The sequence below is a fragment of the Marmota monax genome, unplaced genomic scaffold (assembly GCF_021218885.2).
Source record: "Marmota monax isolate L192 unplaced genomic scaffold, Marmota_monax_Labrador192_F-V1.1 WCK01_AAM20220418_F8-fsc00008, whole genome shotgun sequence".
Lineage (NCBI taxonomy): Eukaryota > Metazoa > Chordata > Mammalia > Rodentia > Sciuridae > Marmota > Marmota monax.
In genome coordinates, this window is record NW_026694432.1 from 25,523,877 (window position 1) to 25,593,748 (window position 69,872).

General features: G+C 50.9%; 3 protein-coding genes and 1 long non-coding RNA gene across 5 annotated transcripts in view; 2 read left to right on the top strand and 2 right to left on the bottom strand.

The window, feature by feature from the left end:
- Positions 1 to 5,016: 5,016 nt before the first annotated feature.
- LOC124110164 (uncharacterized) lies at positions 5,017 to 18,274 on the top strand. Its single transcript, XR_006857192.2, has 4 exons — positions 5,017 to 5,100; positions 7,344 to 7,450; positions 14,517 to 14,687; positions 16,944 to 18,274. It is a non-coding gene; the product is annotated as an uncharacterized LOC124110164 (long non-coding RNA).
- A 15,193-nt stretch (positions 18,275 to 33,467) lies between these two features.
- Positions 33,468 to 40,849, bottom strand: Ubxn10 (UBX domain protein 10). 2 transcript variants are annotated; one of them, XM_046469310.2, is made up of 2 exons: positions 40,755 to 40,849; positions 33,468 to 35,712 (listed from the first exon to the last, which is right to left on the bottom strand). In XM_046469310.2, exons 1-2 carry the CDS (start codon positions 40,770 to 40,772, stop codon positions 34,852 to 34,854), a joined length of 879 nt encoding a protein of 292 aa, XP_046325266.1. In that variant the 5' UTR covers positions 40,773 to 40,849; the 3' UTR covers positions 33,468 to 34,851. The 2 variants fall into 2 exon arrangements, with proteins under 2 accessions (XP_046325266.1, XP_046325267.1); XM_046469311.2 differs by lacking the exon at positions 40,755 to 40,849 and adding an exon at positions 39,704 to 40,718.
- A 6,763-nt stretch (positions 40,850 to 47,612) lies between these two features.
- Positions 47,613 to 61,017, top strand: Pla2g2c (phospholipase A2 group IIC). Its single transcript, XM_046468407.2, is given in 4 exon segments — positions 47,613 to 47,652; positions 50,445 to 50,583; positions 53,124 to 53,227; positions 60,177 to 61,017. Coding segments are annotated over 4 exon segments (585 nt in total). The 3' UTR covers positions 60,479 to 61,017.
- A 6,675-nt stretch (positions 61,018 to 67,692) lies between these two features.
- Pla2g2f (phospholipase A2 group IIF) overlaps positions 67,693 to 69,872 on the bottom strand; it is a 7,206-nt gene continuing 5,026 nt past the window's right edge. Inside the window, exons 4-5 of the mRNA XM_046469312.2 lie at positions 69,485 to 69,594; positions 67,693 to 68,877 (exon numbers count right to left, since the gene is read on the bottom strand). Coding sequence (XP_046325268.1) covers positions 68,669 to 68,877; positions 69,485 to 69,594 — 319 coding nt within the window. The 3' untranslated portion in view covers positions 67,693 to 68,668. The remainder of the gene's footprint in view (positions 68,878 to 69,484; positions 69,595 to 69,872) is intronic.

Below are 69,872 nucleotides of genomic sequence, written 5' to 3' on the forward strand. Positions count from 1 at the left end.
GTGAAGGTGATGAATTGTTTTGTTTTGGCCTTGGCTGAGAGGGGAGATTGGCGGGTGAGGCATGTCATGGGGTAAGATTGTCATCTGATGAACTGACCTACTTTGATAGTTTCTTTTTCTCTCTCTCCCTTCTCCCCCTACTTCTTTCTTTTATACCTCCAGCACTTTTAAGTGTTATAGACAAATCATGACCTGTCTATTAATTTCATGTGATTGAGACAAACATCAAATGCTACCATCTTAAGGTCATAATTGAAAGAACGCAGCTTTTTCGAGTCTGTGGGAAGGCTAGTATTTGCAGAGCTCTGGACATCAGTAACATCTGACAGATCTGTAGGTGGTAAATTGAATGAATGGGATCTATCATGTGCTGGAGAGTGGCTTCTGTAAATAGGAAATTAATGTGGCCTACAGTGAGTCAGATCTGAAATAATGGTGTTGAACACTATTGACTCCCACTCAGGTATTTTAAGGACTAAGTCAGCCATGCTTAACCCCTTTCAAAATGCAAGGTACTAGAATATAACAGGTGGTGACCCTGAAGCATTATCTGTCCCCTTTGGGTTCATTTGCATAATACACACACAAGCCAGTACAATCAACATTTATCAGCTCATGCCCTTGAAAATTAAGGGAGCCATTTCATGAATGCTTATGTGGGATTGCCTTTTCCCTGTTTCTCCAATACAGAGCCTTGGGTCCTGTCATTCTCCCTCCTGTCCTGTTCCCATGAAGATACTCCTACCTTCCTAGCAAAGCAGAGGGAAGCACTTTGCTCCCTGTCCATGACAGCCAGGTGCTTCCCCAAGCCAAACAAGTTCTTCCTTCCTCTCTGAGTTTAGTTTCTCAGAAAATTGGAAAATCATTACTAGCATATGAGGTTTTTAAGGCATTTTTTTAATGATTAAAAAAAATCTCAAGTAGTTAACCCTATAATGATGCTGTAATTGATCGCACAATACAAGTGCCTGAAACGGGGGATCATCAGTCTGAACCTTCTTTTTCACTTGGGTCAGGGAACTGCTGTGCTTCTGGGGGGCTCTTATGGCGAGGATAATAATACCCCCTCCTCAGCAGAGTGAGCTGCCCCACTCTCAGCTCTCCTTCACAGTTGTGTTTGTCGCGCTCTTGGGACGTGGGGCTCTGAGGCAGCCTTTTCTGCTCCTCAACACTACTATGCAGCTGTGCTTTGCAAGGGGGCCCCTGTTCTGGATTGGAGGTGGGTAATCTTCCCCACAGCGCTCTCTTGTCAGCCTTGAGCATTTAAAGTGCAAACGTGGTTGGCAGCAGTTGATGTGCCCTTGTTCACCCGCCTGTGCTCATCCATTAGCTGTCTTCGATTGCAGGCAGTTCACCAGGCAAGTACAAGTTCTGGTCCTGTAAGTGCTGGGAGCTGGGTGTTCCTTGTCTTCACTCCCCCAAAGCAGCAGGGGTTCCTTTTTCTCTCCTGTGTAGCTCTTGAGTCCAGTTTAAAAAAATAATATCCCCTTGATGCCTCTGCCAGGAGTGTACTAAACTTACCGAGGAACAGCCATTTATCACATACCTGTCATGAGGAAGGAAGGCTCTGCCTCTCTATTTTCAATTCTCATATCAACTCTGGGAAGTAGGCATGGAGTCAGAAAGATCTGGATTTGAATGTTAATGCTGCCATTCCCCACTCTGTGACCTGAGATACCTTAAGTGACCTGAGTTTTATTTCCCAACTGTATAATGAGGATAATAATACCCTCTCCACAGGGTTGTGAGATGTAAGCAGACCTTTTACATGGCTCCTTGGCATATAATAAATGCCTAATAAAGGTAACTACTACCACAGTGACTTTGAACTTGGCCAGACTGCTTGATTTATCCAAGGTCACACAACTAGTAAGTGGTGGAATGGGGCTGACAATTCAAATCTTTTGAAATCTATTTCCTTTTCATTCTCTCCTCCTTTAGCAGTAAAGACTCTGTTAGTGCCAGAGCCCCACGAGACAGAAATTGGAGCCCTTGGGTACTGCGGCGAGGAGCTGTGCAATTAAACTCTGAGGCTAATAATAATAAAAAAAAATCATGTCTCTTGAGTACTACTATACAGTTGGTATGTGCAAGGCACTTGGCATGAGTTCTCGAATCTTCTGAATGGTGCTTCATCCAAATTTAGACATTGGTGTTCTGAGCCAATATCATTGACCACATGAAGAAAATGCCCAGGAAAATGGATGCAAGTAAAGCCACGTTGCCATGTTTCAGCTGGTAGTATGCTGACCCGAGTGGCATGAGCAGTTAATGAGGGACATTGGCCAGGTGTCGGGCCCTGGGCATTAAAACCAACAGATGCTTCCTCTTGCCTTACTGGAATAGCTGGAGAAACTGGGAAAGGAACAACATCCTTACTTGCTGCACTGAGTGCCCTGTCTGTCTGCCACCTGATTCCACAGATCTTTATTTCCTGTTGAGGGAAATGCCACCATGCAACAGCTGGCCTGGAATTGTTAGCCCATTTCATAGGTGGGCTCGGAGAGAGATGTAACTCACCCAAGGTCACAGTCAAATAAGTGGAAAAGATAGAGTTAGAATTGAGATCTTTTTGAAGGAAACATGAGAAATGTGTCAAACCTTAAAAGGTCTGATGATGGGGGGGCTATCTAGGAGCACAGGTGTGTTGGCTTGAGTGCTCTGTTACAAGTCCATTGGCCATTGACCTCACTGAGTGACTGAGAAGCTCGGAGCCTGAAAAAATGACGTCCTGCTGGGTGCAATGACACATGCCTGTAATCCCAGCAGCTCAGGAGGCTGAGACAGGAGGATTGTGAGTTCAAAGCCAGCCTCAGCAACGACAAGGCCCTAAGCGACTCAGTGAGACCCTGTCTCTAAATAAAATACAGAATAGGGTTGGGATGGGGCTCAATGGCTGACTGACCCTGAGTTAAATCCCTGGTACACCCCCCACAAAAAAACCAGACATCCTCGGGGAGGGGATGGTAACCTAAGTGCCTAAAAGGGGCAGGAGGGACTCCTAACAGGTGGCTGTCAAGTGCTCCCTGCAGCTCTGGCAGCTGGGCTCTGGCAGTGGGTGCAGTTGCCTCCCTGCTTGAAGTGCTATTGGCTGGCTTGCCATGGAGAGTGAGGGTCTAAGAGGATGGACCTGAGGCTGTCCCAAGCATGCTGAAGTCATTGCTGGAGAACATTGCCCCCAGGGAGACACAGAATGTCTCAGACACTGGAGTTCTAGAAAAAGAGCCCAAATTCAAATCCTAGTTACTCCATGAGGTTCCTTAGCATGGCAAACAAAGGGCGATACTTCCCTCTGCACACCCTGGTTTTGTAATGTGACAAGTGGGAAGGTGCCAGCCATCACTTTCAGGATTGACTGAAGACCTGAGCAGTGAGTGAAGACCTGAGTCCCTGGCAACATTGCTGGTTTTTTCTTCCCCTCCCCGTCTTCAGTCAGGTACATACATGCTGCCTTATATCTTCCATCTCCTTGCAGCCCCCTCCCCCCAAAATGATATTTCCTTGAAGATATGGGTGGAGGCCAGTAAGTATCTGGGCAAGATGGGGAAAGAGAACTGAAGCCCACATTCTTCCCTCGGGAGTGCTGGTAGCTGACCGCGTTCAGCCGAGTCTCCTTCGCTAACCCTCTTGACTCAGTGGGCCGTGACCACAGGGCTAAGCAGCTCCAGGCTCCAGCCTCAGCTCAGGCTCCCATCATGACTCCATCTCAGCTCATTTTCTCCTTCCCCTCCCTCTGCAGGCGTGGCTGGCGCACACAGATAAACTCTGGCAAATCTGTCTCAGGATCCGTGTTGCAGAGAGTCCGGCCTTGGTGCCATCTCCACACATATCCTGGTGTCCCTGAATTTGGTGCACAAGCCTGCCTCCTGCTACTAGGAGCTGGGAGAGAATGGTCCAGAAGCCACGTGGCCTAGATTAGAGTCCCACACTCCATTGCTTGTAGCTCCGTGGACTTGCAGATTAACCTGTGGAGCTCAGCTCCCTTATCTGTAACATGAGCATAATAATATTATCATAAACTGTGGCCTATGGAGATAACTCAGGTCGTGCCCTTAGGCTAGAGCCTGGTACACAGTGACAGGCAGCAGCATCGGGCATCAGTAGGAGCCCGGACTGCTGAACACCCGCTTCTCCATTCCCAGTTTTTTGGGTTTCCTTGGAATCCCACAGTCCTGGCTCACCTACTTTTCTCAACATCCTTCCTCAGCTTGGCTGACTCCTTCCTGTAACTGTAAACACACTTCCCCTTCTGTCCCTCTCCTCTCCCACCTCCTTTTCTTCCTCCACGCTCTCCCCCTTCAGTGAGCTGCCCTTGGTGGATGCGTGTACTTGTTAAGTGACGCAGTGCAGTCTGTGAGGGGGACCAGCAGACTTGTCATTTGCATGAATACCCTCAGGGATTCCCATTTGGGCTGCTCCAAAAGTCAGCCTGTCAGAGCTTTTGAATCATGTTAGTCATTTTGTTTGTAACTTATGCCCTTGAGGAAGGGCACCCGCCTGTCTGGTAATTGTGCTATTGTCAAGGCTGATGATGCAGAGGGGGTGGGGGGAGATGGGAATCTACTGTATGAGGTTCTAAGACAAGAGGCTGCATCAAGTTCCAGAATAATGAGGACACATGATTGTTCTCTTCAGTTTTTTAGACTGTTTCAATAAGGTCTCTAAATCTCAGTTGTTTATACAAGCATCATAAGATTTCTAGGAAACCTTAAAATCCATGGACATTATGTGCGACTGTGTTAGTCAGCTTACATTACTGTAACAAAATACTGAGGTGATCAGCAAGGGAAAAGGCTCACTTTAGCTCCCTGTGTCAGAGGTTTCAGTTCATGGTCACTTGGTCCTGTTTGTCTGTAGCACAGTGTACCACATTGGAACACTTGGGAGAAGAAGCCTGAACACCTCAAGCAGGCCAGGAAGGAAAGGAGAGGCGGGACCAGTCCCAATAGCTCCATCTAGGGCACACCCCAGTGTCCTCACTTCCTCCCACTAGGCCCCACCTCCTAAAGGTGCCACCTCCCAACAGCACCACAGGAGGAGAACCAACCCTTTACCACATGTGCCTTTGGGGGACAATCAAGATCCAAGAAGTTCCAGCAGGTACAAAATTACAGTTAAATAGGAGTAAATTCTATCGTTCCAAAGCACAGCAGGGTGGTGACAGTTAATCATTTACCATGTATTTCAAAATAGCTAGAAGAGGATTTTGTTCCAAAGAAATAAGTGTTTTCAGTGGTGGATATGCTTATTACCCTAATTTGGTCATCATACATTGTAGACATGTATCCAAATGTCACACTGTACCGCATAAATAAGTACAATTATTATGTATTTTTTTTTTTTATTAAAAAAGCATTCTAGCTACGTGGGAGGCTTAGGCAGAATTGCAAGTTCAAGGCCAACCTGGGCAATTTATCAAGGTCCTGACTCAAAACAAAATTGTTAAAAAGAACGAGGGACATAGCTCAGTGGTAGGGCAATCCTGGGTTCAATCCCTAGTACCGGAAAAGGAGGAAGGAAGAACGGAAGGGAGGGAGGGAGAGAGGGAGGGAAAAGAAAGGGAAGGAAGAAAAGGAGGGGGAAGGAGGGAGGGAGGAAGAAATTCTACTAATGTCTGTTTTGGATTCAGTTGTTTGGCATCCAAATCAAGGAAAATAGTTTCTGGCTCCACAGTTCTAAAAATGTGCTTTAGGAGAAGAAGAGGGAATGGGACTGTGAGAGGAAAAGATTAAACAGAAAACCATGAAGAGAGAAGGAAGAGGAGGGAGCAAACATTAGTTATTGCCAAGTGCTCAGGACCTGACACATGTTTCTCTTTAATGGTCACCAAGGCTCTGTAAGGATAGAGTGCTGTCCCCATTTTGCAGATGGAACGGTAGACCCTTCCTAAGACTGTTCAGGTTGCTGCCGCCCAAGGCCCTTGGTGCGAATCCCACCCTGTTGGAAGAGCTAGCCTGTCGAGGAGTAACTTTTCGTAGCTCTATAATCAACTTCAATTTCTGTTCTTACCCTCGTGGTGTGTATGGTCAATGCTACGCGGTTGTGAGTAAGATATACCAAAGTAATGATCTTGATCTGTTCATGTCAAAGCAGTGAAAGTTTTATGATACATTCCTACCCCCATCCTTTTAATTCAGAAAACTTTTGCAGCGCTTCAGTTCTAGCTGTTCCTTTCCATACCATCTATGGTTCAATCCTTTGTGGCTACATGAAGTGAACCTACTTACAATCAACCTTGTGAGCTTAGAAAACTCTGGAGGCGGGGCGAGGTTATAAGATTTGGGTGCTAAGATAAGGCCTGCGTTGCCAGCCAGGGCGATCCTTTCATCTCTGGGCATGGACAGTTCTTGCTTTCATAAGAGCCTACACTGCACGACTTCTTATTTGATGCCTTCTTATAATGGCTACAAAGATAGGAAAAGGAGAAATTGTTTTGAAGAAGAGAATTTAGGAAAGAAATGAAGATGTTTCCTTTGCTCTATGCTTGATTAAAAAAAAAAAAATCTGAACAGCTGAATTGTGGTCTTTTTGGCTTTAAAGAATAAAATTCCCAAGGCTTTGTGTTGGACTTTTGTGGGTCTCTGACTGGCTGTAATCCCAGTCATCTAAGCTGTGTGGTTGCAACTGTTCATATTGGCAGTTGAAAGTAACATGTCGCTGATAAACAACAACCACCACCTCAATAAACATATCAAAAATGAGGCACTTTTAAAGTGGAGTGTGGGGTAGGACCTATGTTGGTCTCATCGTGGTTTGCAAGGGATGATGCTGGGTTTCCATGAACCTCAGATTTGAGGAACTTTTCCAAGATTCTTCTTGGTTCCCTGGAGTCCCGGGGTTTCATAAGGTCAAAGAAAGTCATTCTAGAGTACATCTGAGGACAGATACAGCCCAAAGCATCAATTTTGCTTTCTCCCTTTATTCCTACCTGTCAAATATTCTCCAGTGTTGTTCTTAAGCAAGCAATTCTTTGTACTTTTCTGCTCAGACTTTCTAAATAAGGGGCTGAACCATTTGCTTCAGAAATAAAATGTTCATAGGATTTCTTTCCTATGGAAACCCACCTGCAGGAATAAAGTCTGGATCCTGCCTGCAGTGAAGAAACCCATGGAAATATCTTGCAAGTGGACCTGGCCATCTTGCCCCTACCCATCCTTCCCAGTTCACACCCTTCTCGGGTTCTGATTTAGAAGCACTTAATTAGGGTGCTAATTAGAACCTAATCAGCTTGCTAATGAAGTAGCTGACAGCCTGGATCAATTTTAAAAGGAGAAAGCATCCGGGGCCTTTTATTTGTGCCTTGGACAGGAGATGACACGCTCTTTTTAATTGCTTTGAAATAGGCTTTGCTGAACAAATCAAACTCTGTCGTTCACGTTGGTCACATTGCCTGTGCCAGCAAGAGGCTGAACTGCAGCAAGAGGGACGCCTTCGTACTTTGGAAAGCAAGGTTTGTCTTTCTTTGTGCCTGATGCATATGCAGCTTACCCTTGTAAGGGGATTCTGCTGCCCAGTGATCCCCCTTCCTGAGCTCTGAGCTTCTGAGATAATCGCTATAAATCCCGACTAAGCTGAATTATTTGACCAGCACATCTCCCATAGTGTGTATATATTTATCTATCTGAAAATGTAACAGTGACCATTGAAACCAAACAGATATTTGAAATAATATCCCCTCCCAGCTTTTTTTTCTAACCTGAATGCTGGTCTCTAGACATAGAACTCTAGGTTTTGATTATTATTTTTGCAGAAATTACAATAGTAGTGTATTCTGACATAGTAGACATCGCTCAGCAGGACATGAGGTTGCGCTCTAGGCTTTGGTCACCTTGCCCACCTGCAGATAGAAGAGTAGGGCCTGGTGATGGGAAGAAAACTGAGACAAGGGAAAGGGAGAACAGGCAGACAAGGTAGCTGGGACCTGAAGGCAGGAGAGGCGTGCAGGTGCCAGGAAGTGGCACAAGTGTATAGAGGCAGCTTCAACACTTAAAAAATGCATTCTGCACACCTCTGTGTGTGCTGGGCTCTGTGCTGAGCACGGGTGGTAGGGCAGGGGAGAAAGCTTGACTCTTTGGAAGACAGACACTGAACAAAGAATTGTAAATAATCCAGTGTGCCAGGGCTACGGAGGATCAGTTCTGGGCCCTGCAGGCATGTCCCACATGGACACTGCAGATTTCCTGAGGAGTAAGTCCACACTGAGAATAAAGGTCAAAGAAGAGGTGCCTGGGCAAGGGAGGCACAGCAGGCCTGGTGCACGGGACGTGAGCAGGAGGAAGACAGCATGTATTGTTCTAGAAACTAAGAAAAGTCCTGCGTGTTGGAGCAGCAAGGAGGGAAGGGTTTCATGATTGAGGCTGGAGAGGTGCCCAGTCACTCACAGCTTTCAAGCCACTTGAAGGATTTTGGATCCTAAGGGAATGGGAAGCCATTAAAAGATTTAAGCAGAGGATTTTTTATGATCAGATTTGTATTCTTGAAATATCCCAGCAGCTGTGTGGAGAGAAGGTTTTTAGGAGGCTGGGTGGGAGGTGGGGATCATCCAAGAGGGTCTCACTGCCGATGGTGGGAATGGAGAGGTGGGTGGCTCAAGAGAGCGGCAGAAGATAAAAACAAGCCAGGAGAGAGGAAACTGGTGGCTGATGGAGTGTTGGAGCCAGGAAGGAGGAGGAGTCAGGAGTAGCTTCTAAAGGTGTGACTTGAGCAACCAAGTTTATGGTGGGACCATTTCCTGTGCGTAGCAGAGGTGGAGAGAGGAGAATTGAGCTGGGATGGGCAATGAGGAGTTGAAGTCTTGGCCATATTGAACTTGAGGAATCAATTAGTGATGTCACAGAGGACTGTGGGATGGCTGGTTATAGAGCCCCACAGAGCTGCAGAGGTGGGGTTCCTGGCCAAACAGGTGGGCTGTAAACCTAAGCTCCAGGAACTCCCCTTAGACAGAGGGGAGACTGAGCAGCAGCTCAAACCCAAGCAGACCCCCGAAGCATCCAGCATTTAATGGTCTTTTAGAAGATGATGAATCAGGAGTAGACTAGGAGACCAAGAAGCGGCTGCCAGAGACAAGAGCAGACACATAGATGCTTCTCATAATCAAGGTTTTGTGAGCTAAGAGATGGCTGTGAGTGGATAAGCACTTAGCACCAACCATGTGGCTTTCAAAAATGTGTAGCGACAACCCCTCTGAAAATAAAGCCTTCTACAGGTGACACCTGGAAGGGTGGAGGCTGAGATGGAGCCCTCTTGCTTGACCTTCCGTTCTGCCTCCGCCCCACTCTCACCTCTGAACCCAGGGCTCTGGGAAGGACACGGGAACAGCCCTGCCCTAGAGGAAGCCCACTTGGCCTGCTGGGTCTGGGCTCCTCCCAGCAGGATGGTCACAGGCTCTGTTCTAAGGCTGCTTCACATGTTGCCCCACAAACCAACCAAAGCGCCTTGGTGTTGGAAGTTGGAAAGCATCTGGGAGCCACTTAAGATACCTGTGCCCCATCCCCCACCAGTTAGTGCTTCAGGATCCTTCCATCTCCAGCTTGGACGTTTATTTCATGAACCGTTCTATGCCCACAGTTCTACACTGAGCACGCCTCCCCGGGGCTGCGTGTCCCCTTAAACATGCACTGGTCACACTAACTACTGGGACCATCTGTTTACACACCCTTCCCCCTGCTGAACTTTGAGTTTCTGAGGGCAGGATCCAGACTTTTAAATCTCAGCCAGGATAGCGCCTGGCACTGTGTATGTGTCCACAATGGTGGCTAAGTTGAATTAAATCACATCGAGTTAAACTGGAAAAGACCTCCAGTGGCCTCTTGTCCTTCCTTCCTGTGCCCGGGGGTGAGGGTGCCCTCCTGCTCCTTGCTGGCAGAACTGGTTCTAGAATCTGGACTTCCGGTCCAGTTTTCTCAGATGGGTCTTCAGTGCTCAGGAGCCCAAAAGAAGCATTCTCAGCCCTGAGTAAATATGCAAATGTGCGAGAAACCTCCCTCCCTGTAAGCTGTAGGTGGCTCTCGCTGGCTTAAATGGTGCCATCTCAGCATCACCCACCAGACCCACTGCGCAAAGCTACTTTCTTTGGAGTTGCTTTTATAAGTAGAAGTGTGACTCTCTCTCCTCCTTGTCCTCACCACCTGTCACGGTGCTGGCTCCTTAACTTCTGATTCTCACCTTTGAAAGGCCATTGCTCACATTTCCTAGTAGAAGTGCTTGTTTTTCACCTCTTACAGGCTCTGGCCCAAGTGCAGTTCCAGCATAGAGGCTTCTGGGGCTTTCTCTGTGCAGAGAAGGGTTAGGAAATTCCTTGGGGGAGTAAAACTGGCCTCTTCCCTGGCAACAGAACAGTGGTTCTTTTTCTGAGGAGTGGTTGGAGAGGGTTTCTGAAGAGCCGTCCTCCCGAGTACAGGCCCACACACTCCTCTTTCGCAATCTTGATGGCAGTGCAGTGACCCTTGATATAAAAGGAACGGGCTGAAGGGCCTCGCGTCTCTCCGCTCACTTCTGCCTTCCACTTACCATCTCCCAGCATCAGCCTCGGTTTCCTCTTGGAGTTTTTCTTCTGCTATCTTGGCCCCCGGCTTTGGACCAAGAACTGTCATCTCCTACCAACTTTGTTGAGGAGGTGGAAAAGGCAATGGGAAAGGCAAGCTAGGCACCTGAGCCTGCATTCAAGCCCCACGCTCGGTCTGTCTCCTAACCTCTGCGAGCCTCAGTTTCCTCCTGTGTGAAATGGGGCTACCATGATGCTTCTTTCTTAGGGCAGTTGTGAGGACTAGTGAAAGTGTCTGTTAAGCCCCCCTGCAGAACGCTCAGCCTAGGCAGTTTCCTAATAAACATCTGTTGTTAATAAACCAATGGCTTTTAGGTGAGACCGTTACCGTTTTGCTGATTCTAAACCTGATAGCACATCCAGAGTGTTATGATTGGTCCATCTCTCCACCATCTTCACAGCACCGGGTGTCTGGTGCAAATAAATGGTGTGTTGCTCTAATTATGATTTTGTCAGTATTGCTATTGTGATGCTTATTGATGGGAAGGTCTCTTTGAAAGATAGATTCTTGGGGGAAAGTACTTACTTGTAGATGAACACACCCAAAGAATGAAGCCTCGATTGCTTTATGTATTTTGTGTTTGAAAAATATGTATTAACTTGTCAAAATAAAAAGAAAAAAATGCTTAACTAATGGTGACTCTTGGACAAATCTAGTCTTGATTCCGTAGCTACTCAGGGTATCCTTGGCAACTGTTTGGGGGAGAGCTGAGTGTCCCCAGAGCACTGCTTTCAGAGGGAGGACACAGAAAGGTTAAACTTCAAAGCTCTTTGTGTCTGTCAGCCTGTGTCTGTAGGCAATGTGTGCTTTTTAGAGAGCCTTTTGAATTACAGGAGGGTGTGGGTGGCCAGATTTCTTTTCTTGAATAGCAATATTACACTTTTTAAACTAATGTCTGGTCTTGATTAAATGGCCTTCTGGTTAAGTGGTGGCACATAACAGTGTTTTAACCCTGGTTTAAGAGCAACCTTAGAGTTTCTCTTTCTTTATATCTTTATACTGGAAGCTGTTACTTTTCTATTTCCAGGCCTTCCCTGCAGGCGCTGTGCTTCTTGAGTTAGGCCATTGGCAATACCAACTACCATGACTGATTCTTTTTATCTTTTGTGCAGAACTGAGAATTTGCAGAATTTAAGTTTTTGTTTGGGTACAAAACAAAATTCTCATGTCATTGCACATGAGAGTATACTCTAAGGAAATAATCAGGAACACCAAAAAGCTGAGGAAATTAAGCTCAGGCTTCCCCATAAGAAGAAAACTCGGGAAATGCTTACAGTGTCCAGCAATGAGGATGTGGTTCAGATCAGAGTACCCCATAAGACAGGCGTTTTATAGAGCCACTAAAACTGTATTTTGGAGTAGAAGATGTGGGAAAATGTTCTTAATGTGATGTTAAAGTAGGGCACCAAACCATGTGTTGAGCTTGTTCTTGACTCAGAGCAAAAAAGATATACAGAGGAAAAGATGAAAGGAAAATTACTAAGCTGATTATTGTACCCAAGTTGTCGCTTGGGCGTGGGACTGTGATTTTTATTTTATGCTTTATATTTCCCCATGTTTTCTAATTTTTCACAGAACACATAAGTTACTTAAATTTAGGTAAAAGTTATTTAACAAACGCACAGACAGAATCTTGTAGGTTCTGGGATGTTGATAGTGATAGAACCTTCAAATTAGAAATTGGCCTTGAGTGGCGGCTGTTGGATATTAATGTTTAGCTCTTATATAACATGTTGTGGGAGGTTTCTGGAGCATTTTATAGCACCTGAGCTCATTTGCATACTGTCCCTGTGTGATAGGCAGCAGGCACTGTAACGATTTTATGGATTAAAAAGGAGGGGGCACAGAATGAGCACTGCATTTTGTCTCTGTGATGTGTTTAGGCTGTGACATCGGGGTCCAGGTAAGGACATGGTGCTCCCATTCCTCATTCACTGACAGCCATCAGGAACCTTGGAAATGGTGTGGAGTCCACTGCCTCTCCAAGAGGAAACTCAGGTGAACAGGGAGCTGGCCTGCTGTTGAAACGCACACTCCTTGCCTTGTTAGGGTGGAGGATGTTCTAGAGATTTTTGGTTTAACATAGAACATTATTCCTTCAGAGGATATTAGAGAAGGGGAAGGAGACCCTGAACTATCACACATTGGACTGGAGGAGACAGGGTAGGTGAAAGGCTGTTCGCAGCCAAGGGACTCCCTGCTTGCTGAATTCCCTAACTGATCCATGGACCTTCTCACTCCCTGTGACAGTCACATTGTAGCCCCTCTTATGTGAATCCTCAACCCCATTTCCTGGTTTTTCTATGCGCCTTGGTGTCTTTCGCATCCCAGCCTACCTGTGATAACTCAATTTTCAGGGTCTACACCCCTTAAGAAGATAGAAGAATTCTAATCTTCTCTCCCTCCAAGTTTTCTCATGTACTTCTACCAGATGGCAACAGTCTCATTTCTATGTAAATACACAGAGTCCCCAACAGTCAGTAACTCTGATATTTTTATCAGTGATTAATGAAGGCTGAACTTTTTCTTTCTTTTTCATAGCACTGAAAGAGTGTGCAGGGATTTTAAAAAAAAAGGGACAAGCAATGATTAATGTGGTGATGCTCTGTTTAGAGTAAACAGATAACTGGGCAGGTTGAATGGAAGGTCTCCCTTTAGCTGCTTGCTCCTCCAACTGTAAAAATAAGGTAATAACAATGATATAATAGCAGCTGCACTAGTCAGGGGAGGGTATGCTGTGCTGCAGTAACAAGTAAAGCTAAAAATATTATGAGCTTAGTACAGCACAAATTGTTTTTTTTCCCCTTAAAAAACATCTGATGTGCATCATTTGGGCCTTCCTGCATCTGGGGACTTTGGAGTGCAGGTGTCTTCTCTCTACTGTTGCCACTCTCTTAACATGTGGCATCTAGGGTTATAATGAGGCAAGGAAGGGAGTGTTAAAAGGGTCATACACTGGCTCTTAAATTTTGTGTCCAGAAATGACATGTCACCTCTACTAATATTTCATTGACTCCAACCAGTCATATGGCTCTGCCTAGCTTCAAGGGGATTGGAAGTTTAGGAGCGTACATGGGCCACTAGGTGACCCCCAAGTGTCTCTGCCACCCTATGACCTTATCCGAGCCATTCCTATGTGCTAGGCACCATTCTCAACATTTTACATGGATGGTCCCATTTATTCCCCAACTTTTTGAAGTCATTACAAATGTGTCCATTATACAGATGGTAAACTGAACCACAGAGAGGCCGGGTTTTTGCCCACATCTTATGGCTAGTCAGTAACAAAGCCAGGAGTGAAGCCAGACAGTCTGGCTCTAGGGCCTAAGTTTTCAGCCTCTGTACCTGTTGCCTCCCTAATAATCTCTCTCGGAGGGACTTCTGTAAAATTATAGACAATGTAAATAAAACACCTGCTGTGCAGTGTCTGGGCATGTAATAGTCATACACAAATGGAAGCTATTTCCACTCTTCTTGTCGTCGTTGTCTACCTCTAATCCTTTCTGAGTCAAGGCGGGGTATAAATAGATGTTGATGTCACCAAGCTTTATTAAAAGGTATTTCTTTTGTCCTGGAATCTAGAGTTGCATGGAATGCTTTAATATAACCTTGTAGAGAAATATCGAGTAATTACCATCACACAGAAGTATTTTAGCAAGTCTTGCCCATTCTTACCCTGTGCTGGCATGAAAGGAAAGCCTACATTTTAATTACTGGCCTGCCATGTCTCATTACTGGTATCTGCAAGGCTTTTCTGAGCAGAATACAAGGATGCAACAGTAGTTTATTTTGTATTTGTTTTAATTAAACATCAGCCCTGATCTTGACTTGTTCAGTAGGTAGTTAAAGCAAAACTACTGTGCTGTAAAGTGATTTCTGAACCTCTTTGTCTAGCCCCAAATACATTTGGTCTGAAAGTGACTCCCCTGTCTCTCTCCTGCCATGAGTTAATTGATATCACTCCTGCTCAAGGCTTGACAGCTGGAGGCTGCCTGTCGCGTGGGTGAGCGAACACGCAGCACCACCCTGGGAAGAGGAGCTGTTGGGGATTCTCTAAATGTGCGTGGACCGGTGAAGGATATCATTGAGTTGGTGGAAGGACAGGGCAATTAATGGTGTGCACAAACCTGTGTGATTTTGGTGGTAAGTGCCATTTCTTCTTGCCCAGTAGGAGATGGAGGGCCAAATCTTGGTTCTGGTCAAACTGCCTTCTTCCTTAACACTGGGAATTGGGGGATGGTGCCTTTTTATTTCTTACCTTCTTTCAATAAGTATGGTTTCTTCTTTTTTTCTTTTTCTTTCTTTTTAAACATTTTTTTCTCTTTCTTTTTGTGTGGTGCTGGGAATCAAATCCAGGGCCTTGTATGTAGTAGGCAAGCCTGTAGCACCGAGCCACAACCCCAACCCAAGGAACCCAGTTCCTGCCATCTCTGACAGAAGATGCCCTCCTGGGAATCTCTCATCCATTAACTCACTCAGTGTGAGCAGGGTGCTGTGCTCAGCAATGGGCCAGGGTAGAAAGTTAAGGAGATGCTGCCCAGCCCCACCACACGCAGGTAAATGAGAAGCTCTGTGAGGCAGAACTTCAAAAGGGCTAGACAGAGCTGCCCAGAGGAGCACAGAGGAGTCCAGAGAAGCTGAGGATTGCTGAATCATACGTGTGGGTGCCTCAGAGTTCATTAGTACCAGTCAAAATCCACAGGTACTTACTTGGTTCCTGAAAACTAAGTAGCTCATGTTAAGTAATGTAATTCCCCAGGACCATTTTAACTTTTAATTAAATGTCATTCTGCAGGTTCTTTGGATGAGGTATTGACACTTTTGGCATTTGAAGTATGTCAACTAGATATTGGATAAAATGTTGGAGGGTCTTTAACAAAAAGAAGTCTTCTATAAGATAACATGCACTCTATGATTACAACTCTATAAAAATACCTACAGAGCCAGCATCCAGGTAGGCACATGCAGGGCGAATGTGACTATTTTATAGTGGTGAGGTTATAGATTAATTCTTTTTTTCTTGGTACTGATGATTGAACCTAGGGGTGCTTAACCACTGAGCCACATCCTATCCTTCCCCTTTTTAATATAAATTTTATTAGAAATAGGGTCTCTCTGAGTTTTGCTAAGTGCCTCACTAAGTTGCTGAGGCTGGCTTTGAACTCATGATCCTCCTGCCTCAGCCTCCTGGGATTACAGGTGTGGGCCACCATGCCTGGCTATAGATTAATTCTTTATGAAACGTTTTTAAATATTGTTTTGCCTCCAACTTAAAGAGAGAAGAAAAAATATTCTGATATAGCTAAAACATTGTACTTAAAAATCAATTGGAAGAACATCAGTGGTGAGGTTCAGAAAGGGAAACTTTAAAATAACTCAAGAACTCATGGAACTTTCAGCATTTAGGAGAGGCTTTTAAAACAGAAACACATTTTTAGGAAAATACAGGAAGGCTTTGAGAAGTTAGTATGTCCTGGCCATTATAGACTTGCTATTGATATTTTGCAAACATCCGCGAAAAACTGAAAACACTCTAAGAAGGAACAAATCATCCATAGTTACACAAATGCCACAAACCAAACAATTTCTCCTTGTTATTCACCCTCTAATATTTATCCACCTGTATACAACATTTAACAGCTTTGGGTAGATACATTTTATTCTGTATCTTTTCCCCCACAAAAGACTATAAGCATTTTAAGGCAATACTATATTATCTCAAATACTTGAAAAAGGGCTTACTGACTACATTTTAGAACCTGTTTTTTTCTGGAACATTTGTTGAACTACTTGGCCTTTTCTTTAAAACAACAACAACAACAAAAACAACCTTTGAGACTGTAGAAGCTATATCCGTCTTGTTGAATTAAACAACTTTGACATTGAGATGAGGAAAGGTGACCGTCACAGACGGGCCTGCCTTGCTACCCCTCGGGGGGATGTGTGGCAGAGATCCTGCAGCCGAGGGCTCTGGTGTTCCTTCTGTTGCTTCAGAGCCTTTGATTCTGTGAGGCTGACCTTGTGGAATGTAGAACTGGACGTGGAGACCCAGCCCACTCAGGGCCAGAACCCTCTGGGCTCTTGTCCTGGTGACAGAGTAGCCATGTGGAAACACAGGTGATACTGTTGTTTAGGATCAAGGGTCTGCCTGCCCAATCTTGCTCTTTTAAAATAAAATTGAGCTCCTGATCATTTCCCGTTCTGCCATGATTTGATCTCCAGAGCCCAGTTGCACCGTCCCAGCCTGGCCCTGGGTGAGCAGAAGCCTTCCTGCTTACACTGCAGCCATGGAAGCAGCCCTGCCACTGCTCCAGGCACTGCCTGCTGCAGTTGGGGACACAGCACCATCTAGTGGGAAGAAGAAAAAGCCCATTGTTGCTCTTTTTTTTTTTAAATTAGTGGAGAACCATTGAAATGGACTGCATCAACTGTCCTCATTCAACACCCAAGCAAACCCAGAAAAGAAAATGGATTTCCTGAATGTCACACAGCCAGCCAGTGGCAGTTCTGATGCTACAGAGTCCCATGAACTGAACCTTGGTTCAGCATTTGAGGTAGGTAAGGAAAGCAGAAGGTGAAAAAGTTTCTGATTTCAGTTGCATGGCATTTCGGACCTCAGCAGAAGTGGAGGAGAACATATTCTGGCACTGGAGCCTGAAGAAGAGTTGTCAGTCTCTACTGGCTTACAGAAGGCCCTCCTTCCAGTCCTGAGACTCAGCAGAAGATAAGCCCGCAGGAAGGATGCTGGGGTGGGGAGCAGGAGGTGCCACAGAGGGTGCATGAGGGTGGAGGAGGGAAAGAGCTTGTGGGATGCCAGCCAGCCTCTCCTGGCCCCTCTCCCCAGCTCAGCAAAATTTGAGCCTCTCGTCTCGGCCCTACCTCCTCTCTCTCTTCGAAACCCCTGCAACTCTGAGCTCCTGTTCTGCAAGTGCATATCTTCCCAGATCCCAAACAAGGGGTGGGGGGCCAGCACCCTGTTTTCCACTCTCTAGATACTCTGTGGCCTTGATTGAACTAGACTTCCATGAGGATCTGCGTGGCTCTCAAGCCTTTCAGCCAATCTATGGCTAAAAGACACGAGCTCCGAGTAGACTATTACCCAGGATTGCGAAGGGGGAAATCACACTGCATTATTCAGTGTCAGCTGGAGGGGTGGAGGGAAAGGTTAAAGCCATTGCCTAGCTCATTCCTTCAAAATAAAATCCAAAATGTTGACGTGAAACATATGGCTGTTCTTGGGGCGAATCTTAGCCTGGTTTCCCGTGGCGATCCTACGACAGCATCCTCTGCCTTCAGAGGCTGGCCCTTCCCTTGACTCCTGGCCTGTGTCCCAGCAGGAAGGACAGACAGCCCATCCTTCTTTCAACACGGGATGGCTTGCAGAGCCTAAAGCCGTGGGTGTGAGTGCAAGGGCGGGCTGTGACCTTTCAACTCACTCCTTTGATTTCATTTTTCAAAAAGCTAATTAGAGTTCAGAGAAGTTTTATGCCCTTTGTTTTTCTAACCTAGAGAATCTGACTCAGGGACTTTTGTGGACTGCAATGTCCCAAACTGGCCAACACTGGACAAAACCTTTAATGCCCAGGGCTGAGTCACAGTGTAGCATCTCCTCGGCCTGGTTTGCCCCAAGCAGAATGTTCTCTCTGTTCTCCAAACAACAAAGCCTGCTGCCAGGCAGCCCCCGGCCAGAAAGCCCGCCCCAGCCAACTTCCCTTTCACCTCTCCATGGTCGCTGGCCTGCGCCCCAAAATTCATTCTCCTCCAGCATGCTTGTTTGGAACCAGGCTTGGATGCAGCGTCTGGGAGTCTGTTGAGATGCGGATGCGCAGACAGGCCTGCTTTCCAGCCCAACACATCCTGGAAAAGGAGTTGTGAGGAACATCTTCATTCTGCAGACCACATATCCCAACAGGAACGCGGTTATTATTGGGGTGCACATTTAACCAGAGACCAGGCACCAAATGCATCAGTGAGATCCAGCAGTGTGTCATCAAAGCCAGCGTGCCCTGAAATCTCTGTGATCATTCATCAGAAGTCTGTGACAAGCCTTTTTCTCTCCTTTCCGGCAGGGCCCTCAGCTTGTTCTTCTGTGTCCTGAACTGTGCTGTCTCTGTCCAGTCGCACCTGCCAGAGCACCTACCTTCTTTGCTGGCCTGGCCTTGATCTTGACGTTGTTAGCCCCGTATTTGCTCCACAGGATCTGGCTTTTCTTCTTTCGCCACCAAATTCTTCTTGTTTCAAGACCTTTGAACAAGTTCCAGATTCCCATGTCCTTCTCTCCCCCACCTTTATGTTGACAATCTTCACTGTGACAAGCAGCCTCCCAGATCATCTTGTCAGCCTCCCTCCCACCTGTGACACCCAGGCTGCGGTCAGCATGTAGAGAGGGTCCCTGGTCAACACCTACAGGCAAAGCCCTAAAACCATGGGAATATACCGCAGGCCCATGACCCCTCGAGGGGAAAGGGAAGCTAAATGTGGCTTTTAGTCTTCCAGAAGGTATTTATTGAGTTCTTTCTGTGGCCAGTCACTTTCCAAGGTGCTCAGGATATAGGTGTGGCTAAAATCGATAAAAATTCCTTCTCGTGTGCAGCTCCAGAGTCAGCCTCCATGGCATTCATGTAATGAGTGGAAATAACTTTGGCTGGGGAGTCAGGAAGTCTAAGAGCTCACCTAGATGCTTCTACCAAACAGCAAAGTCTCGGCTCCCTCTCTGATCCAATCTGCTCGTCCCTTCAGTGAAAAGATTGGACTTGGTCACCTGTGAGCACACAGAGCTGCGACTATCCATTTAGAGCGCAATCCTGGGCTTTTCATCCAAGAGGGTAGAGCTCCCTGCTCCTCCTTATGTGGAACATTCCAGCCAGTTCCCCTCTCCGCCCTCAGGATTCTTTTCAGCTTTGATTATTCCTTGGTCTTAAGAAAGAAAGAAGGCAGAGCTCTCTGTCAGCCTGACTCACCTGTCTTCCTTATTACCTGTGTGCCTTCCCTCTCCATTTCCGTGTGGTCACTAACATTTTTCAAGAACAGTTAATTGAACCTTTCTTCCAAGTGGTTTTTATGGGTGGAATGCTTCTTTAGGGTCACTGAGCTGCCTATGGGGGCATCTGTTCCCTTGAGCATGCTCAAGGAAGCAGTGGACAGATCACAGGGAGGGATTCAGTTCAGTTGGTGCAACAGAACCACTGGAAACCAATTAACAGGCTGAAAAACCAGCAAAAGGATGGTGGCCAAAGAACAGGCACCCCGTGGTAGACAATTACCAGTGTGGGCAGGGACAGCGATGTAGGTCAGCTCTCAGCCAGGAAGTAGTTTTGCAAGTGCAAAATGTGAATCCCTTCTGGAAAGAGAATCTAGGTAAAGGTTTTCTTTCTATATTTGGGCAGATGACCACCTGGTTGCCCTGCAACCCCCCTTGCTTTCTGAGACAGCTGGTCTTGGCTTCCATCTACCCTCAAAAAAAAAAAAAAAAGTTCAGGCCCTTCTAACTTTGACCTTCTGGTTGATGATAAAGGGACTAGCTTTATCATCTGCCTCAGAGGCTGGGCCTAGGTTCTAGGTAGTGTACCCACATTGTACTCTATGTTTTGAGGACACAATATTTTTTGGCACAGGTCTGGTAGATTTTTTTTGTTTGCTTATTTTTTCTGAGAGCACCCTTTTCAGCAACGATGCTATGATACTTGTAAAGATTTTACCAGTTGTAGACAGGTTTCTGGGGTATTGGAAATTGATCAACATCTAGGCATTACACACTATTCTGTCAGGAATTTGACCAAGGAGAAGGAGAAGATCTGGGGGTCAGAGGTGGTTGTTTGGGAAACTGAGCCCCAAAGCCGGTAGGTGCTCATATGTGGAGGCTCAGTTTGGTGAGAGCCACTGTGACCATCAGTCTCCTCACTTGGCATGGGGCAGGCTCCTGCAGGCTCCCACATTTACTCTTCCTTTGCTCCTCAGAAAGGTTTTAGGAAGTAGGCAGGGCAGGTTAGTTAATGTCTTTGCTTTGTGGATAAGGAAACAGAGGCTTGGGGCTTGCATTTGCTAAGTGTGCCCAGGATAGCCAAGGCTGGAGCAAAGGCCCTGAGGCTTGGGTCTCTCCCCACGCCACAGCATGTCTGGATTGTTTTCTGACAAAGCCCTTGCCTGACAGGGCAGTTGTACTAATGAAAATGTATTTCTGGGGTCTAGTTGCCAACCTTGTTCTAAGAAAATGTGGAGCTTCTGTGACTGTGAAACTTGGTAGAGGCTACTTTCCTTAAGAGACCAGAGCCACAGAACCCTGACAGGCATTTTGCTATGTGGTTCCTGACTCTGCTTCTACAGGAGGAAACTGTGTCTCCTAAATATCCAGGGCTCCCCAGGATGCGGGTTACCATTTGGAAGTTCTTCAGACACTCGGTGCTCTGATCCGCACCCCAGTACATCTCTGCCCAAAGGCTCTTTCCCTTGCTGACACATTTTTGCCTCTGGATTATATGGGAGTGTTGGCTGAACCCCCAGATCCTTCCTGTCTCAGGCCCTGCCCATGGGGAAATGCTCTGGCATATGGCCCTACTGATGGTGAGACTTTCTGCTGATTTTTTTCATAAAAGAACAAAGAACTGTCCTCCTCAACTTAGCAACACAAACCTCCATCCATGAGAAACACCTGCTCACAGTGAGCCCTCGGACGTTTCTTAAAATGGTCCATGAGAAATTTGCAAAGGCCGTTGTCTAGGAGCCTTCTAGTCTTGCCTCCCTCTGCCAGCTGAGTGGTCTTCCTAAGTGAATACCGGAGAATCCTGCTTCGATTCATTTCTGACCAGTGGAACTAGCCGAAGCTCACACTGTCCCCCCACCCGCCCATATTGTTCCATTTGGTAAATGCTTGGCATGAAGCAGCTTCCAGGGCCTTCTTCAGGACTCATTATGGAGGGGTAAATGCTAGAGGTGAAGGAATTCATTGTGTGCCTGTAGGAGTCTAATGTCTTTTTTAGACTAGGAATTGAGAAGTGTGACTAATGAGCACCCTGTAAAAGCCACAGACCACCTCATTAAATGTTAGAGTCATTTCCCCGGTTGGGTAGAAATGAAAATCCTCAAAGAAAGGCCACCTCATCAATTAATGAAGAACTTTTTCTTTAAGCATGGTAAATATTCAAAAGACATTTTGGATAGTCAAAGAGCATTTACCAAAGACCTTAAAAACAAAACAAAACAAAAAAAAAACACCTTGATTTCTGTGGGGCTGTGGAGGAGAGTGAGGAAGGAGGGGATCTGTGTACATGGCCTTCTGCCAAGGAACAGCTGTGGGTGATTTCAGGGTTCAGGAGTTGTATGCTATTTCTGCCTTCCCTGCAAGGACCCTTCTATCCTGAGGGCTTGTGTTTATTCTTCTAGAACCCACCATAGGGTTCTAGAAGAATAAACACAAGGGAACCCACAGAAATCACAAACCCATGTGCCTGGTGCACAGCAAGGGTTTGGGTATTTGCGTCCTGTGTTACATAACATTATTGGGGTCAGAGGTGTGTCCCTTTTTGTAGTGGGGAAATAGTGGCAGAGGTCAGGGAGAGCCATTGCCCTCTGGCCACTGCAGAAGGTTCCTTCTGTTCTGGAGCTTGTCCTGCACAGGCCATCCTGACTCTGCGACAGGTTGGAGGAAGCCCAAGGCTGCACATGGATGGTCAGGGGACAAGAACTTGTACTCTTAGGGTTGCAGCCGCAGCCCCCATGTGTCCCTGCTGGCTGGGTTGTGCTAAGGCAGCAGAAGCTGTGGCTGTGCTTTATAAAGAACCTCGTTCATTGCCCAGTGCCTCGGAGCAAGGCCATGCTGCACATTCTATCACAGCTTCAGATTTGACCCTCCATCCCTGTCTCCCTGTCCAGGTGGTGTCCCCTCACTTACCCTCACATGACCTCTAGAAAGGCCTTCTTAAGGCCAGCTCCTGATTTGGACCATGACACACCCCCATTTAAAAACCTCTGCTGGCTCTCCTTTGTCTCCAGGGTCAAGTCCACACACACACACACACACACACACACACACACCGCTTAGCGTGCCTTCAGGTCCCATGGTGATCACGTCTAACACTCTCCAGGAAGGACAAGTCCCACCACTCTGAACTCACTCAGCAGCAGGGCAGGCCTCTCCTGAGTTCCAGTTCAGCACACACTCTGCCCGCTGCCTGGAAGGCCCTCTCTGCCCTCTTTGCTTGGCAAACTCCTGTTTCATCATTTAGGACTTGGCTTCAGAGTGATCCCCTCTGCATGGCTTCCTGCTGAAACCTGCTAGGCTCTTTCATGTACTAGCCAAAGCACTTTGTCTCCTCTACAAACAGGGAGCTCCTCAGGCAGGTGTGAATCCATCCCTGTGGCCCAGGGTGGAACCCGACGCATAAGTGACATTTAATGTTTGTAATGTATGTATGTATGGAAGGCTAGGATTTCCAGCAATGTTCGGGCTCGAATCAGGCAAAATAATTTATGTGTTTATGTGACCTAAGAAATAAAAACTGGTCCAGTGGGCAGGAGGGAGGACTTGGGGAGTTTCTGTCCCCATCTTAGGGCTCTTTTGTGCCCCAGTTCTGAGCAGGACCCTAGGGCCAGTAGGTTGTTGTCATTTCTCCAGCTTCATATGCTCCTTTGTGAGCAGGTGCCTCTAGCCTGGCGGAGGCCGGCTTGCCTCCTGGTGAAGAGCTGCCCAGGGCGCTCGCCTCCTGCCGTGGCTGCTGCAGGGCCTGGGTGATGCTGGACCTGACCTTGTACACAGTCTTCCTGGCTTGCCATGTGCTGTTTCAGCTGCTTTTAGTGTGAATATCTACACCAGAAAGCTGCCTAGACATGAAAATGGTGATTAAGAGATGCTGACACCACTACATTGTCTCATTATCTGTAATAACCACATGGAGAACACCAGGCCCAGAACTGGAATGGCCTCGGAGCTTTAGTGGGTCTCTCACCTAGAGGTGGCAGCCAAGTGTTTCCAAATGACCCACAAGTTTGTCTTACTGAGTGGCAGCTGCCCCCCTCCCCCTTCTACAAAGTCCCCCCTGGTGCTTTGCCACCTGTCCTGTGTTGCAGTCACTGAGTGGGGCTTAGCCCTGGAGGCTCTGGGTGTGCATCCCAGACCTCTGCTGGCAGCTGTGTGACCTTGGCAAAGTCACTTTTCCTCTCTGACTCTCCATTTCCTCATCTGTAAAATGGAGGGGAGATGTTTGCCCTGAAGAAAAACCTGAAGATCAAATGAGCCTCCAGCTGTGGAGTTCCTAGCAGCTGCCCTGAACCTGCTAGTTCCCGTCTCCTATCCCTTTCAGCTAGAAACAAACCCCAGTTTCCCCAGAAGCAAGGTGCCACAGGTGGCCATTAAGAAGTCTTGTGGGGACCTTCACCTCATGACAGTGCAGGGCCTCTGTGGCACAGAGACACCGGCAGCAGAGAGGAGTGAGGCCTTGGGCAAAGCCGAGCCCCGCTTCCTCTTCTTCCCACTGCTTCCTAAAGCAGTCCCCAAGGACACGTCGTAGACCTTCCTTTCTGTCTGTGGGCCAGCTCCTGTCTGCAGAGGAGTTTCTATCCATGCAATCCTGAGGGCGAGGTCGATGGGCTGGTGAGTGGTGGCTGAGCTCTTGGCACCATGGAGTGACCAGGGGCCCCTGGAATCCTGAGTGCTTCCTGCACATTCACCTGTTTGATTCTCACAGCACTGCGGGGTAAATACATGACCCTCATTTTAAACATGGGGAGCTAAGACACAAGCAGGTGAAAGACCTTGCCCTGGGTAGCCTGGGCAGTAGGTGGGAAAACTGGCATGAAGCTCTGCTGGTCTGGCCCCTGGGCACATGCACTTAGCCACTTAACCCCCACGCAACCTAAAGAGCATTTCATACTGGTAGCTTGGATAACTGTGTGGCTCAGGCTGTTGAGGTCAAGTCCATAGCCCTGGCTTAGAGAAGGTACTTCCAGGAAACTTGGGGATTCCACTTCCTCTTAGATAACGTACCTTCAGGCTGCCATTTTCAAGAGGTTAAATCCCATTTCACTTGGGTATCTCCTGAGTCCATGGGACATTCCTTTATTTAATCAAGACAAGTTTACAGCCAGGCACTGGGTGCCAGCGGTACAGACAGCAAGATTCCTGCTCTCGTGGACCTCATGTTGAAACTGGGGAACAGCTGATAAACAAATACATCTATAAATTTAAAAATTCAGGTAATGATTAAAAATAAGCAAAGTAAAGGCAGGTTAATGGGTAGAGAAGGAGCAGTCAGAGAAGGAGAGAAGCAGGAGAGTGGTAGACAAGCTGGTATAACAAGCAGAATTTTGAATAAGCATTTCCTAATTCTGTGATCTCCTGCAAGCAGAGAAAATGTCATTTGACTCGTACAGCAACCCGACGCCCACTTGTTCAACCACCCTGTTCTGAAGTAGCATCAATTTGGGCACAGGCAAAGCATTAAATAAAGGAAGGTCTGTTTCCCAAATGTCACAGATGCTAGAACAGGGCCGTCTGTGAGCCCTGCTTGCCCACTTGGCCCCAGGTGGAAAAGGTACAAGAACCTAGTCCCATGCAGGCAGGGCAGCTGGCTGTGTCAGAGGCTTGAAGGCAATCGCTGAACCTCAGATTTGTGCATTTTGAGAAAAAACAAAACAAAAAACCTGTTCATGTTCCCCGTTTTTTGCAGTAGTGCTTGCATTTAGCAAAATCTCCAGTTACAGGCCATGGAGACTCAGCCTCTGGTGGGGAGTGGAATTATGACGTTGAAAGGGTCCTGAGAGACTGCCCAGCCTTGTGAAGACTGTAATAACCACACGGAGAACACCAGGTCACAAGGCTTCATTGCTCTTCTTAAATAGATCCAAGAGCAGAGCTCATAGCGGAACCTCCAAAATGGACTTCCCCAGCGTCCACAGGGTTGCAGTTCAGCCCCAGGCCTAGTCCCTGAGCTCAGATCAGAAATGTGGTCCCTGAAAGGGACTGGAGCCAGGGCCCCATGACTCACTGCTTACTGAAGTGGTCCTGTCTCACGGGCACACCGGCTTCTGTTCTTGTGAAAATGACTTGGAGGACAGGAACCTACCTACCTGTCTGTGCAGCTCCTTACTGCAAAGAATAGATTCTCTTTATTAGGGTAGTAAGAGACCAGCTTTGAAACACGTGGATAAAGACTGCGGCAGATGGCTGAACCCATCTATGCTTGCCAGATCAACCCAGAGCATGGCCAAGAGCTTTGAACTCATGCCTGGTTCTTTGGGGATGGCATCATTGAGAACCACGTCACTGTAAACTGGCTGAAGGGCTTGGCTGCCCCGAATGACCTTAGTTTCATGTTCCTGATGCTGAGCTGAGCTGGGGTTGTTTGGTTTGGTTTGGTTTTTATAAAGTAGGATCTTCAACAGTTCCATTTGGGGGAGGTTGGCACTACTGTATGCAGAGCCCATTCCTAGGCACCAGAAGGCCACAGCAAATTTCGTCATAGGCTGGCACTGAAGGGCCTCACAGTGAACAAAGAGGCCAGCTGTGCCCAGGTCCTCAGTCATGGCTCTTTCTTCTGACTGGTTCTCTCCTGTCTTTTGAGCTCCCATGTTACTTTGTGTCCCCCATCTTTGATCTGTGCTTCTGTTGTACCCTTCCCATTTATCCTCTCCTCCCCCTCACCCTTACTGAGCCCCTATTAGGTGTCAGGTGTGGTTTGAGGCACTGGAGATGGATCAGCAAGGGAGATGGACAGTTGTGCTAATCTCATGGTAAAGATTACAGTTTCCCGTGGGCCTTTGCGCCTCCCCAAGCTGGGTGGGGAGCTAGAGGGCAGTGAGCATGTCTTCATTTCTGTCCCCTCAATGCCTGGAATGAAGCAGGTGCTTGGCAAAGTCTGTGGGACAAGTGAGGAGAGAGATGACAACAATGTAAGATAGGTAGTTACTAAAATTAAAATTAGCATTTGTACATATTTTTACAGGTGTCAAAACATCCACCAAACACGGTTCAGCTAATGCTTCACAACAGCCCTGTGGGAAGCAATTGTGTTCTTTCTGGAAAGGAAGATGGAGGTTTGGAGATATTATGGCCCACCCAGGACTTTAGGTTCTGGATCCTGTGTGTTTGCTACTCCACTGAGGAGGGTGTCTTTTATAAAAACCTGGGGGTGATAAAGAGCTGGGGTAATCCAGGGGAGGGTGGGTGTGCCCGGGAAGCCCGGGGCTGAAACTGAACCTAAGAAGGGGTCCTGGCAATCGGGGTAGTGGAAGGAGAGGTGCCAGCCAAGTTCCAAGACCATGAGGCCCAGGCAGCTCTGGTGGCCATCCCTGCTCTGACCTGGTGAGATCCAGAGAACCTGGACATGACCTCGTCCAGCTCAGAGGTTCTTAATCTGGCTGATCCTTAGGATTCTCTGGGGAGTTTCTGAGAGTGATTCCCAGGGTCTACTTCCAAGACTTTAATTCAGATCTGGGAAAGATCTTTTTAAAAAGTTCCAGAGTTTTTTGGATGCAGAGGCCCCCTTTAAAAATTCTCTAGTTGACTTTTGCCTATTAGACACAGTCTTGAATTTAGAAGCCTTTGGGAGGTGTTTTTGGCTATGCCGAGTCAAAGCTTCCCCATCCCCACCTGCAGAAACCACCCGAGCAGAGATTTGCCGGCGCTGGTCTGCACTCCCCCAGGCTCAGCCCACCTTACGCACTGGCCGTCCAGCCCCTGCCTGAGAATGAAGGGGCAGCATCTTGGGTTGACCAAGAACATGAATGTTGACTTGCTCCCTGTTGGCCTGGTGTCTATGACTCAGATCTTGGGCTTCTTGGAGGATGGGGCTGAGGAATTCATACAGGTCGGTACCAGCTACCTTGGCTGGCCACCCTGGTGGGGAGTGAGTGGAGCAGTGCAAACTATTTAATCAGCTGGGACCAAGTCCAAGAGCATTTTCAGCAAGTGGCGGGAATGACTCCTCAATGGCCCCTTTCCAGTAGGAGTGGTCCTGGGGAGCAAAGGCTCTGTGGAATGGACAGGTTGGTTTCTGCTCCCTGATTGGCCTTTGCCCTCATCTGCCTCCCACACCTCCTCTAGACTCTTTTTTAACATTCAAATTTGAAAGCAGTAGAGGACAGTGGCTTAGTGGCCCTGGTCCTTGTCCTCAGACTGAATGCCAGTGGCTTGGACCAAGCTCTTGTGAGCATTCAGACATCTGCCCAAGACTTCATTGTAGATAAGTAAGAATGTTTTCTGTCACTTTGTGCTTAGTTTTGGAACATTGTCAAGACTACTTACTTACCCTCTGTGCCAATTTTTTATTCACTAGATTGAAAGTCCCTTGAGAGAAGAGACCAGTTGTATTCACCATCATGTTCCACGCCTGACAAATGCACACATTTAGCTTGTGGTGCAAAGAATAGATAGGTATGTAAATAAGATGTGATTCATTCAAATCCAGTATGCCAGTAGTTCAATACCATATATATTTTGGAAAGTGTACTGCTTCACATAAAGATGGATAGTAAGAACAAAGGAATTTCTCTCTCAGACTCCCATAGTCCCTTCCTTCTTTGGCCTTGGTCATGACCATAAAGAAGTGGTACCTTTATTTTTCATTTTAGTCTTAAAAATGTATTCAAAGACATGGTGATATTTAATAGTAATCAATGCCATGCACATTTTTTAAAAGTTTAGTTTCCATTAAAAAAAAAACATTTTTACCTGTAAATGGACACAATATCTTTAATTAATTTTTTATGTGGTGCTGAGAATTGAATCCAGTGCCTCACACATACTAGGCAAGCATTCTACCACTGAGCCACAACCCCAGCCCTGCCACTTTTGATGAGCAAAATTTTAAGGAAAATTATAAAATAGCAGTTACCTCAAATGGAAGATGCTGTGGCAAAATTCATGTGCTTCTCTCTATAGCCCTTTGAAAAGCAAAGCAAAATCCTTAACATTTTCCATATAATTAGGCCTACTGATCCTATTCCTGGGCATTGGTGCTGAAGAAATAATTCAGAAGATGTGAAAAGCTACACAAATAAGAATTTTAGCATTGATTTCTGTGGTTAAAAAAAATGGAAACACATAGATGTTCCAGAAAAGGGAAATAGTTGAATAATTACAGGACATCAACATGTTGAAATATTACTCAATCTTAAAATGATTACAAAGACTGCTGAAATTTAGAAAGAGAATATAAAACTGTGTTTGCTAGGATTACAAATGTTAAAAATACGCATGTGTGCCTATTGGCAAGAAAGTAATGTGCAACATAAATTTAATCTCTAAGGATAAAAAAATACTTGCCAAAATATTACCCACGGTTATTTCTGACTAAAAGGATTATGGATGGTTTTCCTTCCCTTTTCAATCTCCTCTCTATTTTCCAAGTTTTGCCTTAAAAAAAAACAAGTGTTTCATTTCGGGGGCAGAGTGTAATGGATCCTGTATGAATGAGTCTTTTCTAACTGGAAAAATAATGTAAATGATGCTACAGAACATTGATTTTAATACTATTTTTAGAATAAAATTAATATTGCTTTTTTTTTAAGTAAACAGATTAGATTCTCAGAACCTGGCCACTTCTCATGACCTCTGTGGCTACCACCCTGGGCCTCACCTCTGGCTTAGCTGATTCTAGTAGCTTCTACTTGCTCTTCCGTCTCCTGTCCTGGGCCTGTCCTCCTCCCAGCAGCCAGAGAGCTGACTGGAACGCCTCTGCTGGCACCCTGCCGTGGCTCCCCACGTGACCCACTGTGACAGTGTCTGCCTCCTGCCCTGTCCATGGTAGCTCTGCCCCCCTTCCCTCCAGCTGCACTGGGCTCTGCCTTTCCTCTCACAGGCTCCATGTGACCCACCTTGGGACCTTTGCATGCCCTCTACTGGCAGCCCTCTGTCTCCACGTGTCCACGTACTGACTCTCCACCTCCAGTCTCCACTCAGATGCTCCTTGTCCCCACGTCACCCTTGCCCACCCTAGGGTCTCCAACCCCTCTTATTGCACTACCATGCTACACGAGGTACCATGCATATTGTTTACTTTCTATCTCCCCTCCAAAAAACATGTGTGACTTCCTTAAGGACAGAGATGGGAGGCTTTTCTGTTCGCTGATGAGTCAATATGTGCCTTGCATGTAGGAACTGGCATATAGTTGTCGAATTAAAGTCTTCCAGGTGGCTTGAATGCGTTGGAGGCCTGCTAGGAGCTCTGTTAAGAGGGAAAGAGCCAGCTGGGGCCGAGTCCTGGGCTGGGGGCCACCACAGAGGTGCAAGGGTCTTCAGGACATGGAACACTCAAGTCTGGTCTGGGTCATCCTCTATAGCCTCCCGGGGTTGGATGCAGGGGCAGGGGATGGGGCAGAAGTTTCTAGACTTACTCGAAGTCGGGTCGTCTGCAGGCCATCCTGGATATGGCTTTCCTGATTTCAGGGTGGATTTGATTGGTTCCAGTTTGGGGGGAGGGCAAATAGGCTCTGGAACTTTCATTGTCATTGCAGTGTGTCGCCTTTTGACTAAGAGAAGAGACATTCCTTGCTAACAATGAGCTAGCATTGAGCAGACCCAGCCAGTGGACCTGTGATACCCACATTTCCATCAGAAGGCACAGGCGTGACAGCGGTTAGTCCTTGACTGGTCCCAAGAGGCCCACAGGTGCTCTGAGTGTAAAGAACAGGCAGGCACAGAAATGGTGAAACCAGGGCTTTCCTACTCAGGTCACTGGACGGTGGTTTTATTTGCCCTTCCAAGAAGAAATGCACCCCAAATCAGCTGTTGGATTTGAACAAATGGAATGAAGCGTGGCAGAAAATGGAGGGACAGAGGCCAGGAGACAGAGGAACCGTGTGCCGTCCCTGGAGCAGAGGTAATGTTATAAACAACCTTGGTCAGTGGGCGCAGCCCTGGAGTTAGATGGCGATTCATTTTAACTAAACGCTAAGTGAAGCAGTGGCCTTTACCGCCTCTTCTCAGTTACAGCAGACAATAGCTTTGCTTTTCTCTGCCACTTTGACCACAACATTTTCTTCATTTCCTTTCCATGAGCACGCTGCTGCTACTGTCCCCCCGCGCCCCATCTCATGTTTGTTGTGCCCAGTCCGTCCACACTGGAGACACTGGTCAAGCCAAGTCCACTTGGGCAAATTCCGACTTGTCAAACTATGCTTCCTTTTTTCCTAAAGAAAAGGGCTTGTGTGTGTCCAGAAGTGGACCACCTCTCGTGACTTCTGTGGATGCCACCTTGGCCTGGGAGTCATCATCATCTCTTGCCTAGTAGCTGCGACATCCCAGAGTCCATCTCCTCTCTCTCACCCTGGCCCCGCAGTCTGCTCAATGCAGCAGGCAGAGGCCCCTCAAGCAGGACAGGCTGGATGAGGCTTGCTTAATTTTACCCGCTGGCATTTGTCACATCAGTTATTCAGCCTCTTGGGATGGGACAGGATTTAAATGTGTCCAGAAATAGCTGCAGGGATTCGTGCTTCCTCCTCGGCTGTTCAGGAGACCCTGAGCGGTTTGAATGTGGAGGAACCAAGAGGAACAGAGGAGATGGTAGGAATGTCCCTAATCGGGAGAGGAGACCAGCACGTCACTGGTGTGGACAAAAAATAAAACGCCCAATTTTATTTTTATAGTGTGAGTTACTGTCTTGCCTGTTGGTAACTGAGTCACCAAGAGTCTGCTCTACTTTGGCTGCCAGCTGCTCCGTCCTGGATTTGGCCTTCCTGCTTTTAGGGTGGGTTTGCTTGGTTCCAGTTTGGGGGGAGGGCAGATAGGCTCTGGAACTTTCATTGTCAGTGCAATGTGTTGCCTTTGATTAAGAGATTTCCTGATTAATCCTCAGAATGACTTCCACACTAACACCGAAGCAGAAGAACCTAATTTCCATTGTGATTTTGTTTAGAAGGTAGAAAAAGAGATCCTCTTACCACAGAAGATGCCCCAAACTACAGGAAACCAAGTATTCTTTTCTCTTGACTTATTTTCACAGACCTGAAAGAATTATGTAAAGAGAAACTTCCTTGTCCCCTGGGTCTGGGTGGCATTAATGTTGGAAACCCATTTAAAATGGCCCATAAGAGCATAAATGAGAGCTAAGTCCAGCGCCTCTGGTGCCACCTTCTCCAACGCTGGCGATCCATCACAGGTTTTTAAGGTCATTCCTGGAGTGGAATACATCTTAGCATCTTTGTGAATTATTTGACACATGAACTTGGGGTAACTGCTGGCCCCTGGTCATGTTCACAGGCCATCTCTTCAGCAGGACTGCCCTGGCCTGATGGCTCTTGACCGGGTCCCTGGGTAATTTCAGAGAGAGGAACATTATGCTAAAACCACCTGCCATCTGTTGGTACAAATTTTTTGGATTCTAGATGATGAGTCACTTATTTCTCCTGCTGTTCTTTCTGCTGCCAAGACTAATTTACCTACTGGACTTAATCAGGGAATATGCTTATTAATAATAATGAGCGTTGTCTTATGCAAAGTTCATGATCCTAAGAGCAGTCTTCCAGCACCATGACTGGAAAAGGTGGGGAAGTTTCCTTTGTAGGAGGCAGGAGAAGATATGGAATCAAACCCAGCATAGTGGCATGTGCCTGTAATCCAGTTACTTGGGAAGCTGAGGCAGGAGGATCACAAGTCTAAGGCCAGCTTTAGCAACTTAGACCCTGTCTCAAAATAAAAATTAAAAAGGACTGTGGATGTAGTTCAGTGATGAAGTGTCCTTTGATTCAATTCCTAATATGATAATAATAATAATAGACACGGGATGATATAGTGTGATCCTTCATCTGGTTTCCTTCATGGATACAGCCACAGCCACCGACATCAGTAGGCTTGAGAGTTCAGTGATGGCTTCATATTCCTTTGCATACATTCTCTTGCTAGGGCACCCGTGCCTGTCAAGAGTGGCACAGTGTATGTCCCCAGACCCTTATTTAACTTATGACCAGTTCTGTGACCACAAAATGGGTGAGCAAGGCTAGCCTCTCCAGGGCTACCAAGAGAGTGCCCTGGGCCCAGTTGAACCCATTAGGCCAAGGTGCTAAAATTGGTAAGGCCACATGCAGAGCCATCAAGAACTCTGAATTCTGAAATTATCTATTCTCGCCAACACAAAAGAGCCGTTGTGATGATTTTTAGGAGAAATTCCAGACAGTCTTCCTGTACAGACCAGCTAAGAGCCGTGGCAGGAGCCGGAACTTAGTGGCACCTAAAGTGTGGGAGGAAGACTTGGTTGTGAGGGTAGAACATGGGATTTCCCAGGGAGAAAACCCCAGATGAGGTCTACGCACCCCTCTATCCACAGTGTATGGTGGCCGATGGGCTAAAAGACAAGATGTGTTTCTCCACAGACCATTTCACACAAATCAGCTTTTGTTAGCATTATCATCTTTTGTCCAAAATGTTTATTATGATGGTTCAAATCTAGCTTTATTCACATATCCTCAACTACCAAAAATATTTCTCTGCTTCTTGGCTCCCATTTTATTCACTATCCCCGAGTTCCAGCCTGCAGAGCGGAGCCCACCCCTAAGGGCAGAGGGTTCTGGTCCTTCAGGCAGGCCGCATGTTACTCGAGCTGGCTAAGGCTTTCCTGTCTAGAGAAATTACCAAGTCGCAGTGGGTGGGATTTTATTCTTACCATAGAGTAGGTGGGATTTTACGGGAGCCTCTTCCCCCAGGTTGTAGATCAGAGGCAGAGTTATGTGCTTGTGCTTCACCTGGGGGGAGGTGAAGTTCCTGTGCCACAGGTTCCAGGCTCGAGCCCCCAGCCCTTCTGTCATGGTCAAAAATTGGAAGAGGTGGCTAGTTTTGTGGCTCTGCCCAAAGCAAGGCCAGCCCACTTGGTCTTTCCAATTAAAGGAGCTACCAACTAAGTCAGGATAATGTTAAGAAATTTTGCAAACTTTCAGAACCAACCTGGCCTTGAGTGACCTGGGTACAGCTGGGACAGGCATGGGGTACAGCTGGGACAGGCCAGCCTTCTTCACAGAATGCACCAGAAGTCACATTTCCAACCACCAGCTGTATCTGTGCACAAGCTGTCCTTGGAGGTGAGGCAGCAACATTTGTATGCTGTTAGAACCCCTGACTCTTGCCTTCCCTGTGTACCTAGGAGGTGGGGGAAAGTACCAGTACCCACAGCTTTGTGAGGGCCAAGCTCTGAGGGTGCCAGTGCCCAGAAGGTCTGAGTGTTCCTTACTCTGAATGGTGATTCAGAGTAAAGGGATCCAGATGAGCTGTGCAGGTTTGGCTGGACCCACAATACAAGAAAACTTTGGCAACTTGTCCACATCTCAACTTCAGCCTTGGAAAATCAGGACGCCACAGTCTTCAGGGCATCTGGGGCTAAGGCACTTGGTGCCAGCCAGCCTGCCTCATGGCCGTGGTCTTGGCACGGGCACAGCAAAGCAACCCCAGGCAGGTGCGCTCCTCCTCCTGCACAGGGTGTGCTGTCATTGCCTCAAAGGACCTTCCATGCTTGAAGTGGGTGTGACACCAAAACTGGGGAATGAAACTATTTATAAGGGGCCCTTAGTACAAACTTGAACAGACTTGTAGGTTTGTCTATTTCAAAAACAGAAGATTCCATCCGTGACAAAAGCAAAGGAAATCAGATTGCATTGGCTTTTCTCAGTTTTGGAGGAAGTGTGCATGGAGAAGCTACAGGAGTGGAAACCCAAGTTGGTTCCCATTGAATAGCAGCACTGCCTAATCCAGGGCTGTGGGAGCACCTACCTCTGGCTCCGGGACGGCTAGAAATGGTGCTATTTGGGGGGATTTGCAATAGCAGAAGACCTCGTCTTCCCTTTGATGCCTCATCACACAAATAGAAATCCCTAAGCAACTGACCACCCCCAAGCCCAGCAGAGGGGCTGCTTCCAGAGACAAGGTCAGCAGCCTGTTTCTTAAAGATTCACTTGCAAGAAATACAAATGCTAGTTAGATATTTCCTAGACCCTGGTTATTTACCAGATTAGAATCCTCTCTAGTGTTTAATCCTGCATCAAATACAGAAAGGCAAACCATCGGCTTCAAGAGAGTCAGGGTTTGTGTTCAGAGAGGAAATGCTCTAGAAAGAATCTCTGTTTTAGGAGGACCCGGCACACTGGCTGTAGCTGTTTAAGGAACAGCCTTGGACATTTCCAGCTGCTCCAGAGGTGGAGAGCACGGAGGGTGGTCCAAGGAGTCTTTGCTGTGCGCTCAGCACATCAGCAGATGATATGCTGTGGAGATGGGACCCAGGGACCACAGCTGCACCGGGCTCACATGGCACTCGGAGCCAGGCTGCCTGGGAGGCCCGGGCACCCAAGCACGCTCCTTGCTCAGAGACCCAGGACCCCAGCTAAGTGGTGCGGATCAGGGCCACCCCTCCCTCTCCTCCTGGGAGATGCCCAGCACGGACTTGTGGGGGATCCCGCACTCCTGCAGCGATCTGGTGAGGTCAGAAAACCGTCTCCGGGGCACCTCCATGGTCTCAATGCTGCAGCCTCGGTAGGTCGCTTTGTTCCTCTGCTCAGCCACGGCCACCACTGTCTGTAAGTCATCAGTTGGCCGGAAATGGCGGATGAACCTTTGGCCTGAGGGCGATCGGACAGCGAGCAGCAGCCTGGGTTCTTGGTCTGAGGGTTCCTCCAGGTTTCGATCCTGGGAGGGGCCCTGCTTCTTGGTTCCAGTGGCAAACTTCCTCTCCAGGGCACCAGCGCAAGCTCTGGAATCTTCTTTGCTTGGCTTCACAGTGCAGGCCTCCTCTTGGTAAAGGGCCCGGATGCTGCTCAGTTGCAGTGAGCTGGCCTTTTTGGCTACTGTGTCCACAGCCCCCTCCTGGAGGCGCCTCCTGCTGATGGAAGGCAGGACGGGGTACTTATTGAGGGAAGAGGAAGCCGCGAGGGGCCCCTGCTGCAGCAGTTCAGGGATCTCCTCGAAGGCCCTCTGGGCTGGAGAAATGGGCGCACAGGCTCCTGGCTTCTGGCTGCCAGGAGACTCGCAGGGAATGGCTGGTGACCAGGGGGAAGCAGTGCGCTGGGGGCTGTCCTCCTTCCCCTGGGGTTTGTGCAGAGTGGGCCGCGTCCGGCCCTTGGCAGACTTGGGCCTGATGACATGCATTTTGAGGGAGTTTGACTGCCAAAGAAAGCTGCCAGTTGCAATGCCGACGACAGCGCTGGGCTCCGGTGGTGCTGTGTTCACAGGGACTTCTGTGGCCATTGCTTCTCGGGACCCCTGAGGAAGCAGGAAAACACAGAGGAGGCAATGGGTTAACCATCCCTGAACACCTGGATCCGTGCCATCGCTCCCCAAGTGCCCAGAGTAAGCACCAGCAGGCCACAGTCCCGGAGCCTTCTCTCTGGATTTCTGGCATCTGGAGAGGGCGCCAGCCGTGATTCATGTATTCATTCATTTTAGGCCATTGGGATAGATCAGCAAACAAAGTCCTCACCACTTAGAATTATTATAGTGAGGAAGGACAGGGGCTAAGCGCACAGGTAAAAAGATATTTTCAAAGAGAAACAACCGCTACGAAGAAAATACAGGATTGGTGGAGTGGAGGACTAATTCTGATTCTTAGGAGGAGGGGCTGTGAGCTGGGAGAGCACAATGATGACGAGGAAGATGCCCTGTTGACAATCCAGAGCAGGGTCACTTAACTTTTCCCATAAATATTTTCTGCTTTGGGAGCCACAGGGTCTGTTACGGCTACTCAACTCTGCCACTGCGGCACAAACCGCCCCGCCATCCGTCACCCAGCACCTGTGGCCCTTCCAATAGAACTAACTTTAGTTACAAAAATGGGGGGGGGGCAGATTGGGCCCCTGGGGAGGGAAGGGCACTGGTGAGGTCGTGTAGCAGGGGGAGCTTGGTAGATTCCAGGGAATTTGTGGGTTCCCAGGCCCGGGAGCCCTCCCCGGGGTGGCCTGTGCCATCCATGGACAGATGCAACGTCAGAAGGGTGGACGGCAGCTGCTTTGGCTCCAAGAGGAAAGTGACCCTATTAAGGTGCTAAGCAGGGAAACCAGGCTCAGCTCCACTCAAGAGCTAATAGCTTCTCCCTGCGCCCCCAACCCGCCATCGTAGAGTGTCCTTCCCCACGGGACCCGCGGTCTGCCGGGCACATTGTCCACTGTGGAGGCACCAACTTTTGGCATGCCAGCTGCCCTCTCGCCTCGGCCCTTCCTCCTTCCTCCTTCCCAGTCTACTCCTAGCTTGTCCTTGCTTTTCCTTCCTCTGTTATTTCCTCCAGCCTCTGCATGAACCACTTAAAATCCTTCCTTAACTTTGTCACCAGGGCTTGGGGGAGAGGAACAGGAAGGCCCCACTGCCCCTCCGGCCATCTCTCTGGAGAGGCGCTCAAATTCTAGACGAGGGGTGCACAAAGCTCTTCTGTAAAGAGCCAGAAGCGGGCTATTTGGGGCTCTGCAGTGGTCCGGTCTGTTACAGTCACTCAACTCCACATCTTTGCAGCAGCTCCAGAGATGGCAGGGAGACGAACACAGGTGGCCATGTCCAATAAAACTGCATCTAGGGACTCTGAAATGTGAATTTCATATGATTTTCATGTGGTCACAAAATATTCCTCTTTTGATTTTTTTCCCAATGATTTAAACAGGCTCTTCTCATCTCACAAGCCACACAGTAGCAGGTGGCTGACCAGTTTGGGCCTGGTAATTGGTCAGACCCTATCTTAAACCAACTCTAAGGGGAATCTGGGCACATGCTAATCCTACGGCTGCGTGAGCCAGGAGGTAGTGCTGCCCGATGGTCACACGGTGAGCTGGTGGCAGAATCTGAAACAGAGCCCAGGTCTTGTGACATTCAGTCCTGGGTCCTTTGTACCCAAATGAGCTGCTACTTGAAGGAGCAGCCTTGGCTGTCTCCCAGCACATCGCATTCTGTCTCTGCCACTTGCATTTCTTGCTTCCCAACCACCTCGTAACCCCAAGGGCCTCTGTACTGGGTCTCCCGGAGGCTGTTCAGGAGAGTCAGGGAAATACCACAGAGGCTACACTCTGAGGCGGCAGGAGGAGCATTTCTCCGTGTAGACCCAGAATCACTAAGTCATGTCACTGCTTCTGTCATTGCCATCTTGGTGGCCCCTTCACTAACACCATTACCGCCATCTCCTCCCAGTCCCCAATTGCAGGTTTCCCAGAATGCTGTGGGCTCCCTGCTTCCCTCTGCATTCTGACCATCATGGCAACTCCTGCTTTCTCTACTCAGACTGACCAGGTCTCTCCCAGCCTTCTGAAGACCTTCTGGTGACTTCCTAGTGCCTCATGGTCCCCAAGAAACAGTATTTCGGGCACAAGAGCAGAGGACCAGAGTCACAAGACCTCCAGATAGCTACATGACTGTTTATTCTGGCATATAACTTTCCTCATTTACCAAATTAGATATTTGACTTTGAAGATGCTACTTAAATACCTCTGAACCTCAGTGTTACTCTCTGTCACATGAAAACAGGAACAGCAAGTAAAGTATAAGTGGGGAGAACCAGGCCTGGTACATAGTAGGGGCTTAGTTAAATGTTCAGGGCGCTTGCTTTGGGTGTTGGCTGTCTGCCTATCTAGCGCTTTTGGCTATTCTAGGTCCGAAGCCTCATCTGTTGCTCTAGAGCTTTTCCCCAGGGGGTCCTTGGCATTCCTCCTCCCAGTCAGTGCTAACCAGAGGGAGGTCCTGGGGCTTACACTGCACAGGGATGCTAGGGTGGCTTCAGTGAGCTACCAGCTATGCAGTTGCCTCAAAAATGCAAAGAAACAAAAAATCCTGAGTCGACCACTTTCCTTTTAATTTCACACTCCACGGACCTCAAATTCACCCCCTCTAGGCTAGCTTCCCCACCCAGTCCTCAACAATGTTCCCCAAGCCTCTCGGCCTGTGTCCTAACCTTGCCACTCTGTGCACGTTACCAGTGTCACCTGGTTATAGGGAGTATTCTCTCCCTTGCCAACAAAACCTTCACCCAAACACACTAACCCTATAAATTCCTGATGTCTTTCTCTGCTGAAAATCATGGGATAAGTGACTCTCGGCTTCTTGTTTTAAAGGCCTATGTTTGCTCCATTCCACTCACAGCCCGGGTCTTCCTCTCCTTCCCATTTGCACTCATCCTTCACACCCAGTCTGGCCACTGGTCATTCAGAAACTTCTCTTTAGCAAAGTCTGGGGATCAGAAATGCCTGGCCGGGCACGGTGGCCCACTCCTGTAATCCCAGCAGCTCGGGAGGCTGAGAGAAAGACCACGAGTTCAAAGCCAGCCTCAGCAATGTCAAGGTGCAAAGCAACTCAGTGAGACCCTGTCTCTAAATAAAATACCAAATAGGGCTGGGGATGGGCTTCAGTGGTCGAGTGCCCCTAAGTCCAATCCCTGGTACCCCCTCCCCCCAAAAAAGCCTGCCTGTCTCCTTGTTAGTTTGATCTATTTTCTGATCAGCTTCTAAGACACGTTCTCCCCAAATTCAGTTCTAGAGTCTTTCGCTTGTAATGAGGCAGCTCTGCGTGTAACTGGGAACAGCATGACAAGACCATAACTGTCCAACTCCTGGGCCAAGGATAAGCTTGCTCCTCTCTCTCCCCACCCTCCCTGCCGGGGAAGGGCTATTAATTTGCCACAGCTTCTACAGAATTATCACAGGCTTGGCTTCCAACACCCACACATGCCTCAGGAAGGTTTAACTGTCAGTAAGTTTGGTAACTTAGAAACCTCTTCCTTAACAACTTTGACGAGTGAAGTCATGTGTTCTCACAGTCTCTGCTGGACTATTTTTAACAGTAAAACTTGACTATGTGCATGCACTTGTTACACCTTTTGGTACTATATAATTAGCCATGTTCAGGGGGTGTCATATTCAAGACACCCTGGTCATAAGATAACATGACTGCAAGCTATCTCAGAGAAAAGCCTCCATTATGACTAATTCCCCAAAGCCCACTCATGGTTATTTAGAGACTAACACCTCCTTCAGGTAAAACCGTTATATCCAACCTGCTTCCATAACCCACTGCCTCCTCCCAAGTGCAGGGACCATCTGTCACATGGAGGGAACACCAGCTCCCCCTGGGGCACCCAGCACAAGGGCAGGGGAGGTAGAGGGAACAGGTGTTTGGGGATCTGGCCAAGTGTTCCTTTATATTCACACCTTGGGTCCCAAACTCTGCCCCAGTCCAAGCAGGCTTCCACAGCACCATCATTATCATGCTCAGCAAATTTCCCTACCTCTAGGCCTGGCAGACGCTCAACCACAAAGAGATTTGACAAGATCTAGGCGTAGCACTCCGTCAAGCTGCCAGCTGAGTAGGCAAGTGGCCTGTTTACTTAAACACAATAGCGGCACTGCAGAGGCCTACTAGGAGGAAACAAACCCTGAGGACGGTTTCCAAGAAGTTGCCAGGGGGCAGGTGCCCATTAAGATTCACCACCAAATCAAATGGAAAGGAAGAAAATTTGATGGGAGAAAGGAAAGCCATGATTTCTGCCTTCTAAGGCTACCCACCATGTTTCACGGGGTCAGTGCACCCCATTTTTCAACCCAAATCTAAACCTCCAGTAAAAGCAATAAAATATACCCACCTACATACCATCTGCTGGTGTATACCAAGATGCCTACATTGGAATTGGTCTTTTAAAACTGTTTATCAGCTAATCCCAACTCCTGTCACCCACCCCCCCATCAACATCTAGAAGGACTAACAGGAGATGGTAGTCAGCCCCAGAGAAAACTTTGGTACCATTCCCAATTTTACCCTAAGACCAGAAGGCACTGTCCTGTGCCCAGTGCCACACTGAATCACAAGCCAAGTGATCAGAAGATTGGAAAGGAAATCGGGGGTGATTCCAGCAGCAAAGGGGTGGGGATCACTCATTGATTTCCAAGTTTTGGCAGCCCTGGAAGCAAAGAAACTTAAAGCTCAGAAGAAGGGACTTGGGGGAAGGGCAAGACAGCGGGCCTGGACAGTGAGAGATGACTTGGGTGAAAGAGCACAGGTCTGGGGGAGGTTCCCTCTGGTTCCAGCCCCTCCGTGGGACAGGGACGTCCTTTGCTCTGTCTGAGTCAGTGTCCAGAGGCTGGCTGTGCCCGGCCCCGGGGCTGGTCCTACTTCCACCGCCTTAAGCTCTGGCCGGGGCGTGCTCTGTCCCCCGGAAGGAGCGACTTCCCTCCTGGGGGCTCCAGTCCTCCGGGCGGGCGACGCACCGGGGCTCGGGGACCCGCCTGCCCCGGTCCCTTCCAGGCGCGGCGGGCCGCGGGCGAACAGCCTGCCCTGCTCACCTCGCCGCTCCGCTCCATCCACCTCCTGCGCCTGGCGCGGCCCGCTGGTAAACAGCCCCGTCTCCCCGGCAACCGCGCAGGATAGGGGGCCACGTGCTTCCGGTCCGACCGGAACCGGCCCCGGAGGGGTGCGGTCCGGAGCCGGGCCGAGAGGGGCGGGTCAGAGCCCCAGGTCGCCGGACCCTCAGCCCTGCAGCTGGAGGCGACCGGACCCCAGCCCGCGCCTCCTGCCCTCCCCACCTCGCTGCCGGTTGCTCCTCAACCCCTTGATGTGACCTTGGATCAGACCCTGACCCTCCCAGCGACCCTGACTCCCTGGTTTAAAAGGAGGCTTAGGGACTGATTGATTCCGGCCAACCCTAGAATCCCAGTGGCTGCTTTTTGGGGAGCAGGACCACTGATCCGCTTCTCCTCCTGGGTACCGCCCTTTGGGCACCGGTTCCAGCCGCCCACTCTGGGCGCACATCCTGAACCTCTGAGCCAGGGCCACCACACCTCCTCTGAGGGCCTGGCCAGGACCTCCTTCACTTCAAACACGGGCAGTCACTTCTAGGGCGTCTCCGGCTCTTGCTCTGCATTTCCCAGACCCTGGAGTCTGGCTCATCGCCTCAGCCATTGTCTTGGCAAGAACCTTCCACACCTTGTCCTGCTCTCTTTCTATCCCTAAGGTGCGGTGGAACCCCAGCCCCATCCCTCTACCCACATCTGGATCCTAAAGAAACCTTGGCAGGTCACACACATTGATGTGATGGGAAGTGTGGTCTCCAACCTCAACTGGAACGTGGGTGCTGCTCAGCAGGTCTGCCATTTTCTCCTCCCTTCTCTCTCCTTCCCCTCAGTGGCTATTTCAAACCTGTCTTCCCTCCTGAAACCTCCTACCTCTCCCCCTTCCTCCTGCATCTTGGAAGATAATCTTACTGCCCTCTGCAGAGAAAAAATAGAAGGCATCATATGGAAACTTTTATAGCCGTCTGCCGTCAGACCTACAAGTTGCCTGCCTTTGCTTTCTCCATCCTGCCAGTTGGAATGGAAAGGGGCTGTCCTTGGATTCTGTCTGAGGTTAACTGCGCCTCCACGGGGCCTGTCACACCACGTGGTCACACATACACACTCTCACTGTACTCCAGGACTTTTCTCCTGCTAGCCCCTTAACCTGGAAGATTCTTCCCCTTCCTTTGCCTAATTCCCATTCATTCTTCATGTCCTGACCTAACAGATGAAGCTTTTCTTCCAAAATTGACTTTAAAAGAAGCCCCAACTGGACCACTGTCTGCCAGGTTCTATTCTAGACTTTTGGAATATGCAGATGAGTAATTTAGTGGATGTATTATTAGAAGGCAAAGGTGCTAGATATGCAAGAACCATAGATTTGTTATCTAGCTCTGGGGCTAAATATCTACTATTGCTCCTCAACCCCCTGATGTGACCTTGGATCAGACCCTGCCTGTCCTGGCTGTGCAGGTGTGCGATTTTGCTATGAACAGAACTAAATCTTCAGAACATTCAGTTTTGTTGAGAAGACATATTGTATGCTGATAGAGTTACAAATCAGATTGTTTTCAATACAATTTGAGCCAGGGGTAGAGGAGCAGGCACGGGCTGGATGTGATTATGTGTGGATGGGCATAGGCAGCAAGATTTTTGAGGCAATGGTGGGTGGGGAGGGGATCATGGTCGTGTTTCTGCCCATCTCAGAGAGAAAGCTCTTGATTTATGGAGCTGCTGGTGCAGGCCTGGGCTGGGCAAGCCTGTTGGGATGCCAGCTGTCACTTGCCCAGCAGGAGTCTTGTGGCCCCAGAAAGGTACAGGAGTTGACAGTTTTAGGAGCCCATAGTTTTGCAGGTCGGTGCTTATGGCTTATTTCTTGTTAATGATTCTGTCAGAAATATCTAAGCGATGCCTTCAGCCCTTCAGCACCCACTCAGAAAAGATTAAAGTAGATTCTTCATCAGCTATTTTAACATCACCTAGGAATTATGTAATCCTTTGGAGAAGCAAATGGGCTTCTCACCCCCCATGGGTGTGCGCCCTTGGCAGTGCACAGTAAAGTGGTCATTGTGCCCGTGGTCTGTTCATGCTCAGCGGTACAAGCCTTTTGCTCTCCAGGGTCGTGTCATGTGCAGCCCCAGGGGGAGGCTGGAGGGAAGGAGAGGAAGCCGGGCTGTCCATGGCTGTGACTCTGCCTTTAAAGAAGATATCTTCAGGGCTGGTGGTGTAGCTCAGCAGTAGAGCACTTGCCTAGCATGTGTGAGGCCCTTGGTTCGGTCCCCAGCCCTGCAAGAGTGACTTCAAAGGATGCACCTCTAATGTCTAGTCTCCGGCACACACACTGAGTTCTTGGTAAACATGGTCGGGGGTATTGCCCTGCCAGCTTACGTGTGGACCCCCTTCCTTTCCATCTCTGTCTCACTCCACTCCCCCAGTTCTCTCCTGCACTCCAGCCAGGTGTTCCCCAAATGGACCTTCAGCTTTCTTGTCTCCAGCGTCTTTGCTCCTGCCTGTCTCACCTTGCTCCCTTCCTTGAAGTGAACCCAAACTGCCTGATCCTTCAAGGCCCTTCTTCCATGAAGGCCTTTCCTGACTACTCCTGAGCCAATGTCATGTGCTCCTGCTGGTCCCCTCTGGTCCAGTGGAACATGCCCAAGATGGCAGCATTCAGCTCCTTCAGGAGACACCATTGACCTCCTTTGCTTTAGAAAACACTGTGCTCAGGACCCCCAGCTCATTAGGGCAGAGCTTTGTTGGAACTCATATCCACCTGGTTCCAGTGCCCACTCTGTATCCCAGAACCCTACTCTGCCCCTTCCCCACGTTTCCAAAAGCACAGTATGTGGAGCTGCTGTTGAGCTGGTGGTAGGTGTTGCAGGCAAGGTCCCTGGAGTCAAAGCTTGCATTTCAGTCCTGGCTCCACCACTTGTCAGCCAAGGACTTTCCCTTCTCTGGACCTCAGTTTCCACATCTGTAGAATAGGATTGCTGGGAGGGTGAAGTGAGATAACGCCTGGACAGGTCCTAGCACAGTGCCTGGCACTCGGAAGTGCTTAATGAGGGTTATGTTGCTTTCTGACCATGAGGCTCTCCTTCAGGGTTATGAGCTCCTCCCCTTTGCTTAGGTGCTGCCTGCTGTGTGGTGGGTGCTCAGCTGATGAGAATTGAATTAGTAAAATGGTGGTGATGTTCATTCCATGCTGGCTTTTCCCCTGAGAATCCTAGGAGCTGCCAGCTGATGCCCCCAAAGCTAACCGGCTTGAGGTCCCTCAGGCCCAGCTGAAGGCAGAAGGTCCAGTTTTTTAGAGACTTGTTCTGAAAGAGCGTTTGGCCCCATTTCCAACTAGCGATTTCTAGACTTCAGTGTCTATACCCAGGGTCTTTTTCAGTGGGAGGGTACTGGGGTCTGAATCCAGGGGTGCTTAATCACTGAGCCACATCCATGGCCTTTTTTATTTTATTATCATTTTAAAAATTTTTGAGACAGGGTCTCACTAAATTGCTTAGGGCCTTACTAAGTTGCTGAGGCTGGTTTTGAACTTGCGATCCTCCTGCCTCAGCCTCCCAAGCTTTTGGGATTGTAGTCATGAGCCACCACACTCTACCTGTACCCGGTGTCTTGCTCTGGGGCTTCTTGATCCCATTAGACGTTTGCATTGAGGTCCTGGATAACCTTCAGGAGGAATGTGAACTGGGTGGATAATCTAGTTAACGAGGCTGAGTGGCTGGTACCTTAGTCATGTCTCCTGGTGAATCAGCTTCCTGAGGGCATCTGCCGGAGGGAAGTTTCTAGATAATGAAGCTTACCCCTTGAAGTATTTAGGGCTTTATTGTTTTCCCCATATTGTTGGAAAATATCCAAAAATGAGTTGCCTACTTTCGGGTCTCGTTGAGCAGACTCCGACAAGCACTGTCGTTACCTTGGCAACTGTCGGCCAAGTGCATTTACCTTTGGGAGTTGGTTGAATCTGTTGGTGCTCCTTGGGGGATGGGCAGGACCACTGTCTCCATCTCAGAGGAGGAAGCCGAGCTTAAATCCTCTGACAGGAAATAGGGCCAGCTCCAGGTCTCTCTCCTGTGGTAGGATCTGTGTTGCTTGCTGTCTGTCTAGGAGCTCTGCACAGAGCACCTTGTCCTGGCTGCTCCGGTGTAATACAGCTAATGCCACCAGCCATCTGCCCCCACACTCAGTGGCCCCAGGCTCACAGGCCTCCATGGTTACTGGTTTATCTTTCCTCCCTGGCCTTCCTACCAAGAAAGCCACTCTGGATTTCATTCCTGTGCAACAGCTGGCTCTGAAAAAGGGGGTGTTTAGGGGCTTGTTAGAATTGTGAGTAAAATAAGAGCGCTGTGGTATCTGCGGAGCTGTTTGGGTGGCTGGGTCTTGTCTTCCCAGCTGTGTTTTGGGTAGGTGCAGCCGTTGGGCCAATGGTTCATGTTACTACCAGGTGAGGAGGAGTGCCCACTTTGGGGGTCAGGTGCACCTGGGGGTAAGTCTGGCACCTGTCAATTCGCGGGGCAAATGACCTAACCTCTGCCAGGTTCAGTTACCCTCAGTGATAAACTGGGATCGATAACATAAGCCTCATTGGGAATATCCCAAGAGGACTCACGGAGACAACCTGCAGGCCCCAAGTTGGTACTAGGTTGGTTGTAGGTATTGCTTTTGTCTATGTGACTCGAAATATGACAAGACAGTGACCATTCACTCATCCATTCATTCCTCAAGTGTGTATGTGCCCCCCATCTCTCCTTGCCTAGTTCACTTTTGTGTACGATGAAGAAGATATCATAATAGCAACAATAGCAAACGTGGCGTGGTCAGTAACATAGCAGGGTGTTAAAGAGTGCAATATATAAGTTGTCCTCTTCGTCGTCGTCAGTACTCATTGTGTCAGGCATGGTGCTAGGTGGGTGCTAGGGATTAGGAAGTGGATAAAATGGCTGTGACCTTGGTTCTCGTGGGGCTTTGCAGTTTATGTTCATCTTACTTTCTCCTTCGCAGAGTCCACCAGGGTTTCAGTGCTGTGTGTTGAAAGATGGATCAATGAGTTGCGCACATAACCTGGAGGGGCTCCCAGGGCCCCCCCACTTGCTGCAGGAGTCGGTTGAATGTGGCTGCCCCTCCCTCTCTGGCTCTCTGGCCCCGAGCTCTTGGTTTTGTCTCAGTCCCAAACCAAAAGTCAAAAGGAGGGAACCGCATCTGTCTCGCCCAAGTCGTAGCTGTGATCTCCGAAAATGCTGAGACCTTCAGAATGCCACGGGGACGAGGGGTCTAGGTGGGGACCTAGTGAGCAGGAAGAAGTCCTGGGTTTGGAGTTAGGGACAGAAGTTAAATCCTGGCTCTGCCACTTGGTAGCTGTGTGGATTATTTTCAGATCATTTCTCTCCTCTGAGCCCTGGTTTCCTCGTCTGTCAAATGCAACAGTGATGGCGCCTACCTTGAAGGGTTGTAGGGAGAAGGAAATGGAAGCAGAATACAGGCTGAAGTTCATTCAAGGCCTCCTCAGTGCCCCCTCCTGAGGGAAGCTCTCTGTGACCCTCCCCAGAGGGTTCGCGCTCCTGCCTCGGAGCACAAAAGACATTTATTTCTACAAGCTCTAGAGCAGTGCTCCCAGCTCCACGTGAGCTTCCACTGGGCTCCCTGGATACAGACTCAGACAGAGAAGCGCATTGTTGGGAGCCTCCCAGGAGGTCCAGCTATTGGGAACTGAACCAGGCAAGACTGGGCAGAAGACAAAGTTGCCTCAGGGGTGGGGTGGGGGGAGAAAAGGCTAATACAGTGGGAGAAATTGACCCAGAAGGAGAATCCAACTTACAAAGGGAGAAGCTGACATGCATGGGGAAAGATGTCACAGGGGGGAGAATCTGACGCTGTGGCGGACACTGGCATATAGCAGGAGAAGCTGATGCATAGAGGGAGAAGCTGATGCAGGCAGTTGCTGAGGTCTTGGCCAGTCCTCCAGGGAGTTCTGGGGCTGGCAAGGCCTCTCGGAGTTGTCCTGAAAGAGGCAGGGGCCAAGCCTTAAAAACATCACCCCAGCCAGGCATGAACTAGAGACCACCCTTTCCCTTCTCCCCTAAGGGGTCATAACCTCGAGACACAGGGAACCTTGTAGCAGGGGGCAGTTCCCAGAGAGTGAGGGTGGGGAGCAGCTGGCATGTCCTCCCTGAAGATCCAGCTAAACATGGAAGAACCAATGGAGAAGTGAACCCAGACCTTCTGCCCACACGGCGCTTAGGGCTATATTTGGTCTATACGTATTTGGTATCTGCGGCCAGCTTGGTAGCCTTGCTTGGGCCAGAATCTTCTCATTAGCCAAGCACGCAGTTGGTGCTTAATAAGAGTCTGTCAGATTTCATTACCAGTAGCCAACTTTGACCCCTCTCTTTGTCTCTTTAAAATACCATCGCCTGCCCATTCAAAAGATGTCTCTCCTTTGTGCACCAAAGCTGCGCACAATTATTTTTTTCAAACTCAGAAGAGAAAAGGGAAGCAAAAGCCTGTGGAGATAGAACCTAATTTTAAAAACCTCCTGCATAGCAAGGAAAGGAAGGGTGGCCAGCACACGACCTGCTCAGGGCCTAGCCTCACAGCATCCACCAGAATTTTGCCAAAGAGGGCAAAATAGTAAACGCACTTGGTCACCTCTCCCCGGGCTCTGCGGCAGGCTGGGTGTTTTGAAGTTTCCCTGGGAAACTTTGCCACGGGGTGAAAATCGAGCCGCAGCTCGGGCACCTGCCAAAGTCTCTAGGCTCAGCTGAGCTATTGTTCACGCTCCAAGTCCTGACGTTATCAGGCATAACCTGATTTATGATGGGGCCCATGTGGCTCACTGGGACACAAGACCCCATTCTCCTCCATTGTCCCATGGGCAGTGTGCCTAATCTGGGTGTCATTACCACTGATGGTAATGAAAACACGAGGTTTACCTGTTACTATGGTTTATAACAGGTAACAGTCTTATTTTCATTGTTTCAACTGGTTCCCACAAGTCCGTGGAGTAGACAGCTGTAGGATTATAAGGAATTGGTTCAGCTTCTCGGGGCCTCCGTTACCCCCTCTCTATGGTGATCATAGGAACTCCTAAGATGTGAGGATTGAGTCATACAATACCCGCCAGGCCCTTAGCATTCTTAATAAAGGCTTGACATTGCTCATAGGGATTATTAGTCTCACTTTACAGGAGGAAGCCAAGTTTCGGAGGGACTGAGTTTACCACCAAGACACCAGGGTTTCAAACGGGGAAAACCCCTGGACAGAGATGCAAGTGGAACCAGGTTTCCCTGAGCTGGAGTGCCATCGTGAACAGTGTATGTGTCATTTGTACTTGAGAACAGAGGGACTCCTGACTCCTCCAAAGGAAAAAGAAAATGTTGAAGAGATGGTGTTGTTCAAAGAAGTTTAAAAAAAATGATACTTGGATTTTTTAATGAAGTCCTTCTTATTTTTTAATATCTGGGTCTAAATACCAGGAAGGATATCATATTCGGAGAGAATTGAAAAAAGCTCTCTGCGCCCTCTGCTGAAGGCTTTCCGAGGCCTGCACAGTGACTGGTTTGCACTCATATGGCCTCGTCTCATTCCAGTCACTTCTTCCCAAACAGGAGTTCCACTGGCAGACAAAGAAGGTGGGACCCTGGCTCCCTGGACCCCTGCTGTCCTTAGGGATGAAGGTCATTGCCCTTCTTGTTGTCCTTATCTCCTGCCATAAGTAGTAAGCCAGATAGGTGGTACCAGGATGCTGTCCTCGCTCTTCCATTGGGGTGGCCCCTTCTGAGGTGGCACTGGGTGAGGGAAGGCCACAAGTCACCGAAACAGGCTGCCACCAAAGTTCTGCTTCTGTTTCTGTTCTGGAGTGTGCTGACCCCAATGCTGAGATCTCAGAACTTCTAGGATGTTGCTGGCTTTGTACTCAGAAGAGGCGCCAGCTGTGGTTCGACCACTTCTGACCCTGGGAGGGTCTTCCTTTGGATGTTAGTTGCCTTTATTTAAAGTCTTGTGGCTTCTGCGCAAAATGGCAGGCACATATCTAGCTAGTTTAGGTGTGGTGCATTATTATCAGAAAGACATTCTAACGATGACTTAAGGAATAACTGGTCACTCTTAGTCATTGTGATCAGGGGAGCAGATTGCATTCCTCTGCAAACTGAAGAAAGTCCCCCTAGGAAAATGTTCTGAGTTTTGGAAAATTCGTAGATTTATTCTGGATTAGTTGAGTAGATATTTGTCCAAATTCATTTTTTAAAAAATGTCTATTTCAGCTGTATAACAGTAACTTTCGGGTCCCTAATCTTAAAAATGTCTAAACTACCCCTAGTGGTGGAATTGACAGCTTTCAAGGTCATGGTATAACAGGAAATTGTATGCAGGAGGGGTCCCTTCTGTTGCCCCACAGCATGTCCTGAAGAGCTGCAGCCTGAGAGGGGTCCCACCTCCCTCCAGGAACTGAAAATGACCCCCCCCCCCTTGGCTCAGGTTGATGTAAAATAAGAAAAGTTCAAAGCTAAGAATGCCAGCCCCTCTGGATATCATCATGCATTACAATTTCACAGAAAAAACAAAATATGTATGAGTTAGGAAAGACAGTCTCAATCCATTTTTTAAAAAGGCAAATATAGGTGGACCAGAAACTTTTCCTCCTCCGAGAGTAGAAGCACCGACTCCTGCCTGCAGCAGGAGGGGGCTTCTGCCACAATAGTGAGGCTTCCAACAGGGCAACGAGGCAGGAAGGTGCCCGGAAAAATGCCCCCAAACTCTGCCTTTGATTTTCTTCTTCAAGTTCATGTTTTGTCTGTATTTTTATTGCAAAGTTAATACTGAGTACCTGCAGCAGCCCCTCTTTACCTTTCCTGGAACCTACTCCTTTCCTACACGAAGGTGTAACCACTCCTAAAACTTGGGTGTTCAATCATCTAGGTCCTTACCCCCCACACACACCTGGAAACACTGTAATAGAAAAATAATACCTGCTCATTGTAAAAAATAAAAACAAATTGCATAGCTGTATATAAAACAACTGTTTCCAGTTGGTTTCTCTATCCACCTCCTAAATCCCATTGCCTAGAGATATTGCTATTAAAGATAATATATCTTCAAAACACCTAATTTTATTACCCACCCTCCATTGGTGGGCACGTGGGTGGTTTCCATTGTTCTGATATCACAAACAATACCGCATAAACATCCTTGTATATATTTTTGTGCCCGCTTCTGGAAGCATTTTGTAGAAGTAAAAATCACTGAGTCCACGTGCATTTGCTACTTTAAAATATGGATCGAGGGTGTCTCTCCTGCCTCGAACATATTTGATTTCTCCTTTGAGGTTGTAAATGCCTGATGATATCCGGAGGGACTGGCATTTCTAGCTTTGAACTTTTCCTGTTAATGTTGCATCAGACCTGAGGGGGCTTCTGCCTCCAGTGGTGATTTTCTACATTTGAGGGGAAGGCAGTGGAGCATTGTCCTAAATGTCATGGAAACCGGGTGCTCATGGTGGGTTAGCAAGAAACCCTGTGTGGCGGGGTAAACCTGGTCTTATTTCTTCCCCAGGAGAGAGGCCAATGATCCCAGCCAGGCCATCACTTTGCTTTAGGGACCTGGTGACAGCCCCCATTCAAAGCACCCTGGTGGGGGATGCCAAGGCTGCGCCATACTCTTTGCCGCTTTTCCCGTTCCTTGTTTCCTCATTGCCGGTAACAGTCCCCACCCTCAGCAGCTTCTGGCAGTTCCAGAGGATGGTCAGCCACATCATGGGAAGGAGAGCCTTCCTCTCCTACTATGGATAGGTCTGCTACTGTGGGCTCGGAGAAAAAGGGATCCCTGTGGACGACCCAGACAGGTGTGTGCAGGGTTCCAAGGCCACCTGCCATTCGATTTGCACTGAAGCTGTAGCTTGAAGCCAGAGAGAGGCAGGGGAAAACCAGGAGCCTTTCATGGCAAGTAGAGAAACCAACTCAGGCCAACGTAAGAAAAGACTGGAAGGGTCACAGGGTGGGACTTGAAGAGCCTGTGCCCGGGGCCAGCTTCTTGAACACGTGACCATGAAGTTGGCCAGGCCAGTCCTCCTAAGGGCCCAACGTGTATATGTGCTGCCACTACCTTGCCGTTTTTGACAAGAGGTCTGCGTTCCCTTCCACACCAGGCCCTGCATGGCACATAGCTGGTCCTGTCCAGAGCACTAGAAGCTATTTTAAAGGAACTGTGTGCTCTTCCCCCAGCCCTTGGATTTTAGGATTACGGGCGTGGCTAGACTACCCTGCTGCCTCCTGGCCCTATTACATGTTCTAGGAGAGAATCCAAGTGGCCCAGTTTGGAAAAGTTGACCATCTGGGTGTGATCACACGGCCCCGACCTGGATTCCAAGGCCTGCTCCTAAGGATGGGGTGGGCGAGTGCGGCTTCCTAGAAGAGGTGACAGCTGGTGTCATCTGGGGAGGGTGTAGGGAGGAAACTGGGTAGTGTGCGTGTTGCTTCATTTGAAGAAATAAGAAGACAAAGTGTTCCTTGCCATGTTCAACCTAGCTGGACAGGTATGTCCCCACCACAGGGCCTGAAGTATCACACCTGAGCTTGAGTCTCCCGCACTTGGTGGTGGAACAGCGGACAGGCCAGGACAGGTGGTCTGCACGAGGACTAATTTAACCCTCCTAGTGATTGTAGGAGGTGGTGTCACCACCCCCATGTTACAGGTGAGGACAGGGGAGGGTCCCAGACCAAGAGCCGCTAAGCCTTGTGGTCCTAAGTGGCAAAACCAGGACTGGAATAGGGTTTGCCTCTGTCATAGACTGTCCCCTTTCCTTGATGATGTGTGCCTCCCGGTCCAAGTTCAAAGGCAGATTCAGAACTGTGAGCCGAAGATGAAGGCCAAGAGCCCGCCTGCAGATGGGAAAGGGAAAGGGAATGGAAACGCCGTCCTTGGCATTCTGGTCTTAGGATGTGAGCTTACTTACTGGCTGTCCCGGGGGGCTCCACATCCCTGACCCTCCTGGTGGAAGAAGCGGGCAGAGGCCAATCCCCTGCTGTTCCCCCCCGGCCCCCACCCCCCAGCCCCCAGCCAGCTCTGAGCACTGAGAGCAGGACTGTGACTGTTCTTGTTGACAGTACTCTCCTTCAAGACTATCCCAGTTCTTGGCACATAGAAGGTGCTCAGGAAAAATGGCTGGACGAATGGAAGAGTCTCAGGGACCCATTTGAGTTCTGGGTCTATCATTCCCAGCCACATGATTTTTTTTATCGTTTTAATTATTTGTTTTTATCTTACCTCCCCTTAGTATTTTTCCCTAATTTGAAATGTCACTATTACTCTTGAAGACACAGGTATTTTCAGCCCTCCCCCCTTTCACGAGGTCTCTATTATGTATCCTTTGTCTTAGGGCTGTGATTAAACTTATTGTATCCACATGATCATGTGTATATTCAAATGATAAGGTTTATTGCTTCCTGCAGGGTAGGATATGTGCTAGGTCTAGGCTACTTAAGGGTAACCATTAGATGATTAGAATGTAAACTCCTGCTACCGCCCTGTTCTTAATTTGTTTTGTATTTCCAGGATAGCAGCTAACTTCACAAAGATTTGTAATCAACAAATTGTTGGGTCTTGCAAATATCATGAATATACTTTTTGTTCTCCCATCATTGCTTCAACATTCTTTTGTTGAACTAAACACTTAACCAACAACTATTAAGTATCATATCTATTAATATGATATATAGCAATTCTCTTTCTCTCTCCTTAGACACACACACACACACACACACACTCACTCGCACGCACGCACACACCCCACAGGCCACCCACATAATTTTGAGAAATTTGCCTTTCTGAATCGATTTTCCTCACCTACAAGATGGGGACAATGACTGTACTGCTCAGGGGACTGAGTCACCAAGGAAACAGCAGTAGGTACTAGGGGGGGCTCAGTGGACGTTACTGGCTGTTTTTATTTATTTTTAATATTACAGTCGCCCAGCGGTAACCATGGGCTCTGCATCCTCAATTCCACCAACCTCACATGGAAACTATTTGAAAAACAACGCGTCTGTTCTGAACGCATATAGGCTTTTTTCTTGTTATTCCCTAAACAACACAGTGTAATATTATTTTCATTGCATTAGGTATTATAGAGGACATGTGTAGGTTATAGGCAAATATTATGTCATTTTACATAAGGGACTTGAGCTTGAGGACTTCAGTATCCTCAGGGATGCAGAACCCTTCCTCCTTGGAACCGAGGGACAACTGTTTTAGTAGTATTCGCCACTCTGGCTCCCGGAGGGGAGACAGGTGAGTCCCTTGCTGTTCCACCTGAGGTCCTCCAGCCAATTCCCCAGGAACCCTTGCACAGATGCCATCAGTCATCTCCCTCTCATCTGGCCCCAGATGCTGTGTGACACATGACTGCTGCTACGAGAGGCTGAAGGAGTCTGGCGGCCAGCCCGTGTTGAACAGCTACCAGTCCCACATCATCAACAAGACGGTGGTCAGTGAGTAGCCTTCTCTGTAGGGAAATGCCTTAGAATCTGGTCTTTCCTTAACCACCACTTCCTTGCTGACCCAGTGGTCTTTTAGGAAATGAGATTTTTTTCCAGATGCTTTGAGATGGAAAGGGGCAAGACCAAGGACCAGAGCTCCTTGGAAAGGGCTTGTTTTATCTCTCATTGGTCTCTCTGCCCAAAGCTGTATTTCCAGCACCTGGCAAATAGTACATGCTCAATAAAAAGTTGTTGACTTGAGATTACATTGTCTTTGCAGCTTCCCTTGGCAACTGTTGCTGTTGCAAACATTCGTCCTTATTTCTGGCATGTGTCAACAAAGCAGCTCAACCGACTTTCAGTTGAGCAAATACTCGTTAAGGGCAACTGCATGCCAGGCATGCAGGTTGGTGCCATGGGGGACACAAAAGTAACTAGGAGGAATATGAGAAGGGAGTTCACAGGATATTGAGGCCACTGAAAGAGGTGGAAAAAGCCAGAGTGGGCAGGTACACTGAGAGTCCACCCATGGGGAACGACCTGGGGTCCCGAGGCGTGGAGCGGCTGGTGGGGTGTAGGTATGGGTTGGGCAAGTGTTGTCTGAAGAGCAAGTGGCTTTGGGCAGTAGCCTTCTGTGAGTCGCACCCATTCCAGCCCGTGGTCTGGGTCCCCCATACGGAGTGGGGCTCCCTTCCTAGGGTGGAGGTGCGTGAACACCTTTCCTCCCTGGTGTGATTTTCCATCAGTGAGGGTTTCTGGAGCTCATCTGTCTCCGTGAGGTCAGGGAAAACCATCCCAAGGACACGCACCCCCCCACAATCCAGAGTGCTCAGTGTGCTGACCCGGGATTCTAACTTGGCTCGTACCCAGACCCAGGGTTGGGACTGTGAGGTCTTCTGGGCACCAGCTGTGAGGATGGACGTGGGGTAGACTGGAGGCTCTGACACTGGCTGGAGAAGATCAGCTTCAGCTCCTCCCGCCGACCCCTGCGTGGCCCCTGCCCCCCATGAGTGCTCCCCTGACCGGAAGCACCCCTTTCCCCAGGGGAGCCCAAGCAGGCTTCAAGCTGGAGCTCTCTGCCCAGGGTCATCCTCAGGCCTAAAGCCAAGCACCTCTTCCATGACGCCCCTAAGGCCACACTGGGAGAGGGGAAGGTGGGGGTGGTGCCCCAGGGCGTTGTTTGTTTCAACACAAGAATGACACCTTCTTGAGGCCAGGGGCTGTCTGCCCCATGAGGAGGGGCCGTGACTGTCAGAGAGGGAGGGATGCCTGGCAAGGTCCGCCCCCCCCCCCCTCGACCGTCCCCAACCTGGTTCCTGGTCGTGTTTTACAGGGCTCCCTCTCTTCATCTTGGTTAAGGTGTCAAGTGTCCCCTTACCGTGGTCAAAAAGGCCCCACTTTTGGAGAAGAATGCTCAAGGGCGCCCTCCTCTGATCGCTCACAAAGTGCAAGGATCGGGAAGAAGGGAACAGGTGGTGTCAAGGGAGGGCAGTGGAATCAGGGGGTGGAGAGAGGCTTCCTCCCCTGGTCAGAGGCCCAGACCAAGCCTCCGCCCTGGCTGCTCACAGGGCAGAGGGCCGGTGGGGACACTCTGTACCTCAGGAGATGGGAGGATGCAGGAAAGTAACTGGGGGTGGGAGGAGGCTGGAGCCCCACCAGGTGGCACATATCCCTTGATTGGCCTGTGCCGGGTGGTGACGAGAGCTGACTGGCCAGCTGGTGGCCTGGGCTGTGCTTTCCTCACGTGCTGCCCTGAGCCTTGCCCCGGGCTCCCGCAGTCTGGAGCCCTCCCTGCCCAGGGGCCTAGCACAGGAGGGGCTGTGTGTCAGCACCGGGCATCAGCAACCCCCAGCAGTGAGCCGAGAGCCAGGCCACCTGGGCTCTTGCTGGATCTGTGGCTGCTGTGTGTTGGGACCCAGGCAACAATTATTCACCTGCCCAGTATGCACCGAGCACCCCTGGGTGCCTGTCCAGTGCCAGGCACAGAGCAAGGTCAGGCCAGGCTCCTCCTGTCCTGCGAGTCACATTCTTATGGAAACTCCAGGTGGCAAGATAGATGCTCTACATGCAGCACCTCGAACCCCAGAAATGGGCCTCTCGGGTGGGTACTATTCTCTCCACTATCAAAGAGGAGGCTGAGCTCAGAGAGGTTGAGTCACCACCACGGTCAGTCAGGGAAAGAAGAGTTGGGGTTCAGAGCCAGGTGGGCCTGCCTCCCACCACCCTGCCCTGTAGACGGTGACAGGCTCATGCTTGTTGGAAGGACTGTCACACAAAGGTAGGCCTCGTGATCTGCAGCAAGCTAGTCAAAAGGTTCAGCCCTGGCCCAGGGAGGGCAACGAGGGCCTCTGGAATGGCTCAGATCTTCCCACTTCTGCTAAAAGGCGAAGGAGCCAGGCAGAGCTGGGTCCCACCCCCACGTGCCCCCTCCCAGCCTCCCCCCTCCCAGCTGGGCCTTCGTCTCCCTGTCTGTACAGCGGAGCTCATCACCGGTGTCTCACAAAGTGGCTGGGAGCACTGAGGAGAGTGCTGGCCTGCAGTGGCTACCTAGTTAGTGCCCTTCCTTTGGGACACGGCGATTTCCTGGTCTGTCCAGGTTTCCTCTTCCCCTCTACTTGGTGGAAAGCACTGGGCGGCCAAGGCTGTTCCGGCCACTCTCCTGGGGTAGGCCCCCCTCCCTACCCCTACCCCTCTGTTCAAAGAGCTGCCCTGCAAGGGTTAACCCCTCCCCAGCCTCCCTTGAGTTCTGAAATCCTGCACCCAAGCCTGGTCCCATGTTGCCTAGCAACCAGTGGCTGCCGGGGAGGGATGTGGTAGGTGAGCCCGGAAGGGAAGGAAGGCGCAAAACAACTTGGTCTGTCCACCTGAATGCCACCAGGAGATCCAGGCAGAGACAGGCCTCTGACAGAGCCCAGGGGCTGGTTTGCTGGGAGGGGACAGCTGCCCTCCAGCAGCCTGGGGGGGTGGTTCTCCCTCCTCTGAGTGGGCTTACATAAGTACTTGGCATTTGCAAGGGACTTTAAGATCACCGGCAGTGACACCCCCCTCCACCCACGCATGCATGCATGTGTCGTGTGGGGAGGAGCCCAGCCTTGGAGACAGACGGTTGGTTCTAGCCACCTGTACTGCTGTCACCTCCGTCTCTGGGCCTCCGATGCCCCCTCTACCAGAGTGGGAAGGCGGAAGTGGCAGCTTCTGGGAGTTGAGTTTGCAAAGACCTTTGTCATCTGCGTGAGCCACAGATCTGGAACCAGATCCTGGCTCCTGGGCCCCGGCACAGGCTCCTTTGGCTGGTGCCCAGGCCACGTAAGGGCAGCCTGGAAGGCCATCAGCAAACGCTGCGGGGGCAGACCAGCCATCAGGGCGGAGAGCAAAAGAGAAAGATACCACCCCTGTCGGGAGGGAGCTTCCCTTCTAGGGGCAAGAGCCCACGACCTGGTCACCATGGAGACACATTCTGATAGGGACCAGGCTGTGAGCAGCTCAAACAAGGTGCCAAGCTAGGGCAAGGTGCAGGCCAGGGGCAGGGGGCCTACTTTAAGTGGCCAAGGGAGGCCTGCGAGGGAGGTCTGAGGCTCGTTGCCAGTGGCAGGAGTGGGAAGGAAGGGAGAGGAGGTTGGCGCTGCCCCAGGTGGGAGTTTTGTTCTGGAAAGATTCCTGTGGCTGATGTGCAGAAGAGGGGAGGGATGAGGAGCCAGGAGGAGACAGATTCTGGAGCCCTGTGGAGGGGTGACCGGAGTTTGAACTGGGGTGGTGGCAGATGGCGGCTGTGCTTCGGAGGTGCAGTTGCCAGGACCTGCCCACAGGTTGGAGTTGGTCTGAAGGAGGGGGAGGCTAATGGAGGCTGGAGGCCTGAGGCCATGGGGTAGTGGCACCATCTACTGACCTGGCGAAATGGGGGAGGAGCGGACCACAGAGACACAGGGGGTTTGGTATGAACCCTGGAGTCTGAGACGTGCTGTGGTTTGGATATGGGTAAGTGTGTCCCCCAGGGGTTCTTGTGTTGGCAGCTTGGTCCCCAGAGTGGCCATGTTGAGAAATGGGGGACTTTAAGAGGTGGGGCCCGTAGGAGGTCACTGGGTGTCTGGGGGTTCTGGAAGAGACTAATGCAGTTCTCACGAGATGATGCTTAGTTCCCACAGAGGGTTGTTTATAAAAGCAAGATGGGCCCCTCCTGGGTCTGTCTGACTTCCGCCCTTGCTGTGTGATCTCCCCCTCTGGCCATGCTCCTGCCATGATGCCATCCACCTGGAGGCAGCCAGGCAAGACCCACAGAGCCACCACCTTGCTGTCTAGACTTTCAGCCTCCAAACCTATGTGCTAAATAACCCTCTTTCTTTGTAAATTACACATCGTCAGGTGTTTTGTTATAGCTATGGAAAACGGACTAATAAAGGAACGTGTCAGACATCCAAGGGGTCGGCAATGAGACACTTGCATTGAAGTCTGGCGCTAAGGCAGAGGTCTGGGCTGGAGGTGGGAATCCAGAATATGTGAGGTGCTGAGACATTCTGATAGGGACCAGGCTACCAAGAGTGCCACTTGAACAGAGAATTGGGGGAAAATTTGAGCCCAGGCTGGGGGCACAGATAGGCCTGGTGAGGGTCTGGGTTAGCCACAGGCAGGAACATAGACCTGTGGCCTTCTCTCATTCATGGAGATGTACTTCATGGAAAGGGAAAGAACATTCTGAAGCCACCAGTCCTTTTCTTCATGCCTCAGTTTCTCCTACAGCACACTCCAAGATGCAGGATCTGATCTAGGTTTGCTTTTAGGAGGAGGCTCCCAGAGATGGCGTTTTTGGCCCAGGGCTGCCTCTTCTTCCCCGTGGTGACAGGCCCGGTCCTACCATGGCTGAGGGTGGCAGTCCCTAGTGAAGGACTGTTGCAGAGATCCACAGAAGAGCCAGGGGCTGGGTGAGCTATGGGAAGTGGAGACGGAAGGAAGGATTTAGGAAGGACAGGAGGATGAGGGGGAGGGAGAGGGCAGTGGGGGAAGGGAGGGAGGAGGCCTGGGAGTTGAGATGCAGGAGAAGAGAGAGGAGGAGAGGAGGGGACAGAGACAGAGACAAGCAGGAAGAGAGAAGGGGGGTGGCTGCCACTGCTGCTCTGGGAGGGACAGCAGAGGGGAGGCCGGGCCTGGGGAGGGGCCTGAGGGACCTTGACAGCTTGTGGCAGATGGGGAAGGGGGAGTGGGAGGGCAGAGGTGGCCCGGGCCTCAGGAGGAGTGGGAGTGGCGTGAACATCCCTGGCACCTTCCCGAGGGCGAGTGTGAGGGGCAGCTGGGCGTGGGGCGGTGACATCTGCCTTGAGAAACAGCGCCTGCAGACGGGCGCGGGAGGACAGCTCCTGCCGCCAGGTGGACGCTGCAGAGGAGGACGGCGGACAGCCTGCAGCCACGCCGGTCCCCTGAGCAGCCACCGCTTCTTCCTGTCACGGCAGCAGTGGGCCTGGCAGAGTGCCCTGCCCAGGAGCGCAGCCGCAGCAGCCTCGCCACCACCGGGAAGGAGGCACTTCTGTTTGTCACCACTTTATAGACAGACACCGAGGCTGACTTCCCCGGTTACACGCCAAGGCGTTTGGTGACCTTCTTCGTCACTCCAACCCCACAGACAGTGGAACTCAGGGGGAGTTAGAATGGGGGGAAGCTGTGTCTTAGACAGACAGACAGACAGACAGACACACACACACACACACAAAACTAGGACCCTGGACACCTAAGAAAAGGCCCCATCTAGTGGCTGCTCAACCCAAGGGCAGACACTGGGTCCCCGAGGCCCACAGGCTCATTCACCTATTCAACAGCTGTTTATGCCGCCGGCTGAGGTGCCAACATCTGTTCTAGATGTTGGAGACGCTGAGCCAGACGGGGGCCCAGCATCCCAGAACTCACGCTCCACAGAGGAGAGGCCCCAAGCAAGTCAACCAATCAGCCAGTGCAGATTGGGAAAAGGAGCAAATGACATAAACTGGGGGACATGGGAGAGTGGCTGGGATGGCCAGGGACAGCCTTTCTGAGGAGGTGGAATTTAATCAAGACCCAAAGTGTAGGATGGATCTTACCCTTTGAAGGTCTTGGAGAGAAAGGTTTCAGACCAAGAGGGTAGCATGTGCAAAGGTCCTGGGATGACAGGGTAAGATGTGTGAGTTAAAAGAGGCTGGAGTCCCTGGAGCAGAATGAGGCTGGGGGTGGGGGTGAAGGTTCAATGAGGAAGGGGAGGCTGGGAGGGTGCAGTCAGGGCAAGTGAGCTCCACGGGCCACCAGGGCTGGGGTGTCTTCCCTGAATAAGAGGAAAGCATAGTGGAGCTTGAAGAAGAGTGAACATAATTCAGGGGACATTTCAAGACTGCTCCTGCTTATTTCCTTCCATTAAGGAGGAAGAGCTGGCGATGACAGGGACTTGGTCATCACTTGGACCAGGATGGTGGAAAGAAGCAGGCAGAGCGTGAAATACTTTAAATGTGGAAATACTTTAAACAGGACTCAGGGCTGGGTGTGGACATGGACAGAGGACCAGGTTGACTCCTAGTTTTCTGGTTCCAGTCAGGGTTGGTGCCATGTATTGAGTGTGGAGGGAGGACAGGCTTGGCAGGTGGAAGGGGCACTGGTCTGCCCAGGGTGCCATTTTGAATGTCCCAGTTGGAGGTGCCAAGCCACCCAAGTGGCATGTCAAGCAGGCAGTCAGAAATGTGAGATGGGCTCTGGGAACATGAGTCCCTTCCCTCCTCCCATGGCCCGTGGCTGCCCGTGTACCTCAGGGTCCTCCATGCAGCCCCCTCCCCACCCCTCGTTTCCATCTAGGCCGCTCACTCCAGCACTGTGGGTGCCCGGATGTGGTGGGGAGTGCTTGCAGATGAAGGGGAAGGACGCCTGGCTCCTTCCCTTCCTGGCCTCAGCCCTTGGCCCCTGCAGCTCCCTGCTCTCCCCAGCCTTAAAGCCATGACCCTGTGTGTCTCTGCAGGTGGACGTTCCCTGGGTCCTGGTGACAGTTGCCTCTACGGGCCTGAGAGTGGTGACCAGCAACCTGCTACTGCTTCAGAAAGAGCTCGCCCACCTACGAGAAAACTTCAAGCCCTTCTCCAGCTGGCCCCAGCACGGCAGGCACCGGCTCCAGGGCTAGGAAGGCCACCAACCCCTTGTCACTCGGCATCTGCTCTCGGGCCGTCCTTTAGGAAGCCATCTCTGATTATCCCCGACAAGCCACCCTTTGGCACTGCCACCTCGGTGCACCTTCTCCTCCAGCCCCTGAGGACTGGAGGTTAGAAGTGAGGCGAATTCCCTGACCCGAGGGTAGAGAGGGACCACCAAGGTCTCCTGAATAAGTGACCTATCCAGACAGTAGTCAGTGCTGGAAGGATAAAGCAAGGGGTGGAGCAGACAGGAGCTCCCAGCCCCCTCCCACAGGGATCCAGAAGCAGGGAGCCCTACACTCTCCCCCTGCCCAACCCCAAATCGAGATGCCAGGCAGACCCGGGAACCTGCCTACAACAGATCTACCTGGGAACCCTGGGGACAAAGCAGAAATATTGGGAAATGGGATTCTGGGAGCCACACCTGGTGTCTGGCTCTCATTTGCTCCAGAGCTGCCCCCTGGACACCCACAGGTAGGAGCAGCTTGATGCTGGTTTCGTGTCTTGGGTCACCAGGACATGTCAGCAGCCCCTGCTGCCACGTGGATTCATAGCCAGGAAGATGCCAAGAAACGGGAAAGAGGGCATCAGAGGAATCCCAGATTTCCATCCACGTTTAGAAGGCTCTGGTCACTCCAGACTTAAATTCTAATAAACGTCCAAGTGATCTCATCGGGGCGGATTCTGATGTTTAAGGCCCCAGGTGGAACCGTAGGTGGCAAAACCACCGTGATTGTCCTTGCCTCGGGATATCCTCATCTCTCACCTGCAGAGCGCAGCTCAAGAGCATGTGTTCCTAGCAAGAGGCCAGTCTCCCTTCCCGCCCTTGCATCTGAACCGCGTGTGATTTACTCAGAACGCAGAAGTCGTGGAAGTGACAGGCCCTAGGTCTCGGAGGTCCAGGGCACTTTTACTCCCTAGGACGTGGGCTCCCACTGGGAGAAGAGGCCTGGGCTCACCTGCGGAGAGACAGCGCCCACCTGGATCAGGTACACGTGTGCGCGCTCGCCCCAGGTCAGCCAAGCTGACTCACCTCTGGCCACACGCTCATGAGACAGCGTCATAGGGACAAAAGCGACTCCCCAGCTGGTCACAGCATGCAGAGCTGCGAGCTGCTGAGAGGCTGCTCTTTCAAGGCAGGACGCTGTGGCGTGGCTCGTCATGTCTTTACTAAGTTGAGATTCCTGGGCCTCAGCACTGTGGCAGACACAGAGCCCACTGAAACATTGTGACATGGTCCCTGCCCCTTCCCTGGTAAGTGTGGGAGGAGGGGGTCAGACGTGTCATGAAGCACACAGGAGGAGCGGTGCTCATTTCAGTAGGTCACCCAACACACATTTATTGGGCATCTGCTATGTGCCAGCATGGTGCTGGGTAACAGAGGTGTAAAGAACACACATACACACATATACACACGCGCGCGCGCACACACACGTGCATGAACAAAATTGGGTGTAAAAGTCCTGGGGGAAATGCTGCGCCATGGTGGCTGAGTTCATGCAGGAGACAGCCAGTCAGGAACCAGGGCCCCTGGGCTGGGCTGGCTCAGCACCACGGTCTTGCAGTAGCCTGGCCTACTTCCTCGTTCCCCGCCTGCACCAGTACAGAAGGGGTCACCGCAGAAGGGAAACTGAAGCCAGGGAGCATCAGGAAGGGTCTGAGGGGTCTGTGAGAAAGGCAGGGTGGCCGGGCAGAGCCAGCAGCACCTGCCCTGGAAAGTCCCGACCACAGCGGAGACCAGCCCCAGACAGGGTGAAGGAAGAGGCTGGGCGGAAAAGCTGGGCTCAGCGTGAGATCCAGGCTGCTCCCAGGGGCCCCAGCACCTCGTCTGGTAGGAGAAAGGACGGGCCTGGTTGGGTGACAGCCTGTTTGGTGTAGAGCCTGGTTCTAAGAGGACAGAGGTGGGGCTGTAGAGGGCCGGCTCCATTCACGGGGAAATCTGGCTGTCCTTGAGTCACTCATCTGTGTGAGGACAGGCTCCAGGCCTTGGGAAGGCCCAGTGGGGGCGGGCAGAGCCTCACGGCCAGAGGCGCCCACAGCAGTCCCCTCCTCTGCCTACCTGCCTTTCTCTAACACAGCAGAAGCTCCTTCCCCATCTCGGCCCCTCTAGGCCCAAACCCTGGGTGTCAGAGTCTCCTTCTCAACTCCTAAAACCAAGCTGTTGGACCACCTTCCCCTTTCATCCCGACTCCATATCCATAAAATACTAGGTCGAATGTTTGCATGAGAAATAAAACATGAGGAGGAAAAAATCTAGCATCTGAGCACTTACCACAGTCTCTGCATCCCACCCTCCTGCCGGAGCCTGCTCACCTGGGCCTGGGTCACTGTAGCCGCTCTTTACGCTTCTCTCCGCAGCCACCCTGCCCCCTCCATCTTCTCCACACAGCATCCGGCCAGCAGGATGCCAGGTCCCATGCCACCCCTGCTCCTACCCCCCACGTCTTTACCATGCTCCGCCATATGGCCAGCCTCCCCACAGCACTTCCCACTGTCCTCCACCTGTGTGACCTTGAGCAGCCAGCCTCCTGCCACCCAGGGTTTAGGCAAGATGGGCAGCTATGACCAAGGCTCAGCTGCCAAGTGGAGGAATGGGGTGGTCGTGGGGACCTAGTGATGTCAGCTGCCGTGGGGCACTGCTGTGAGCTCCCACGGCCAGACTTTGAACACAGAGGGGTTTTACAAGGACTCCCTTTAGATTTTAACCAGCCACCTTTCTCGATGTCTGGGTGGAGGGTGGGGGTTGGGGCTCCACACCTCACCCAGGAGTGGCGGTCACTCTTTGGGGTAACTGTATGTGTGGAAGCCAAAGGAGGCAGAATTGCTCTTACCGCATCCCGCTCTGGGACACCACAAAGTCTGGAAGGGCCTGCGACTGTGGCCTGCAACATGGGTGACAGTCAGCCTGCGAGGAGTGGGTGGCTGGGCCTCTGGGTCACTGAGTGCACAGGCTGGGGGCTCAGGCTGCTGGCCAGGCACTGCTGAGTCACCTAAGGGGCCCAAGAGCCTAAGTGAGGGAGTAGGGGAATCAGGACATGACCCCAAGCCTCAGTTGCTGGGACAGACAGCCTCCAGGGACTGAGAGCCCACATGGAGCCAGGCACTTGGGATTCCTGAGCAACCTGCAGGCCCGGGTGGCGAAAATCCCCAACTCACCAAGGCAAGAGGGGACTGGCTCAGGGCCACCCAGGTGCAACCCAGCTGCCACACCTTGAGCTCCCAGCTGTCTTCTGTAGTCTTGTTCCAGAAGAAACCCAGAAATGGAGATCCGTGGGGAAGGGCTAAGCTAGGAGGCTGCCCCCGGGGCCAGTGCTGCCCTGCTGGGGGCCTGGTTCTTGTTGTGGCCGGTGCTGGGGAGGGCAGGGATTTGTGAAGTCGGGGTGAGCAGGGGTGAGGAGGCTGGAGCGGCCTGGTCTTGCATAAAGGCATTGGGGTCGGGAGGGCCTCACGCGAGCCCCCACTCTCTGGGCCTCAGTCTCCTCACAGCAGTGAACATCAGCCCCTTCCTGGGGCGCTTTCTCATCCCCTGTCTTACTGACCACCAGGGGGACCCCAGGAAGTACTTTTCCCATTTCACGGAGGAAACTGGTCACAGGTGGCCAGCTGGAACGGGGTCAGCTGGACGGCACACCATGGCTTCTGATTCCCCGTCTCTTGCTTGCCTTTCTTAAAAGGCAAATGTTGGACCCGGAGCTCGCTGAGGTGAAGGCTCAGGGTCAGATGCAAACCCTCCAAGACCTGGAGTCATTTACTTGGCTTCTCTGGGCCTGATTTATAAGTGAAGCTGGGAATAGCCTTGAGTAGCCCCGTCCCAGAAGCCACCCGAGGATGAGTGAGAGACAGCCCGAAGCTCAGGGCAGTGCTGGAGGGCAGTAAGCGCTGGCTGGTCTGTCTTCCTCCTGAGCCCTGGACCCCCTGCCGGCCAGGCCGGTCCAGCAGGGCTGTCCTTGGCAGGGTGACATATTTTGGTTTTGTTCTGCTGTATGCTCTGCCTCCAGAGGCTGGAAGCCTTGGTATTTCTCTCCAGACTTTGCTTGTTGTCACAGTTGGTGGTATCAGCTGCTTGTTAGAAAGCCACAACTGGGGAAGCTGACAGCCAGTGTTGCTGTGCCAGCCTCTGGGAGGAATTCATGGTCAAGGCCAGGCCCAGGGGGCGGTGGCTCGAGGCCCAGCTGTGACCAGAGTCAGGTGAGGCTCCAGGGGCCTGCTGTGGTTGAGGGCAGTGGTGTCCTTGGAGCCTTCCTCTCTGCCTCCCTCCTCTCCCCCTCCCCTCCCCCTCCCCCTTCCCCTCCCCCCTTCCCCATCCCCTCCCCCCTCTCCCCTCGGCCCCACATAGAGGGAGCCAGGTTTTCTTGCTAAGCCACAGCTTTGGTTCTACCAGGTTTCCGATTTGTCATCCAGGAGATGACAGGCAATCCACCTCCTGCAACCCCTTCCCCACTTGTTCCTGTTTCCCAACCTGACCTGAGGACTGTCTGTCCAACACATGACTGAAGGCCACCACTCACCAGCTCTGACATGTCCTACATGCCAGGCCCCATGCTGGGCGCTCCCTTTCCTGACAGTATTCTGTCCCCAACCCTCTGATGTGGCTTCATTATTAACCACACTGTACCAAAGGGAGAATATTGAAGCTCTGGTGGGGTGACAAAACCCACCCAAGGTCACATGGCCTGGGAGAGTCAGAGCTGAGTGCCACCCAATTGATGCTCTTTGTGACAGGTGGCCTTGATGATGAAAAGATGGCGGAGGCGATGGTGAAGATCTTCTTGGGCTCTGCTGGGCATTGTCTCCCCATGGGTCCCCCTTCACTGCAGGTCCAGGGCAGAGGGGCAGGAAGTGTGGACAGCACTGGTGGTGACCAATAATGTCCACGAGGTGTCGCCCAAGTCCTAGGAAACAGTTGGTTCTAAAGGAAGGTCTTCAAGCTACCAATAGGGGAAAGAGGAAGGGAAGGGAGGAGTCTCCGCAGAAGGGAGAAGACAGACCTGGCTCTGGGTAGAGATGGCAGCCCCCAGGTCAGCAACCAGCCCTCTCCTCAAGCCTCAGCGAGGAAGACTCACCAACCTGGAAAGTGTGGCAGGATGTCCCCAGGGTGGGAGAGGCCCGGGGTGTAAAGCAGGGAGCGCCCCTTCAACAGTGGGACCTGTGCCCCTCCCTGGCACCTTCACCCCCAGGGGCAGCCAGTTATCAGCCGGGTTCCACCCTAAGGGCCTTTGGGGCACCTTCAGGACTGCCACAGTTAGGAGGTCATCTTCTGCTCCCCACACCACCTGGCACCAGATACAAAGGTCACGAACTCCCACTTCTGCTCCCCTTCTGGCCCTGGGCTCCCCGGAGCCGAGGCTCAAGGCTCAGTCTTGAATGGCTAAGTGGGCCATTGGTACTGAGTGGCCCCTGAGTGGACAAACCAATGGGTGGCCGGGCCAGGGCTTTCCACCTTTAAGGAATTCAGCCCAGGAGTCCCTCCTTCTTGCAGTGTCTCAGGAGAGCTCTGTCTACACTGCAGGATACCCAGGCTGCTCTGCTGAAGGCCGTGGTGGTGTGGGGAGCCCATTTGTTCAGCCTGTGTCTCCCCAGGGATCACCCCAACATGTCCCCAGGAAAAACCATGGACCTGGAGAACATCGGAAGCAGCCCCTCTGGCCACCATACCCGAGGATACTCACACCCAGACGACAAGAACCTGAGTAGGGAAGGGGACCCGGCTGGGACTCAGGACCTGCTGTCCTGCCGCATTCTCGTGTGGCTTCCCTGTCACTGACCCACTTCCCTTCTAAGAAGTGTTTGACCTTGGAGCTGACAAAGGACACCATCTCCGGCCCTCCCTGACCCCTCCCCCACTGGGCGCACAAAGCCCCGCCTCCAGCTGTCTCAGTGGCTGGCACAACAAGCTTGTGACCCTTCAGGCCAGAGGTGTGGTTCCATTTCACAGATGGCATAACCGAGACAGCAGAGCTGGAAAGAGAACAAGATTGGCCAGTACCCAGGACCTCCTCACTCCTCCTCCCTGCCAGGCTGCCCGTCATTAAGGAGGTGCCAGCCCGACGCTCAGGATTCCCAGCCTGGTTTATGGCCCGTGTGACTTTGGCAGGTTGCTTTCCCTCTGTGGGCCTTGGTGGCTCAGAGGAGGGAGTGAGGATGGCTGAAACTGGAAAGCCTTGGCCCTGTCTTGCTATCACTGCCCCATGGCAGGACCCAGGCCCCGCTGCCCGCGGCCTTGACACTGCTTTCCAATGTTCCCACCCTCTGCCTCTCTGTGCTGGAGCAGGGCCACTTCAGCCATGGGCGGGGGACAGGCCATGTCAGCTACTGGGTTTGGGGGAATCTGTCTTCCAAGGGATGAAGACCTGGGAGGGGTCCCTGTGTCCCCCTCTCACTGCCTGGCCAAGGAGGACCCCACAGTAGGAAGGGAAGTCAGACACTCAGGATCCAGAGTGGGGTCTTTATTAATTTGCAGAGGGGATGCGGAGTCCTGGGGGTGCTCTGGGGGCTGTGGCCTCCTGGAGTCTGGGGTGAGGTAGGGATGGGTGGACCCGTAGCAGCAGACTCTCCTCCTGCACATTGGCCCAGCATCCAGAGGGGAGGGTGTGTGCTTGTGAGGAGGGGCCCACAGGTCAGGGGTCAAGACCCTGAAGGAGACTCCAGGTACCCTGTCCCTGCTCTGCCCCTGGCCTGGTGGGAGCCTTGACCCAGGGTCTTGGGGGCCAGCCGAAGAGGGGTGGAGCAGGGCGGCTTGTTGGCTGGGCTCCTGGAGAGTAGACAAGGGAGATACACGTGACTGGGCAGGTCTGGCAGCACATGCAGGTGACCATCGTGTCCTGAGGTGAGCCTAGGAAGAGGCCCCCATGCCGAGTGACCCCATTGCAGCCTCCCCCTTAGTCCCAAGGCTGCTATTCTAGAAGCTGCTGCCTGGGGAGGCTTCTGGCCCATCCTGCCATCTCTTCCTGGACGTCTCTCCCGGCCTCCTCCCCCTGGCTTGGCTTTCCCTCCTTAGTGACAGTGGGCACTGCCCTGTGGGCACTGCCAGGGCAGGCTGAACTTTCTGAGGGTTGTTCCCAGTGTCCAGGCAGGCGCAGCCTCTGGTGGACATGGTATGAAGGTGGATGAAGGCTGCTGACCTTGAGGTGGAGCTTGAGGGAATAAGTGACCACGGGAAGGTGCACCTGGGGGGACAGCAGTGCTAGGCGCAGCGGAGAAGCCTCACCTCAGCCTGCAAGTCCCCAGGTCCACGGGTGTCCCCACCCCAGTGCCTCTCTCATTCTCTGGACACCACCCCTTCTAAAGAGCTGGCCCTTGCCTTCTCTCCTGGCTCCCATCCCCCTGCCCACTCCCCCCACCCCGTTGCCTTCTGGAATTTTCTTCCCAGTGTCCTTCCCTTCCACCTTTGTGTCCCTCTTCACTGAGGTGGGTCAGGTGAGCTCCTTCCCCATGGACAGGACTCCGGACACCTGGCTCCCCTTGCACAGGGCGATGGGGTCCTTGACCTCCTGCCTCTGGTTGCTGCAAGCGAGGGCCTGGGGGCCGGGCCCTGCGTGCTCCCGTCAGGGTGCTCAGGGGTCCTCCTCAGGTGAGTGGTGTCCTGCGGTGGGGGTTGGGGATTATATGTGCATGGGTCAGAGAGGCAAGGAGAGGGGCTGTAAGTGTTGCGGGTATATTTGGGTGTCCCCATCCTGTCTCTGTGTGCTCAAGGGAGTGCCACCCTGCACCTGACGCCTGGCTGCATGTGGGCTCAGGCGTCTGCTCAGAGGCACTTTGAGCAACAGGGATTTGGGGGCTGGGACCTGTCCTCTGGACCTGCACCCCTGTGTCACCTCCATGGATGTGGGGTGGACCACCTGCTGTGTTAAAGGGCTCTAGAGAGCCACAAGCCCCCAGAGCAGAGGAGAATCATCCTAATCATCCTGCAGGGCTGGCCAGGGACCCCAGAAGCCACGCCTCACAGCCCTGTCCATGCCTGGGAGCTGGGTCCCGGGACACAGCCCAGCATGTGCCAGAGGCCAGGTCTTGGAGGCTCAGAGAATCAAGCTGGGCTGACAGAGAGGACTCACTCTCACCTCCCAGCTCTTGCCTTCCACACTCAGGAGAGACCCCAACAAGCCACACGCTTCCCACCAAGTCCAGAACCAGCACCAGGACAAAGTCATGTCCAGAGCTGGGCTGGAAGAGCTGGTGGCCACAGGCAGGGCCGGGTCTCCCGGTCCTCTGAGGCCAGACTTGCTGCAGGGCTCCTGGGCTCCTGCCCTGGTCCCACCCCTGTCTGCTCCATCTGTCTGGTCCCCAAGACAGATCCTCTACCCACTTCGCTCAAACCTCAGGAGTGCTAGGGAGGGGCAGGGGTCACTGGGAAGTGGTGTCCGCAGATGAACTCTGGGGGTGGGTCATAGATGCTGCAGTTGGGCGTGGGGCCCTGGCAGTAAATGTTGAGGTAGCTGCGGTACTGCTCCCGGTACGTCTGGTTCCTGAGACACAGAGCCACGCTCTTGTCACATTCGCACGTCTGCTTGTCACAGTCTGTCTTGTTGAGCTCGCCTGTGGGGGTGGGGTGAAGGCTGTGGGTGGAGGCCCGGGACATGGGCACCTGGAGCACAACTCTGAGAGCCCAGTGGCCCTCGGAATGTGTTCTGGGGACAGTAGCACCAGCACCACCCTCGGGCCATGCCCCAGCCTTCAGGTCAGCTGCTCTGGACCGGGGCCCAGCCGTCCATGTTGTCACAAGCCCTTCGGGTCACTCTGGTGCAGGCTAACATTGGGGAACCACTGAAGTTCAGTTCGTATAGTTGAAGTCCAGCATCGAATAGTTGGGGAAACCGAGGCCCAGAAATGGAGTTGGGTTTACCTAAGTCACCCGAAGAAGCAAAGGCTCACCCTGCAGGTTATCTCCATGCTCAGACCTCCTCCCTCCAGTCCCACGGGCAAGGACCCCCACCCTGGAGGGAGTGGTTAGCAAGGACTGTAGGGTACCAAGTAGCACTTCCTCTGGTTCATAGTAGAGCTCCTTAGTACTCACACCGAGCGAGTGCTTATGCTAATTTTTAATTCTATGCTAATATTAATCTTCTATGAACATTTACTTTTTGATGTCCATGCATCCCAGGCGTGTGTGTGTGTGTGTGTGTGTGTCAAGGAAGGGACTCACTGCACGCAATCACGGTGTCGTTCTCCATCGAGAAGTCATAGTGGTCCACGTAGGGGCGGCAGCCCTGGTCAAAGAGTTTCTGGTAGCAGCAGTCATGAGCATGGCAGCACCTGGAGGCGGCAGAGGTGAGCAGGCAGGGGCTGCCAGCCCGTCTGTCTCCCCCCAGCAGAGACCTTGGGTCATCTGTAGGCTCCTGGCCCCAAACTCATCTGTCGGCCCTTCCTGAGTCAGACCTTTTCAGACTGCTGCCCAGAGAGGGATATTATTTGCCCAAGCTTACACAGCCGGCCAGAGCTGGGGCTGGTGCCAGGGCTCTTGTCCTTGATTCTGCCTCTTTGTCCCATCCCCAGGGCTTCCCGAACTAAAGCCCAGGAAGTACTGCAGGGCG